This window comes from Kogia breviceps, chromosome 1 (assembly GCF_026419965.1).
Source record: "Kogia breviceps isolate mKogBre1 chromosome 1, mKogBre1 haplotype 1, whole genome shotgun sequence".
In the NCBI taxonomy this organism is placed as follows: domain Eukaryota; kingdom Metazoa; phylum Chordata; class Mammalia; order Artiodactyla; family Physeteridae; genus Kogia; species Kogia breviceps.
In genome coordinates, this window is record NC_081310.1 from 42,023,814 (window position 1) to 42,095,061 (window position 71,248).

Genomic DNA, 71,248 nt, shown 5'->3' on the forward strand with positions numbered 1-71,248 from the left:
GTTTTGCCCAGAAGGGTTTAAGCTGTTAGTTTTTGTGCCAATTCATAGTAAAATGGCCCAGAGGAGTCATAGCAGGAAGCATTTTTAGAAGAGTCTTTTTTTTTTTTTTTTTTTTTTGCTGTACGCGGGCCTCCTCTCACTGTTGTGGCCTCTCCCGTTGCCGAGCACAGGCTCCGGACGTGCAGGCCCAGCGGCCATGGCTCACGGGCCCAGCCACTCCGCGGCACGTGGTATCTTCCCGGACGGGGGCACGAACCCACGTCCCCTGCATCGGCAGGCGGACTCTCAACCACTGCGCCACCAGGGAAGCCCTAGAAGAGTCTTTTAAAGACAGCCATTCCTCCTTATGAGCAAAGGCTAGAGAACGTTTATTATTTTAGAGTCAAGGGGGAAAATAATTCCGCTTTTGAAGACCTATAAATGTAACCGAAGATTGCCCAGACCCTGCCAGTCTGAGACACAAGAACAAGAGGAACCCATATCGGGCTGATTCTGAGCCACACCTTCTCTAGGCTCCCCTGCGACCCCCCACCCAGTATTTCTGGATGTCTCTAGAAGGGCTCCAGGGAGGGCAGTAGTCAGGAGCTCAGACAGACGGGGGCTCCACTGGTGGCTGGAGGTTTGAGCCTCAGTGTTCTCATCTGTAAACTGCAAAATGTAAAATCTGAAAGTGGGAGTAACTCTCGCCTCAAGGTACTTTCTAAGGAGAAAATGATCTAATACCTATAAAGGACTAAAGCACGGCACCCAGCATCTAAGAAGTGCTCAGAAAATGACACCCACCTCCGTCTACCACCATCAACACATCATCATCATCAATATCCATCTCTCCTCCCCCAGAGCAGATGTCCCCTCCCCTCCCCTCCCCTGACTAAGGCATTCTTTCCAGGCCTGGTTTAACCATGCCTCAGAGGCCAGTCGAGGTTCCCAAGGATCTCTGCAGTCTTCACGCAATCGGGCTCTTGGCCAGCCTGCCCCACCAGACATGCCCAGGCATATCTGCCTCCCCCTCAGCCTCAGGCTGAGCTGCTGCCACACAAACTCAGAGGTCCAGGGACACACGGGCAGATACACACCACTAGCAACCCTGCTCCTCCCAGTGCCTGGCTGCGCCCCCAACCCCCGCACAAGGAGTGCCAACCCCAGGCTCCCAGGCCAGGGAGACCAAGGCTCTGAAGAAACTGGCTCCTGGCAGGGATGCAAATAAAGCGAGAGCTTTCCAGAGAGTGTCTGAAATTGGCAGTGGGCCCTCGGAGCCATCAGTGGTGAAAGCCAAAGGTAAAGCATCTCTGATAAAATCAGGCAAATGGGAGAAGATAGCTGGGGGCACAAGGACACTTGGGGGAGCAGAGGAGAGGCAGGGATGATACAGCAGCTTCCCCAATTCCTCCCCCACGAAAGCCCAGCGTTGTGAACACAAAGCCAGAAAAACACTGAGGTAGCATTCCCCCAACTGAGAGTTAAATGCCAACTCTGTCATGTGTAGAAGTGACCTTTGACAAGATTCACATCTTCTGGGGGAACCACAACTTCCTCATTTAAAACTAAGAGAGCGGGCTTCCCTGGTGGTGCAGTGGTTGGGAATCTGCCTGCCGGTGCAGGGGACACGGGTTCGAGCCCCGGTCTGGGAAGATCCCACGTGCCGCAGAGCAACTGGGCCCGTGAGCCACAACTACTGAGCCTGCGCGTCTGGAGCCTGTGCTCCGCAACAAGAGAGGCTGCGATAGTGAGAGGCCCGCGCACCGCGATGCAGAGTGGCCCCCGCTTGCCACGACTAGAGGAAGCCCTCGCACAGAAGCGAAGACCCAACACAGCAAAGATAAATAAATTAAGTAATAAACTCCTACCCCCAACATCTTAAAAAAAAAAAAACCTAGGAGAGCCACCTAAATTGCATGTCCACCTGCAGTGAGGCCACTGCCATCACCTTTACCCGGACTATGCTCAGTGGGCTCACCTTCGCCTTCTCTGAGCACCTGCTGTGTGCTGGGGGCCCCTAGGCCGAGGGATTAAAAGGTAGCAGAATACACCACCCCAAAATATGCCACTTCAGCATAAGGACTATTTTGAGCTGAAGGCAACTGAGAAGAAAATACAAGAAAAACTCTCTGCCCTCCCCCTATTTACCTTAAAAGCAGGACATAAATTTGTAAAGATGTTCCCCCTCCCCTCTCTACCAGGAAGGTCAGGAGTTAATCACCAGAGACTGAGTGCTCAATGTGTCTGCAAGAGGCCTAATGAACTTCCGTTTGTTTTTGTCTAGTTAATCTGCCTTTGTCAGTCAAATTTGCAGGGCTCAAGTCAACAGGCCTAAGGCAGGTAGAGGAAAAAGAAGAGTGTTTCCTCTCCTACAGGAGCAAAGGCCTGTGGTTGCAGGAGGTGTCCTCACTCCCACACTGCTCTGCAAACAAACCAGTTGGTGGGTCAGTGGCCTTCCGCCCTGACTTCGAGATAGAATCACCTGGGGAGGTCTTAAAATGCCAGTGCCCAAGCCAATCTCCACACCCACAAAATTAGAAACTCTGGGGGTGCTCCTGCTGTTCCCATTTCAGAGAACAGGTTCCCTTCTCCCTTTACTGGACAGTTCCCTTCTTACCTCCGTCTTAGATGAAACGTTCTTTCTCTGTGAGGACATCCTGATTCTCCTGAATCTGGGCTATGGGCTCCTCCTGTGCTGTCCTTGCCCATTTGTGCGTCTATACCCCCAACTCTTAGCTCCTCAGGAGTGGGGCCTTTAACTTATCTATCCTTTATTTGACTCAGAGTAGACGCTAGATACATAACTATTGGAAGAAAAAAAAAATGAATGAATGGATCTTATTTACATTATCATTTGCTCTTCACAGAGCTCTCTCTACCTTCTCACTAAGAATTGGAATTAACCCAAATCCAAAATTTGAGTTCAGAAGGTTTTTTTACCCTCTGCGCATGTGGAGTGTCTGAGAGGAGGCCAAGAATTGCTGAAATGAGGGAAAAGGAGTAGTCGACAGCCAGGCTTGCAGCTCCTTTCCCGCTCCTGCAGAGGTAAAGCCAGCAGAAGGAAGCCATCTCGTCCCTCCTCATCCAGGCAGGGTCATTGCCCTGGAGCCAAAGTGCCGCCCCCTGCCACGCTGCCAGGCTCCGTGCTCCCACAAAAACAGTGTGCAAGGTCTTCCCTGGAAAAAACAGGGGGGTTAGGCCTTGCAGGAACACCCCTCTAGGGAACTTCTTCATCTGTTACTTCCCTGAAGGTCTGAGGGGTCACAGCTGGGGCAGGAACTGCAGAGCTTTGACCCTAAGCACCGGCTGGTGTCTGGGCCGCACAGTTCCCAGGGCATCAATGTTTTGGTGCCCCCGGGAGGGCACAAAATGTAAAGCCAATCTGTGAGCTTAGCACCTCCGGGGAGAGTGAAGAAGCTAAGCGTTCCAGATGAGGTTTTAGTGTTGATTATCTGGGAGCCCCGTGCTGTTCACGGTGGCCACCTGGAGGTCCAGCCAACCACTGACCTCACCGGGTTCACAATGAAATCTCCTTTCAGTCCGCTCCCCCAACCCCCAAAGCGCCTTCTCTCTGTGACTTCCCCGTTTCTAGAAATAACCCCACCATCCTCCTGGCCTACATTTCGGTCATTTTTTAATTCCTCCCAGGCCCACAACTCTCTGGCTCACACATCTCCCCTCCCCTCACCCAGCCTCCCTGTAGACGCAGCCTCCCCACTGCCAACACAGAGGCCTCCTACCTTGGCCCCTGCCGCTCTCCCTTCCCCTCAGTTACCCCCCTTAGACCACTGCCAGGACAATCCTGACCCTGTGGTGCCCCCCATCAAAATTCTTACGGGACCCCACCCTCTACTGAAGAAAACACACCCTCCACGGTGGCATTAAGACTCCACAACATGGCCCCAACTTGCCTCCCTGGTCACGTGTCCTTCCAAATGCGCCCCCATAGTCTGCACTCTGCCCAAATCTCCAAATACACTTCTGTGTGCTTCTGCGTCTGCTATTTTCTCCGTTTAGAAGAAGCATCACCCTTCCAAACGTCCAAGTTCTGCTCATTCTTTGGGGCCATTTCAAAAACCTTCTCCATGAAGCCCCTCCTGCCCTGGGAGCGGGGCCAGTGGGGTGAGGGGGCGGTGGGGAGGGTGTGTCCTTGGCCTCTGCTGTCCCCTGGCCACAGCTTGAACAGTGACTTTGCCCTGTACTAGCTGAGTGAGGGTGGGAGAGACGCTTAGCCTCTCTGAGCCGAGGACAGCACAGCGTAATTGTGACAGTGCATCATAAGCGCTCAGGAAACAGCGGGTGGATACAAAAGATACAAACTCGCTTCTCTTCTTTCTTCAGGGGGCTCAGCTGAGCCAGCGGGAGGGAGCCCGCCTGCAGATACACGTGAAGTGGCATCTCCCGTCGAACTCTGCTCGCTTCAGCTGTCCGTCGGTGGCGTCCAGTGACTTCCTGGCCGGGGGCTTCCTCGAGGGGCACCAGCCTCTCTGGCTTGAGCACTCCCTCCCTGTTCCTCACAGGCCCTCCCTGAGCCCGTCGGAGCCCAGCAGGGCCAGCTCTATGACACACACATCCACTCGGGGTACCCCCACCCCCCGCGCCCACCAGAGCTGCAAAGTGCTTCCAAAGCCGCCAACGGGTGATCTTCAAGTGACATTAGTGAGGAGAAAAAAACCATGGCACGTTGGTGGATGCTAAATGGACCTCTGTGCCCTAAATCAATCACACTCAGCTAATATGCTCTCCCGGTGCCTCAGTCATGCATTAGCTCTGTGCAGATTTCCCACTTCAAGGAGGTAATGGTGATTAGTCCCACTTTCCAGGTGGGACAGGAAGACAGATGCTGATAAGGCCTTACGCAGAAATCTGACAGAACAGATTTCTGGGAGAGCGAGTGGGGGGATACACATCTCAGGGTCCAGAGAAGGGGGCAGCATTGCCTGGAGGAAGCCCAGGAGGGGACGCGAGCTGAATTCTGAGAGGGCTCCCGGAACGGAGTCTGACAGGAGAAGTGCCAGGGGGAGAGACGCTTCCAACCCAAGGCCAGCTTGTATGGTCCCCAGCAGAGAAAACAGACCATTCTCTGTGTCCTTCGTGACTTCACTGAGCGCAGAATGTGAGTCCAAAGGAACACCAGAGAAACGCAAAGCCACACGCTCATCATTGTTATTTCTGTCTGCTCCACTTATGCCCTGCTGCCTGGGGGCCTGCACGGAGGAGGAGGGATATTCTGCCACCTGACAGGGGACAGTTCCATCAAAGCCACTATAAATTCCGCAATGTGAGATTCTTTCAATTCACTTCCATGATGGCTCCGGGAATGCACACTTGTACTCCCCAGCTGCACCACGTCAAAGCACGTTTGTCAACACAACTTGTCTCCCCAGCTCTAGAGACCAACCCTCACACTTCTTTCCAAAAGTCTGCGGTTGGTGGCGGTTCAGACAGGGACCCAACCTTCACAGCTGCTGGGCAGGGCTGGGCTGGACCCCAGATTGCTGTGACCGGAAACCCAGCCTGCTCTCTCAGCCGCCCCCTCCCTTCACCTACGGCCCCCACACCCTCACTTCCTCTTTCCTAGAACAGAAATACGGCGACAGCTTCACACACTGAGATATTCCCTACACCTCTGCCTGCTCCCGGCCTTCATTCTTTTCTGCATACTTTCATTCCCACTTCCATACCACTCGGGGCTTCCTCTCCACACAGTTTTCTCTCTCCTCCTCTCTCTTCCCCTTTTAGCTTTCCTACCAAGACCCTGAGGGCACCCGTTCCTTCCGTGCTTCTTTCCTCCTCCCCCCACCCCCTTTCAGGCCTCTGTCTCCCTCTGTCCCCTCCTTCCCCTTCTTCCACCTCCACTCCACCACGCCAGCTCATTTCTCTCCAGTTCTGGAGAAAGCTGACCAGAGAAATCTGTCTCCTCCCCTTTGCCTCCCTCCCTGCCCCCCAGGCACACAAAAGGAAACGGAGGCACCAGATGGCCTGGTGCTAGCAGAGGGGCTCAGGGAAGCTGCTGCCCCACAGAGGTCCCCGCTGGGCCTGCGAGCTAGTCCAAGCTGCCGCCCGGCCCAGCCGCCCAGCTGGCAGAGGAGCAGGGCACAGGGCCAGCCTCCTCAGCACGAGGCCAGCTCCTCCCGCCCAGCCTGCCCCCGGGCCAGCCCGCGAAGGGGGGCAGTCTCACCAGCTGAAAAGCAAAGAGTGTCCCCACGTGTCTGAGCCTCAATACCAGGGCCCAGGGCCCAGTGGCCTGTGGGGACACTGGGGTTTCCCAGGAGGGAGGAAGAGTGCCTGGCAGTCTGCTCTTTCCGTGGAACAGGCTGTGCCAAGGAGGGGCTTCAGCGATGGCTGAGTGAGCCGCAGAGGAGCTAACTGTCCCCCAACTCACTGCCCCCCCAAAAAAATGCTTTGATGATGCAGTGAATAGAGTTCATGGCTACCATTCATTCAATGGTTAGTTGAGCCAGCACGAAGCTAAGTCATTACTGCAATATCCCAAGCCCTTCGGTAGTCCTGCAAGGTAAGTATTTGGATCCCCATTTTACAGACAAAGAAACTGAGGCTCGGAGAAGTTCAGTGACTCCTCTCAAGCAGAGCCAGAAAGGCAGTTAACACCACTTAGCTTCTTTCCCAGTTGAGAGTCTGTAAGTCTTGCTAAGGTAATGTTCCAAACATGGGTATCTACTCTTTCTCTTTGCTCCATTTGCCCCACTAAGGCCTTCAGGAAAGCCACCGGGTGGAGGGCGGAAGTTTCCAATCCTGGATGGCCATGGCAAGTGCCCAAGGGACGTTTTTTAAAACATCAAGATCCCAGGACCCCTCCGGAGGGGGTCCCAGCCTCTCCGGGAGACACTTGTGCAGGAGCAGGAGCTGTGGAATAAGCAGCCTCGGGTTCCAGTTACCAGTCATGTGACTTTGGGAAAAGATGCTTTTCGCTCTCCGAGCCTCAGTTTCCTGGTATGAAAACCATGGAGATAATGTTTACTTCGCCAACACTTCGTGAGTAGCGTATGGTGCCTGGCCTAGTGCCAGGCATACCATAGATGAACAGTTGATGTCAGCTCCCTTTCACTTCCCTCCAGAAACCTGAGGTTCCAGAGTCTAGACTTCAGAAGGCTCAAGAGAAAGGGTCGAAGCCCATGAATATTGCTCATGTTACAGTGACCTTTGATTTGTGCCTTAATAAAGGTCCATGCTCCCTGCTCCCGGGTCAGCCAGCTCCCACAGGGCTGCAGGCAGTCTTGACAAGCCAGCGTGGGATAGGTGATTTCCAAGGGTGGGATCTCTGCTCTCAGTTTTGAGCGGAAAGGGCTCAAAACTGACCTACTCCACCCACGAAAGGTCAAAACCCAGCCTTGCTGAGAGTTTCTGTCAGACCATCAAAGTATTGCCCGGCCTTCCTTCTCTCACCGACCAAAGCACATACGGCCAGAGCCACCGTCACTGGCTGCCCCCCTCTGGAGAGTGACAGGCTCGCCCCGGGTCCCGCCGTCCCACCCTGGCCAGCCACCATCAGCCCCTCAGATCACTCTCTCCTGCCAGCCCGGGGCACCTCCTAGCCCCTGCCCAGACCCACTTTCCCACTTTGAAAGGCGACGATCCCCAAATACTCCCTTCACTATCGACACTCAGCTAGCCACCCTTGAGGGTGAGCCTACTGCCAGCAGCCTGGGTGAGAATCTGTCCTTTTCACCCTTTTAACAGGGGAGAACTCCCAGGGATACTGAGCTACCTCTCTAGAGTATACTCAACCCAACATTCAGCATTGCAAGCCACATGGAGGAGCCCTGTCACACAGGCGCCACACGGGGCGCATTCATCTTCTCCTCCTCCCACCCGAGAAGCGAGGGAGGCAGCTGCCTTTCTCCTCATTGTATAGACGAGGGTCATTCACATGAGCTCTCACGGCTCGTGGGTAGTGCGCTCAGGATTCAATTCCAGGACTTCTGAGTCCCAGATCAGAGCATCTTCTACTCCACTGTTGGCTACCCCTCTGCAATCTGTCTTGAATCTACTGATTTTTCTCCCCCTTTGCTGCCCTCAACTGAACCCACCATCCCAGCTCACCTGGGACACGACAACAGCCTCCAGCTTGGTCTCCTCATTCCCATTCTTGGTCTAAAACCCGCTTTCCATAACAGCCAGAGTAGAATGGTCCTTTTCAAGAAGTGATCGTGTTACTCCACCACCGCGTGTGAAAGAAAATCTACCTCCTCACTGTGGCACGTGAGGCCCTCGGTGACCTCAGCCCTGCCACCCGCTCCCAGCTCATGCGTGCCCCCTTCCCCTGAGACTCTGCATTCCAGCCACACTGGCCTCCTTTCCGGGCCTCAAGCTTTTGCCAAGGCCTGGGGGCTTTGCACTTGCCATTTCTTCTCCTCTCCTCTTGTCACTCTACCTATTATCCTATTTTAGGTTCTTCATAGCACTTATAACTATTTGAACGTATATTATTTATTTACTTCATGGGGAGTTTTTGTTTTGTTTTTATCCACCTCTACTTCCCAACCGTCCCCAACAATGTAAGCTTTGAAAGGGTTGCCACAGCATCCCGCGTGCTGGAACAGAGCCTGAACAGCAGTAGGTCCTCATCGGTAAGTCTCCACTGGTTGAGTAGGTGAACGCTAAGGAGGCCGCAGAGGTGACAGGCAGCAGGGCTAGGCCATGAGGGGAGGAGGCTGGGGCAGTTTCCTCCACAGTATAGAAATGGCCCTATACAGAGCCTCCCCGTCGGCCACGCAAGAAGCACATCAGGTCCAAAACATAAAGAAGGCAGCCAACTGTTTGGCCAAGGAGGGAGAACTCTTTGGAAATTGAGAGGGTAAAGAAAGGAGAACTGAAATGCTGGGTTTGTGCTGGTAGCTGTGATTTTTTTAAGGCCATGAAAGGGGGTTCCTGCAGTGGTTCACCATGAGCAAACACGAAAACTTCTAGAAAAGAAAGGGACTGGGAGAGTGGAGAGAACGAAGTGCTGTGGACTAAGATGGAAGAGGCTCCCCAGAGCTTGTGCTCACGTGAGTGGGCTCACGTGACCTTCAGGGAGGCCTCCTCCAGAAGAGAAGAAAAAAGAAGAAGAGGAAGGAGCAGGAGGAGGAGAGGGGAGGAGGAGGGGGGAGAGGAGGAGGAGGGGGGAGAGGAGGAGGAGGGGGAGAGGAGGAGGAGGGGGGAGAGGAGGAGGAGGGGGAGAGGAGGAGGAGGGGGAGAGGAGGGGGAGAGGAGGAGGAGGGGGAGAGGAGGAGGAGGGGGAGAGGAGGAGCGGGGAGAGGAGGGGGGAGAAGAGGAGGAGGGGGGAGAGGAGGAGGAGGGGGGAGAGGAGGAGGAGGGGGGAGAGGAGGAGGAGAGGGGAGAGAAGGAGGAGGGGGGAGAGGAGGAGGGGGAGAGGAGGAGGAGGGGGGAGAGGAGGAGGGGGAGAGGAGGAGGGGAGAGAGGAGGAGGAGGGGGGAGAGGAGGAGGAGGGGGGAGAGGAGGAGGGGGGGGAGAGGAGGGGGGGGAGGAGGGGGGAGAGGAGGAGGAGGGGGGAGAGGAGGAGGAGGAACAGGAGGAACAGCAGTTGTAAACAATGTAGCCCAGTGACCACAAAGAGCGAGTAGCCAGTTCCCAGATGACCTTGGCAGTGAGGATCATGTGGGGAAGTCCAAGGGTGCACCCGGACTTCAGACAGTGAGAGGTGGAGGGAGGGAAGCAGCACAGCGCCGCTGGGAAATGCTCAAGTTCCTCCTTGTCCAGCTCCTCTAACCGGGCCAAGCTCTTCCTGCTCTGAAACTTGTGCTGGCTGTACCTCTCCCACTACAGACTGTGTCCCTGGGGATACTCAGTGCTTTGGGATCAATGTGGCACATCTCTCTGGAGCATTGATTTTACTCGATTATTTGGTGGAAGGCATTGCTTGATTAAACACATAGGGATTTTCTTTTGCAATAGGTACAAGATGTATGTGAATTTTTAAGATAAAATGGGAGTCTTTCAAAAATGTCATACCTGTAGTTGTCTTTATAAACAGCCCAAGGGGTGTCTACTCTCTCCCATTGTTCAGAGGTATCTCTAGGAAGGATAGAACAGTCAGTAGTTCAATGCACAGGCTCTAGCACCAGACTGCCTGAGTTCACATCCAGGTACTGCCTGTATGACCTTGAACAAGTTCCTCAACCTCTCTGTGCCTCAGTTTCCCCATCTGTGGAACTGGGCTGAGAGTAATGGTACCTACTTCATAGGACAGGTGTGTGAAGTGCACAGGGTAAGCACTAGGTAAGTGTCAGCTGTTTCACTGCCCAGGACACTTGATTCCATGCCACCTCGAACTACCTTCTCTCCCCAGCAAGAGCACTGGCCACATTGGGAGTGGGACAGTGGTCTGGCTCTTGGGCATGACCCATGAGGTGCAGGCACCAGCAACTTTCCCCCCATACCCTGCCCCCTCCAGAGAAGAGCTTGGGGGGCTCTCACCTCAGGTCTCCACCCCTTGCTGCGTGATTCCCTTACTTGCAAGGTGCTTTATTCACAGTCACTATCTTCCCTTTCCTACTGACTCCTCAGGGCTGGGGCTGGGACTAAAATAAGGCAAAGTAGAGGCTTTGACGGGAATAAAGGCAGACCTACTAGAGCATGGACTTGAGGATATGGGGAGGGGGAAGGGTAAGCTGTGACGAAGTGAGAGAGTGGCATGGACATATATACACTACCAAATGTAAAATAGATAGCTAGTGGGAAGCAGCCGCATAGCACAGGGAGATCAGCTTGGTGCTTTGTGAGGAGGGAGGGAGATGCAAGAGGGAAGAGATAAGGGAATATATGTATATGTATAACTGATTCACTTTGTTGTAAAGCAGAAACTAACACACCATTGTAAAGCAATTATACTCCAATAAAGATATTTTTTTTAAAAAAAGGAGAGGCTTAGGGTACAAAATTTAAGGAGACTCACTCTCAGAGTTGTGCAAGTGTTTCTGGCTCAGTTCAGATACCACGTCCCCCAAGAAGCCCTGCCTGAACACCATCATCCAAGTCTTCTCGGATGTCCCTCACTGCTCTCACCTTTAATCAAACTGCATTGCAACTGCCTGTTGACCAGCAGGCCCCCGCACCGGCCTGCACTCCAGAAGGTCGGGCACGTAGCATCATCCTTTCTACTCTGGCAGAGCCTCACACTTGCTGAGCAAGGGAAGGAACACAGTGAATGTCTGGTGGATCCAGGTGGAAGGAATCGTTCTAGAGGAGCCCCTGAAGCCTGGCAAAGGTAAAGGAATATGCTAATCGCCCAGGTCCGGTAGTGAGACTAGAAAAGAGAAGTGAGGGAGGAGGAGGGGAGAAGGGGAGAGCGGCAGGGGCTTTGGGATGGCTTACAGCAGAAATGCCCCCAGCTGAGGGGCAGACGCCCAAGAAAGAGGGGAAGTACTTCCTTCTCCTACCTGACAATCGTGAAACTCACTCCATCATTCCTTCATTCATGCACAGGACGCTGACACCAGGCACTCTTCTTGAGAGTGAAGAGACAGAGGTGGGTGGCAGGCCCCTCCCCCAGGGCTCCCGGAGGCCCTCCCCCCCCCCGCCCCCCCCACCATGAGCTCTGCTCTGTTTCTCCCTCTTTCCATGCTGATGATGCACCACTCAGGCCTGTGCCCCACGTGCCTGATACTGACATGTAAGTCACAGCAACCTCAGTCTTCAGGGCCACCTGTGACAATCCCACTGTAGGAACTGTGCTTCTGGGGAGACTCGGTGAGGTGTGATGAATACACATGAGAAAAATCAGAAGGTTGAGTGGTGGGGCCTCAGGCATTGCTGATCCTTTCATCCCTGGTCCCCTATCCCTATCGCCTCCCTTGCGACAGTCCTGATAGGCCCACGAATGGCCAAAAGACAATCCCCACGCTGGAAAACCTGCCTCCAAAAAGGAGAGGCCACAGGAGGCAGTGGAAGGAGCAGAGTGTTTGCCTGGATTTGAACCCCAGGTTTGGCAGGGAACCGCTGAGTGACTATGCTGTGCCATCTAGGCTGTCTGTGCCCCATCCCAGCCCTGCTGAGTAGATGACATGACATATGCAAAGGCCCAGCACCATCCACAGGGGGCTTCAACCAATGCTAACGCTGTTCCTTTAAATAATGAACTCCACGATTTATCCAGATAGTTTTATAAAACTTCTTTGTGTGATTGGTATGTTGCAGTGTCTCCCCCACTTAAAACATTATTTTCTAAGGCTGTTCATTCGTCAGATACCCACTACAGTGGTCAAGTGATCAACCAGATCGTTCTGCTTCTGGGCAGCAGAGACCCAAGCTCCATTCTCGGGACAGGTAGCACAAGCGAGGGGCAACCATCTCCACCCCGGGCATCTGGAAATGCTAACCAAAACGGGGGAAGCTCGGGTTAGGTTGCACACAAGGGAACTGCAAACAGGTCCCAGGCCTGGGGACCTGGAGGGGAGACATGGCACCACGGGTGATCAAGGTCCAGTTCAAAAGGGCCTTTTATTCAGAATAATGGGTTTGCCTTTATCCTGAAAGCTACAGAGAGGTACACTTCAGCAGAAGGTTGGACAGGAAAGGGTGGGAATGGCTCTAGGCAGAGGCCAATGTGATGAGCTGGCTGATGGATTAGCACAGTGGACCCAGGAATGAAAGAGAGGAAGTGGAGTCAAGAGATGTTTAGATGGTAAGCAAAACAAATACAGACATTAGGGATGAGAGAAAGGGAGTTATCTAGGCTAACCTCCATATTTCAGGCAGCTAGACCAGTGGCGATTAACTTAGGTAGGGAACCCAGGAGGAGACGATAGTAGTGAACTTGGTTTTGGATAAAATGAAGGACATCTAGGTGGTGTCCTATAGAACTTGTAAGCAACACTGTGTTCATTGAGTCTGGTGAGTACTCTTAGGCCTCCCAGGTCCTGTGCTCTCATGTGTAAAATGGGGTTGATACCTACTTCCTAGAATTATTGAGAGAATGTTCACTAAATAAGATAGCCACGGGAAAGCGCCCAGCCCTCTAGCTGGCACATATTGGGAATTCCTTGAATATTCGCTGAACCTGAAGGTGATGGTGACCATAGATGTTTCTTTGTTTGAATACCTTTACTGCATGTGTTCATCATGGTCTCCTCAGGGCAGTTCTGGCTGTGTGGAGAGGACCGTGTTCAGGGTTGCCAGAAGACCAGCTGCTGAGAGAGGAGCTCTTTGCATTCACCTCATCAGCTCCCACGCCAGGGATGCACCTCGCCTCTTCTCGCACCCTGACAGCCTCCCTGCCCCAACGAGATTCCAGACAGGGAGGTGCTCCTGTCTGACTCAGGTAAACTGACATGCAGGGGCCCTGAGGCACATCTTGCCCTGGGAAGACAAACAGGTTTTTATTACCTCCACCTTAGGACAAAGCCCCAACCTCTCACTGCTGTAGGAGGTTTCATTCCCAGGAAGAAAAAATCACCTCTAGTTGCCGTCTGCAGGTGGCACCTCCCTGGCTAGACTGTGAGCTCCTTGAGGGGAAGGAACTGGCTTCCTCAGGTCCCCATTTCCTCCTGGTACTCAGCACCATTCCCATCTGAGCACATGGTCAAGGAAGGTTTGTTGACTTTTCCTTCCTTTGTGATTTGTTTCTGCTTCTGAGCCAGGGGCTCCCTCCAGGTAAGCAGAGTTAAACGCACTCTGCAGAATTCAACAGGAAAATGTCATGCACACTGGGTCAAAGTTACGGGGGTTGGGAGCCAATAGTCGCTGCTGCTTCTTCCCCTCCTTCCCCGCTCTGCACCTGTGTCAGCCTATGATGCTGAGGGTCTCGGAGGTAGATTCCTAAGTCATGCCAAAGACAATGCATTAGGTCCTTTAACATAGAAAATTCAGTTTGCTGGCCACCAAATTGCATCACCTTTAGCAAGAAATTAAGCCAACTCCAAGAGCTTTCTCCTCCCCTATGATCTCAAACTCTGGTCTATGGAGGGAATTCCCTGGCAGTCCAGTGATTAAGACTCCGTGCTTCCACTGCAAGAGGCACAGGTTCGATCCCTGGTCAGGGAACTAAGATCCCACATGCTGTGAGGCATGGACAAACAAACAAACAAACAACTCTGGTCTATGGAGCACTGGAATGGAGCAAAAGACACTAGGGCCTAATACCTAACACACCCACGGGGACTTGCCACTAAAATAAGCCAACTGACACGAACCCACCTTCCTCCTCATCTTTATCTTCTCTTCTGCTGGGTCACCTCTTAGACCTCTCTGGCCAGCCAGTACCAGGCAGCCACGGCAGAGCTGCTTCTCATCCCAACTAGCTACAGCAGTAGCACACGTGAACTCAGCCCCATGCCCTGCACAGCAGCTATGGCATTTCAGCAGAAGGGTGGCTCCCAGACCAGCCTCCTTTCCCCCATGTTAACCCCGGGCTGGCTGGGTCTCTTATTCAGTGACAGCCTCTGACGTCCTCCCCGCAGCCAGGTGAGCAGTCAGTCATGCAAGGTCTCCACTTGGAGAACCACTGATTTCGATTTCAGAGATTTGGGAGGCCTGGGGAGACTTTCCTAAATGAGATCCCCCCTGTTCCAGCACAGACTCCCAGTTGCCTAGCAACTGTAGGAAGAGATCTGGGAAATCCAGAGCTTCCTCCACAGCCCCCTATGCTGTGATGAGCTTGGTGTGGCCGCATAGGAGGAACTGCACTGCAGCTGATAATTATCAGGGGTGACAATCATAATCCCAAACCTGCTATTACTGTGTTTACTGAGGAGCAATTGCCACAGAAGCTCACACCACTGGCCTTTCCCAGGCCCTCACCCTTCCCGCCTAGTGCTGACTAAGGGAGTAGAAATAGCCTCAGGCTCTTCCCAGGAGTAGAAGCTATAGCCTCAGAGAGCCCCAGGGCGCTCTGACACCAGTCCTGCCACTTATGCTGTTCCCCAAACCTGTGAGTAGCCCCCAGGAAGAAGGAGGAAGGCTGGAAGTGAGGCTCAGGGCACACCCCCTTGGCCTGGGTCGGGGCAGAGAGCATCCATGGCCAAGAGAGCCAGAGGTGATGTTTGGGATGCAGGGGCGCTGGTCTTGCTAAGGGGTTGCTGGGCTCCCTTTTTCTTTCCTGAAGCCAGTGGCCTGCTCTCTGCCCTCTTTTCTGAGTGGCCCGCTCAAGGCCAGGCTGAAGATGAGCTGTAGAGTTGAGGATGTTAAGCCCCACCCCCTACCCCCCACCCTTCCCCCTTCTGGTCTCCATGTCTCAACTTTGTCAACTGTGGTAAGGAAGAGTAAAAGAAAATTCCATCCCATGTCAGGAAGCCTTGTTTATGAGCTGCCGACTTAGGCTTCATGGGTGAAAAGAAAACACCCAGGCTTTCACCAAATTGTCTCTCTGAGAATGACATGTCACCCTTCCAGAAAGCTTTCCACTCTGCCTTCCTCCATGCCCTGGGTCCAAAATCCTGGCTCTAGCAATGACATCCTGATGTGGCCCACCTCTTTTCTTTGGTTTTTCTCCCTCCATGAGGCAAAAGCCAGAACCTCATGGCGCCCACCTGGGAATCCAGACCATGGGGACTAACTAATCAAAGTCATGGACTCTTAGACTGTTAAATTTTGGCATGACATTAGATATAAGCTAATCTAATATCCCCATTTTACAGATAGGGAAAACTGAGGCCCAGAGAGAGAAAGTGACTGACCCACAATCACACAGCTGGTTAATGGCAAAATTGAAACTGGAGCCCAAGCTTCCTGACAATTATTCTTTCCAGCACACCAAACTACCCCTTGATTCTGCTTGTACTTTGGGTTCAGATCACGAAAATAGAGATTTTTTTAAACCTAGCTTTGTGGGATTTGATACTAAACACTCTGAACTTTTTCCAAAAAAAATTTTACAAGGGTCTTTCTTAGCCTTTCCTCAAAGCATTGTTTTCAGGTCAATGAAAGTTGATAATATTACCCTTGTTGTCTAGGTTGGGAAACTGAGGCCAGAAAGAGTTACCCTAAGTTACAACAAAGATGTATCTAAAGTGGGAAGAAGGGTTCATGTTTCTTGACTCCTTCATCCAGTGCTCCTCTCCGCCTCCATAAATCAGGCATTGCCATCCAACTAACCAAACTTGCCAAACGCTACTATCACAGGTGCTCCTTCCAGAGACAGGCAGAACCGCCACAGTATTTTAATTCTAAGCTCACATGCTGCCTCACTCAAGTCACTGTCCTCTGAACGCCACCTCCCCTTGCTCCTTTCACGGCCCCTCTCCCAGCTTCCTCAGGCCCCTGGGGGAAGAGCACTTCTCCTTCTCTGTTGGTTCCCACTCCCAGCGGGAGAGATGTCAGGGAGAAGTGCCTGCTCAGCATCCCTGGATGCCTCTGGGGTTGTTGTCAGTGGGTGGGGGCCTCCAGTACTTTCTGAGAGCTGTAGGGTGTTCACCAGGAAGCCTGGCTTGGGAGAGCAGTTAGCAGCTGCTGCCTTGGGCTCCTGGCTCTGGACGAGGGTTTCTCTGCTGGGAATATTGCAGACCTTGTGATCACCATTGTGATCAGTGGTTTTCAAACTTCAGAATCGCTTGGGGGGCGATAAATTCAGGTTGCTGAGCCCCACCCCTTATTCAGTTCCTTATTCAGTAGGTCTGGGGTGAGCCTGGGAATTTGCATTTCAAGTTCCCAAGCAAGGCCAATGCTGTCGGTCCACACTTTGAGACCCCCGTGAAAAAGGCCATGACCTATACAATCTGGTCAGCTACAAGGGTCTGGAGTCTGGAGAGGATTGGAGAACACGGAAAGGAGGGTTGGGGCTGGGAAGGAGTTAGACTGAGGACCAGCCACCTACATTGGAAGTTTGCACATACAAGTGGTGTACACAGGTGTGATGATTTAGATGCTCATGCCAGGATTGGTGTAGCAGTTTGGGAACCGGGAGCCTAGGGGTGAAAGTCCCTGGCAACTTAGTTGCCAATTCTCTCTGTTACCACTCTCCCTCTCCTCTCAGTGGCTTCCCTCCAGAGAAGTTCCCTGAGCTTTGGCTCCCTGGTGACTCATAGGTGGGGGGAGGGGGCGAAAGGGGGAGGCAGAGGAAGCTGAGCCACTGGTCTCTCCGGGCACAGGCTGGGCACAGTAAGAAGCTCAGAGGGCAGGACTCGCTGGCCAGGTGGGAGTGGGCTCCAAATGTCTGGGACAGGCAGGAGGCAGGGGCAGGACAGCCCCAGTCACCCCTGTCTCCTGCTGGCAACTGGTCCTCCCCATCCTGGGCTCCTCCAGGGGGCCCAGCCAGAGCCGCATGTGTGCCAGATTTCCAGAAGAGCGGGAATCCAGTCCCCTGGGAAGCGGGGGTGGGGGGGTGGCTCTGGGGGAAGGGGCCCCCCTCTGTGGTGGGGTGACATCCAGACACTCACCCTGGTCCAGCCTCCCTCCCGCATGGTCCCTTAGGGCCAGGAGGCCTGGGAGGAGGGAGACAATCTCTCTGCACATCAGTGCGCATGGCTGCTCAGAGCACAGGAGCGCCAGGGACGGTGGGAAGCAGAGGCCTTGTGGCTCAAAGAGGTAATGACTAAATGCAAAGAAGGCTGACCCAGCCCTCCTGAGGGCTCATTTCCCAACGAGCTTCCCAGTAGCTAGTGGGCTTACTGTGGCCGGGACCTGCCTCACCCTGTAGGCCAAAGGGGCATATAGTGTATAATTTAAGGGGCAGCCAAGCAGATTTCCGGTCTCCCAAACTGACTCCCATCACCTATGGTAGGGCCAGAAATGAGTTTTCATTGCTTTGGGACTCAAGCTCTTTTGGAGGGAAAACAGGGGATGGGGGGCGGAGAGGAAGGATGAAAACCACTAGGATTCTTCTCTGCAGCAGAAGGATATCATCCGGGAGAGGGCGAGGAGGTCGATAGGAAGGCGAACGGGGAACAGAAAGAGAACTTGCGAAGTCACTACCCCGCACGTGGGGCCTCCCGCTTGTGCCAGAGGAGCATCTCAGACGCACCACCTCTGGCCCTGTGAGCAACACGCTGGGCCCCTCCCTGCCTCCACACCCTGGCCTCTTCCCACCTCACACCTGCCAGAAATGTTGCAAGACTCCGTTGACCAATGTTTACAGAATGCTCCAGAGAAGAATGACTCCCTTGCCAAAGGCCTGAGTCATCCGGTCTCATCACCCTTTGCTCCCACTGGAGCAGGGATCACAGCTTAGCCACATTTCTTCACAAAGAGGCCTTTTTACAAACACAGGCAGGAGGACAAGAAAGGGACCTGTAGTGAGTGCCTAATATATGCAGGGACTGAAGGAGACACTCTCGCATATATTACATTATCCAGTATTACAAAATCTTGGGTGACATCACAACACCCATTTTTCAGCTGAGGCAACAGAAGCAGAGAGGTTAAGTGGTTTGACCCAAAGACAAAGTTAGTAAGTAGCAGAGCCAGGAGCAGAACCTGGCTTCACCTGGGTTCCCCAAAAGCAGAGCCTGATTATACGTGAGTAGTATATTTGAGAACGTGATCCAAGGAGGCAGAAACAGGGCAGGAGAGAGAGCCAATACAGACAGTACACTGTGAAGCCGTCCATAGGGTCAACTGGTTGACCAGTCCTATGGGACCATCTAAGGACACTTTGAAATGTATCTCGAAATCACCAACCAGTGTAGAGAACAGACTTATGGTTGCCAGTGGGGGAAAGGGGGGAGGGATAAATTGGGAGATTGGGATTGATATATACACACTACTATACATAAACTAGGTAACTAATGAGGACATACTGTATAGCACAGGGAACTCTACTCAATACTCTGTAATACTCTACTCAATACTCTGTAATGACCTATATGGGAAAAGAATCTAAAAAAGAGTGGATATATATATATATCTGTATAACTGATTCGCTTTGCTGTACACCTGAAACTAACACAACATTGTAAATCAGCTATACTCCAACAAAAATAGTTTTTTTAAAAAAAATCATCCACCGGAAGAAAGGGGGAACCCATTTATCCACTGGCTATGGTTCCCCATTGGCCAAGATTTGTCCCACAGAGTATTAACTCCTCTGTATTTCTTTTTTTTTTTTTCGGTACGCGGGCCTCTCACTGTTGGGGCCTCTCCCATTGAGGAACACAGGCTCCGGATGCGCAGGCCCAGCGGCCGTGGCTCACGGGCCCAGCCGCTCCGCGGCATGTGGGATCTTCCCAGACCCGGGCACGAACCCGTGTCCCCTGCAGCGGGACTCTCAACCACTACGCCACTAGTGAAGCCCCTCCTCTGTATTTCTGAGCTGCATATGCACAAGGCTGGGAATCCTGCACAGAACTGGCCACAGCAGCAAAGGCTGGAATAAGGTCCCAGGCACTGAAGGCTTGAAGTGGTGCCTACGGGCAGTGCTCTGGTCCACCGCACATCCCACCACACTGTCCTAGATACACTGAGTAACTTACACGCGATCTCCAGGGCGCTCAGGGGAAGAGCCAAAATGTGAATCGCAGTCCCTGACTCCAATCAATTCATTCAACAAATATTTATCTCAGGCCTACTGTGTGCTAGACACAGGGGCTTAACAGTGAATAAGGAAAGCAAGATCCTTGCTCTTATGGAGCTTAAATTCTAGTGGGGGAAGGGAGGGGGCACAGGGGACACAGGCAATTAGCCACTGAACAAATACACAAGTGCTGATTGTGTATCAGGCACTGTGCTGAGCCCTGGGAAACCCCAGAATAAATTGTTTTCTTGTCACTGAGACACAGGAGCAAAGCACCACAATCTAATATGGTAACTGCTGTGATTAGGGTTAGGGTTAGGGTTATGAACGCCCTCTGGAGCACACAGAAGGGGCATCTTACTCCAGACTGAGGAGGGGTGGGGGGCATCAGGAAAGGCTCTCCGGGAAAAGATGAGATGCAAGTTCTTTGGAAGGCCAGGCATCTCTGGAGTTGGGGAAGGGAAGGGTGTGCTCCAGGGGGAGGGAAGAGCATGGTCAAAGACAGAGAGGAATGAGAGGATGCCATGCTCTGCAAATAATTCAATGTGACTAGATGGTGCTATATATGCAGGATAGTGTCAAAAGATGCGGCAGAAAAGATAGGCAGGGGGTGAACCACAAAGACCTGAGTACCTAATACTGAAGCATTTGGATTTAATTCTGAAAGTGAAGGCAAACTTCTTTTAGTCCTCTAAGCCCAATTAGCTCTCGAACATCTCAGCCAAAAAGGGAGATAAAACCAATCAGTCAGCACAGAAATAGACCCCAGTGACCTTGGAGCACCCGAGGATGGCTGATTTGCATTGCCTGGATTACATGTCAGCAACTCAGCTCTCAACACTTGAAGAGGCATGGTGGCAGAGGGCTCTCTCCTGGTCACTCTGTCCAGTGCACCAGCCTCGAGGACAGTTCCTCTGGGGCTGAAGAGTCCATCCTCTACCCCATCTCTTTCAGGTGCCAACTCAGCCCCTCCCCTCCTCAGCCTTGCCCATTGCAGGCAGAAATCCAAGGGCTGCCATCCAGAGGTCTGTGACACTGAGGACTTTGAGCTCAGGCGTGGTGCCTCTGGCCCGCCTTTGATTTGCATGAAATACTTACCAGGGCTTTCCAGCAGAACCCCACCACCAAAGGCTAAAACCAGAAAAGCAACCAGCATCTGGTTGTCTCCTTTGCAGAGGCCCATCACATCCATCATCTGGGCAGGAGAAGAGCTTCCTGCAGCCCACAAAGGCATCCAGCAATTTCCCTGCAGAGTCCTTGTCAAACTGAGCCCCTGGTTTCCGTTCATTCTTCAAAGCATAGAACACTGTGATGATCTGCATGCAGACAAGAGCAAAACTCCCAGCAGCACCCTTCCTGTTCTCAAATTCAGAGCAGAATGCAATTCCATGCCAGCATCCCCCTATCCAGAGTGGTTCTGAGATGACCTAGGCCACCGTCGAGGGTCCACCTGGAGTTAAGAGGTGGTTGAACACCTTGAGCCTGCAGCCAGGACCTGGGGTCAGCTTCAGAGTCCTTCCGCTCATGGGGATGGAGTGAAGACCTCAAAAACGGCTCCTAGGGCTTCCCTGGTGGCGCAGTGGTTGAGGGCCCGCCTGCCGATGCAGGGGACACGGGTTCGTGCCCCGGTCCGGGAGGATCCCACGTGCCGCGGAGCGGCTGGGCCCGTGAGCCATGGCCGCTGAGCCTGCGCGTCCGGAGCCTGTGCTCCGCAACGGGAGAGGCCACAACAGTGAGAGGCCCACGTACCGCAAAAAATAAATAAATGAATAATAAATAAATAAACGGCTCGTAACCCTAGCACTGGTATTTGGGATTTTTTTTTTTTCTCCCTTGACTTGTCCCTACCCCTAGCAAAATTCCCTGGTCCTAGATCCCAATCCTGCAAGTTCCTGGTCCGTGCTGGGTGGCCCTCCCGTGCTTGCCAGCCTGCTCCTTACAGCAGATGGTGATCCAGGGCGACATCATTCCCACAGAGGCAGCACTGGTATTTCAGTGAGAACTGAAGCTTGTGCTTCAAAGTAGACCAATATTCCAACAGAAGCTGCAGGCTAGTAGGAGTCGTGGTTAAGGGCATGAGACTGCCCCCCTTCCCCCAGGAAAGGCCCTTGTAATCACACACCCAGGTGCTTCTGGAGCTATAAGACATGACCCCCTAAAGGACATTCTGGGCATAAGACTCTGAGAGTATCCAGGACAATGGTGGAGGGAGGCTACTTAGGACACACGCAAAACAGAAGTTTCCATTCCCCAAAGATGCCAAGGATCTAATTAAACTGACTCCCAGTTGCTCCCCTGAATAGAGAAGAAAATCAGAATCTTTGCGAGGGACGCTTCCCTTTCCCCAGACATTCACCATCCTGCAGTGATCCCCTCCACCGCCACTCCACCACTCTCCCTGGCTTAAAGGTGCCTGGACTCCTCCTGAGGAGGCTGCCTAGGGAGAGGGAGGATGGGGTGCTGAGCACCAGCCAGGGAAAGAGTTATTGGGGCTTAGCAGGACTCCTCTTGCCAAGGAAGGGAAAAGAGAGATGGACCCCAGAGCTGATTTCAGGCTGCCCAAGTGCTGGGATATCATCATCTTTCTCAGCAGCCATAGCAAGCCCCCACCTGCTCCATCCCCAGGCTCCTCGTAGGAGCCAACAAAACAGATGTCTTCATAAATCCAGGCCCTCTCACTGACACATCTCATCTTTTAAAAAGACCGAGAGAGATGAAACCTCCCAGTCTCTTCCTGGATCTCAGTGACAGATTTTTCTGATTCACCTCATTACCTCCTCCTACGGGGGCCCATTCGTTTCCACCTCATTTTCCCCCCAGTTCTCATTCCTGTCCCCATCCCAGCATATCCTGATTGGGGGGCAGGGGGTGTTGTCTATCTTCACCCAGCTTTCACCCTTCCAGACATGGCCTCACTCCCTTGGCACTTCTCTCTGGATTAAGACGGGTTCTCTTTTCTGTCCCTCTCCTCCAGATCAAAAGCCCTGGAAATCTTTCAATCCAGCATCTCAGGAAGAAACAAATCACAAGGCAATGGTGTAAGAGGATGCTGTCCTCTGGTCTTTGATTAAGAAGTAATGGGGGGGGGCTTCCCTGGTGGCACAGTGGTTGGGGGTCCGCCTGCCGATGCAGGGGACACGGGTTTGTGCCCTGGTCCGGGAAGATCACACATGCCGCAGAGTGGCTGGGCCCGTGAGCCATGGCCGCTGAGCCTGCACGTCCGGAGCCTGTGCTCCGCAACGGGAGAGGCCACAACAGTGAGAGGCCCGCGTACGAGAAAAAAAAAAAAAAAAAAAGTAATGGGGGACAGGACCTCTCACTCTGGCCTGGAACCCTTCCTGCCTCAGTTTGCTCTGAGTGTTAGTGGCCTTTGCAGAGATCTTAAACCCCACCATTCACATCTCTGAATCTCCCACGGAATCTAGCAGAGCAGCAGCACAAAGTACACACTCAATAAATAATCAATGAATGGAATCCCTATAAAGTTCGAGTCATTCATTGAACGCTGCCTAGGATCATTAATATATTTCAAAATGTCAGGCTCTTGGGAGTTAGAAGGGACCCATAGGGGTCATCTGTTCACCCTCCACCCAGCACAGGAACATGTACTGCAGGATTTCTGACAGGTAGACATCTAGCCTAGACTCCTTGACCATCTTCGTGACCACGAATACCTAAGGCATCCCAGCCCGTCATAGTTGAGATCTCTAGTTATGAGAAAAATCTTTTCTACTATTTACCAGAAATCTCCCCTCCCCACTGCTGAGTCCCACACCCCTCCACACATGAACTGTTTGCAGAGCTTGTGTTTTCTGCAAGAGTGTAAGTTCCCTGAGGGAGTGCCCAGGGCAGATTGGCTTGCAGATTGGTTTGCTAATTGAAGGCAGTCGCAAATTCTCTCTAGAGCACGGTAAGTAAGACAGAAGAAAAGGAAGCCAAGTCCCATGGCTCTGCCCATACGTGTCTCAACTCCATATAGCCAGGCCGCCACCCCTCTTCATAGCTTCCTCCACCAAGGAGACAGCAACTCAAAACCAGAAGAAACACAAACGGATCCTCGGTTGTTAGGCTCTGTTCCTGACCCTCAGCCCCATCCCAGGCAATCGAAATGTTATTGATAATACTTTCCCCTCAGAAGGATATGCTTAACAGAGAGAGCAAGGATGGGCTTTCTCAGACTGAGAAAGACAAAACCCTACCCCCTCTGCATTCTGCTCAGGGTTCAGGACACTGTTAACTAATCCAGAAGATGGCAAGAAAACAGCAGGATAACTTTGGATTAGGTTTCAGACGAGCTCTTCCAAAACACAAATCAATTGTTTTCACTCTGAGGCTTTCAAAGAACAAGATGCCTATAGAGCCAAAAAACTGGCTGGAAGTTTTCTAGGCATCTGGATGTTAAGTGAATGGAGATGCAAAGATACACTATGTAAATAATAGTCACATGACAAATCTCTTTTAGTTTATAACTGTTACTGGACCACAGGCCTAAAATGGACCAAGGCTCTTCCTTACCTGTGTTCCTGGAGCCTGCAATTTGGGCCTTGGCCAGATAAAGAGAGGAGGGGATATTAGGGCGCAATACTGATGAATATTTATTCCCTGAAAGGCTGAGTTATAAAGTTAGTGGGTGAAAGGGACCAAGTAGGGGTAATAATAATGGTTGAGATGAGGTAGAGTTAAGTGGCAGACCTTTATAAACTATAAAGCCCCAGGTATAGTAGACGTGAAGTATTACAGACTATAAGAGCAGATTCACAGGTAGAAGATCCTCAGAAAAATGTTAGATACATTTTTCTCACCTGAGGCATAGTTCTACCCTGGGACTTTTTAATGGGACAAATAGCAAAATAAAAGCTGACTTTGGGGCTTCCCTGGTGGCGCAGTGGTTGAGAGTCTGCCTGCCAATGCAGGGGACGCGGGTTCGTGCCCCGGTCTGGGAGGATCCCAAGTGCCGCGGAGCGGCTGGGCCCGTGAGCCATGGCAGCTGGGCCTGTGCATCTGGAGACTGTGCTCCGCAAGGGGAGGGTCCACAGCAGTGAGAGGCCCATGTACCACACACACACACACACACACACACACACAAAAGCTGACTTTGTTGGACAGAAAAGAAACAAAAGGAGATGGATACACAAAAAATGTTAGTACTTAGAATCTGCAGCATACATTGAACTCTGCCCACCTCCCTTTAATATGTTCCCCAAAGCTTCTGATGGTCCCCTTCAGGTTCAGGAAGGCAGTCCCAGCTAGGGTTCTGGGAGATGGCAGCAGAACCTTGATTCTGGGATGACCTTGGGCTTGATTTTGCAGAACTAAAAAGGAAAGGAGTTAAAACAATGCAAAGCCCTCCCACCGGATTCCACCTTCTTCTGTTAGCCACTTCCTTCCTTCCCTCCTTTTTCCTTCCCTTCCTGCAGGAGCTACTCTGCCCCACCTTCCTTCCTGGGGAGGAGGACCTGCCCTTTCCTCTTCTAGGGCTGGTGCCAAAAGGATGAACAATGCTATGTTGAGGGGGGCGGGGGCGTGGACGGGGTGAAGGGAGTCTAAAGGTGGGAAGAGGCAGTTGATGTATAACCTGAAGCAAAGAGTGACCAAGCAGAGACGTTTACTCCTCAAGTTGCATTTCAAGGGTCTTTGGCCAGTTCCCAGAAGTTTCCTTTACTTAAGCTTACAATCAAAGAGACGGGTCATTGCGGCGGCAGCAGCATAACTCCCACACTCCCACCAGAGCGTCACCCATGATACCGAAGTAACGCGATTTCAGGTCGCAGAAAAAAGGGTGGTGTCAGCGAGATACAAAGGGGGCTCAATCTAGTTACCTATTTGCAATCTCCCTTCTGCTGTCCACAGTCCTCTTGAGAGTAAAAGCAGAAAGGAAACTGGGAAAGAAGCAGAGATGTCAACAGGCTTTCTGGAAGTCTTGAAAAGGCTGAGGACAGAAAGTAGGCTGTGTTAGGTAGTGGAGCCAGCGGACAACAGAAAAGGTTAAGACAGAGCAGTCGCCCTCATAACAAAAGCATTAAGTTAGCAAAGGAGATGACAGAGTGCGGGAGGGGCAAGGTCAAATGGAGTCTTTTAAGGCAAAGCTCTGGAGTGAGGGCCAAACTTGAGCTGGCGAGCACAAAAGAGAAGGCACTCCAGGAGGCAGCTGTGAGGGGTAGGACGAATGAGGGATGAAGACGAGAAAGGGAGGAAATCAAAGGGTCCATCGAGTGAAGGGGGGCGCCAAGGAAATTCTCCCGGGAGGGTCCCGCTTTGTCTGGCAAGGGAGACAGCGGGGTCAGCACGTGCAGCCGGGAGCGCCGGGGCCGGGCTCCCCGCCGAGGAGCGTCGGGGAGGAGGCGCGACGCGCGAGGGGCGGGCCCCGCGCTACAGAAGGGGCGCATTGTCAAGTCCCAGGCCGCAGCAGATTGCCGCTGTCCTGCAATACCCTCGCACCCTGGCACCGCGCCACTGGCACCACCCGCGGGTTGGAAATAGCTGCGCCGTTCCCATGGCGACCAGGCAGCGACTCCCGCCCCCGCCGCCCAGGCCCGCCCCGCCCGGCCCGCTGCGCAGGTCCGCCGGCCAGCGCCCAGGCCGACTCCCTCCCACCTGGGCGCTCCCCCCGTAACCTTGGCAACAGCGGCCGCCGCGCACGGTGGGAGGGACGGGAGAGGGAGGGGAAGGGGAGGGGGAGGGGGGAGGGGGAGGGGGAGGGGGAGGGAGGGGAGGGGGAGGGAGGGGGAGGGAGGGGAGGGGGAGGGAGGGGGAGGGGAGGGGAGGGAGGGGGAGGGGAGGGGAGGGAGGGGGGAGGGGAGGGGAGGGAGGGGGAGGGGAGGGGAGGGGAGGGAGGGGGAGGGGAGGGGAGGGAGGGGGGAGGGGAGGGGAGGGAGGGGGAGGGGAGGGGAGGGGAGGGAGGGGGAGGGGAGGGGAGGGGAGGGAGGGGGAGGGGAGGGGAGGGGAGGGGAGGGGAGGGGAGGGGAGGGAGGAGGCGGGGCGCAACTGCTAACGCCGCTCGGCCGGTCCCTTCCCTCCGGCCTGCGGCGCCGCGCGCTAGGCCCGGGCTCCCGCAGACGCCCCGGCCCAGGCCCAGGCCCGGCCAGCTCTCGGGCGGGGCCGTTGAGGGTCCGGGCCTCAGGCGCCACGGGAGCCGGCGCAGGAAACCTTCTCTCCCCGCCGCCTGCCCTCCCGGAAAGGGGGGAGCAGGGGAGGAAGCTCCGCGGCGGCTGAGCCTGCGGGAGCACCCCGCTGACCGCGTTGTCTCCTCGGAGCCTCCTCCGGCCCTGCCTGACCTTCCGCCCCTCGAAATCCTCCCCGAATCTCCCCACCCTTCCTCCGGGGATGGGTGGAGGCCTCGGCGGAGGGTCTCCGGCCTGCGCAGCCCCGTGGAAAGGGGGCCGGAAAAATAAAGCTCTCTCCCGCCCGACGGCCGGGGGCCGGGAAAAACCGCGAAGTGTGGGCCGAGGGGGCACTGGGCTGGAGGGGGAATCGCCCTCGGGCGCTGGGGTCGTGCGTTCCAGGGAGCCCCTCCCCAAGTGCACTGCACCTGTGAAAAGTCCTTGTAGCTCCTCGGTGGGATTGACGCGCCCACCCCTCCCCTCCCCTCCCCTCCCCTCCCCGAGGAAGATTTACACCGTGCGTGACCCTCGCGCTTTGGTTTGCTGGTGTGGTGTGCAGGGAGTGTTGTGGATCCCCAAAAGAGTGTCTCCGTTTCCAGGGTGATTGGGTCAGAACTGAGACTTTGACCGACCAAATGGGGGAAGGGAGGGGTGGAGGAAAGAAAGGGGCAGACCAGAGAGTTTCACTTCCACCATCCCTCTGCAGGGGCAGAGTCTACCCCTGACATCTTGGAAGGTGAGTTCCTGCAGGGCAGAGCCCCTGGCACATAAAATGTTCTGAACTAAATTAACGTTTATTAAGGGATATGATTAAAACCAGATACAGTAGTGCCTCCGTCATTCAGTTGTCCCGGGTGGGCAGGGCATCCCAAGGAAATAAACTTAAGAAAGTGTTCAGGGCCCCTTGAAATTTGGCCCCAAATCAAAGGAACCTAATAAAATAATTAATACTCTGCCTTTGTAAAGTCTTTAACTCTAACAATGTTACCTCATTCCAAACATTTTTTACTTCAAGTCGGATAAAATTCCAAAGCAGAAGAAAGGATTCATATGGGGCAAATAAGTTTCCAGCTATCCATGGTCAGAGTGGAGGAGCATAAAGAGTTAGCTTCGCTGATTCTTAAAGCCCTGTGATTTCTTTGAAGTGGTATGGTGGGGTTACTTTGGTATGATCGAAAGAGTTAGGGGATGTACAGTCAGAGGACCTAGGCATGAGACTTGCTGGGCCATTTAGGCCTAAATTTCCTTGTCTGAGAAATGATTAGTGTGACAATGAGATAATATGAAGTATTCTTCGTAAGCCATAGGATATTCCACATAAATGCTTTAGTTACTGGGACTGGTATACAAGTCGTGATTCATATACTGTAGCTACAAAGTACCTTCCCAAGACCTTACTGGTTATTTCTCCAGATATACTAGTAAGACACAGACAGCCTCTTTCCAGTCACCTCTGAATCGGGGAAGAAATTCAGTTGTTCTTCCAGGGCCACTCCTGTATCCTTGGCTCAGTTTGGCATCAAAATGCCTGATGACTTCCTTTTTACATCTTAGCCTATAAGATAGCTTCAACTACTACACACTCCAAGTGTAAGCACCAAAACCCAAGCCCAGAAAAGGGAGTTATAAAAGAATAAATGTTGACCCAGGACCAGAAAGACAATCTGTTGTCCAGAGAACAAGACAAGAGGGTGCATGAACTCAGAGAGGTGCCAGATGTGCAAGCGGTTGGGGGGGTGGGGTGGGGGATGGGGGCAGGACTGAAGGGCTCTATGTGCTGTTGACTCTCCTTTAATATTACTATGGACTGAATTGCGCTCCCAGCCCCTGCATTCATATGTTGAAGCCCTACCTCCCAATGTGCATCTGGAGATAGGGTATTTAGGAGGTAATTAAAATTGAGTTCATAAGGATTGTAGCCTTATATGAAGAAGGAAAAGAGAGATCTCCCCATCACCAGAGTGTGTATATAATGAGAAGGCAGCCGTCTGCAAGCCAGGAAGAGAGCCCTCACTGGAACCCAACCATGCTGGCACACTAATCTCAGACTTCCATCCTCCAAAACTATGAGAAAATAAATTTCTGTTGTTTAAGCCACCCAGTCCGCAGCATTTTGTTATGGCAGCATGAGCAGACTAAGACAAATATGTCTTTGCTTGGAGCTGAACACCCTTCCTACCACCTCTGCCACCTGGCATTTTGTTCAGCACTTCCACAGTTGTCTCATTTTTAATTCCTAACTGTGTGAGTTGGAATTGGCAGGATTTATTTTTAAATGAAAGAGCTAAAACTCAGAATGATTAAGTGACTTGCTGAAAGTCACACGGATTGTGAATGGGCCAAACCAACACTTGAGTCTCCCCAGACAACATCTAGTCAACTAATGCTAAGTACTTACCATGTGCTAGGTTCTGATCTGGATTATGGGACTAGAAAGATGAATGTGATTTAGAGATGGGAAGGGCACAGTCTGGTCAGGAAGAGGAACATGTAAACAAATCATTACAGCAAGGAAAAGCATCTACAAGGATAATTGGCCCAGCAGGTTTTTGGGGAAAGTGTTGCAGGCAGAGGAATCCTGGGGAAACATGGCTTTTCAGGGAACCACAAGTACAGCTTGGAGCAGAGTATAGTGGAGGGAAGGAAGAGGCAGAGATACTCCACAGGCCATTGAAGATACTGTTCCTCTTCCTCCTGCCCAAGGACTCTGATTGCCTCCCTAGGGCCCTGGCCAAAAGAGAGAACTGAACTTGAACAGAGATCAAGGCAGTCCTTAAGGGACCTAATATTCCTAAGGAGATGCAGCAGTAAACTCTTCAATTAGGTTCATATTGACATTCTATAGTAAATTATCTTCGTTTGATTGTTTGAGCTGGGGGGGGGTCTCCTAAGAGTTAGTTTATTACAGCCCTAACCACTTGTAAATAAGTGATAATGTGCTTTAATTAAGAGAAGATATGAATTGCATACCTATGCCTTTTACTAGCAAGTTTCAATATTTATATAGAATGGCTGGTTTCCAGAGGCACAGAGTCTTACTTAAACGAATACAGGATCGATCATCTCTCACAATAGAAATGCAGAAAAGGACCGTAGTTAATGAAGGGACTAACATCTGTCTGCTCTGTTTTGGGAGCATTAGTCCAAGTTCTTACCAGTTGGATACAAGGATTCACTTACCTTCTACTGTTTTCTTTACAAATTGCATACTTGTGTTTATCACAAGTATGACTTGTGATATCTGACTTTCAGGGACTCATTAAATCTCAGCACTCAAATGCCCTCTCTGGGGGAGAGACTGTAGGTTGGGGAAGAAATGAACCCAGTCGGGCTATATGCACTCCCAGCCCCTCTCCCAGAAACTGGGTTCCGCAGGTCTGCCCACCTCCCCAGGGTGCTTATTCCGCACACCAGGCCAACAGCCAATTTAAGGGCTGGTTCTGGGATTTCAACATCTCTCTGCCTGGGACGAAATGACAACTATCACCTCTGCCTCACTGGAGATCTCATTAGAACTTGAACTCTGGTCTTTGTTCTTTCCCAGCGGGTTCAGTACAGTGGAGAAGGTGAGGGGAGAAGGGGGGGTCGGTAAAACCACAACTCCCAGAGCATCAAGGGTACGATGGGCCTCTAAGATCTGGATGTGAGTTAGCAAGCAATTACCTACAAGACAGCCTGGTAACCAGAGAAGCGGCCCGAAAGAATTTGATTCTACTCGCTCTGTGAGAGGATGTCTGCCTTCTCTCAAGCACCCCACCCCTCCCCAGCTTCTCAAGGCTAATGTCACCACCCTCTGCCTACTTTCCAAGTGATATTCCACCCTCAGTGGAAGCAAGGTCCCAGGGCTCAGAGGCAGAGGGCTCTGTTCTGGCTACATTCTTCTTGGTCTGGCCATTGTCAACACCACTGCTCTTTGTCTATATCGGGAAAAGGAGAAAGAATCAGAGGGTGCTGCTACCTTCCCTGCTCCAATACCCCTACAGCTTTCAAACCCTTTGGGGGAAGAGAATTTAGAAAGAAAGAGGTGACTCAGAATTTTCTTCTCAGAAACCAGAGTGGGAGCCCAGATGGGCTGCAGGAAGTGTGGGGCCTGAGTGAAAGAAACCTCACATTCCTTTCTCTGTTTGGCTGTGAGCTACCCCCTGCCTACTGCTGCTGGGCTAGTCCCCATTATTATTATTATTTTTTCCACTTTCTCTGGTTCAGCTGATATCAGTTCAGATCCTGGTACTGAAAGGCCTCTACATAGATAAGATTAAGGTCCTGCACTTATCTTCAAAGAATTTATGAGAAGGAAAGAATTTCAGGAGGTTAAAAAAAAAACATGTACCTAAGTGACAATACAAGGCAACGTATAATATGTGCCCAGGAGAAGGGCCACTGCAGCTAATAGTCCCATCATTTCTCACCTGAATTTTTGAACGGCCCTGTAACTGGCCCTGCCTCACCCTGCCTCCAGGTTTTCCTCTTCTTCCACTCCCCGTCTTGTCTCCACACTATAGCTGGTGATGGATCTAAACGCAAATCTGATTGGGTCCCACCCCTACTTAAAAGCCGTCCTTGTTGGCTCCCCCACATCTTCCAAGATGAAACCAAAGCTCCTAACATGGCACTCTAGCCTTTTGTAGTCTGACCTCTTCTAATCCACAAGCCATTCCCACTCCACGCTCAGGCACCAACAGGAATGAAGCATTTGTGATGTCCAGATACTACCGGCTCTCTGGCCTCAGGGCCTTTGCACAGGCAGTTCTAGCTGCCTGGAATGCTTTTCCTCTTACTCACCACTTGGCTAACTCCAATTTGCCTTAGGGAACTCAGCACAGAAATAACTTCCACCTCCCAGGAACCCTTCCCTGATACTCTGAGTTAAGCACCCCTCATCAATACCCCCTTATCACCACAATATGAAGTCTGAATTATAATGAGTTTTCCATCCCTCTCCCCTGTAAACATCAAGTTCCTTACTCATCTTTGTACCTAGAGCCCGGCACAGAGTAGACACTAAATGACAGTTGGATGAAAGGCTGCCCAGCAGCCAGAGGAGCTCATAGAGAAGATGGGAAGTCATTAGAGGTTTTTGAGTCAGAGGCTGATAATATCTGAAAACTATATTGTAAGCTGAGTAATCCATTCGTTATTCAGTAGTGCTGGGGGGAGGGAGGTTGAGGGAAAGGGGAGAACTACTGAAGTAGTAAGGGCTGGAAGTCAAGAATGACGAAGGCTATGAGCGTCATGGTGGAGGTAGGGCTAGAAGCTTGAGCAAGACATTTGGATGTGTTTAAGAGGGGGAGGCGGGATGAGGTGAGGCCAAGGTCTGCAGCCCTGGTGCTGGAGAAGGAACTTGAATAGAGGAAGCAGACCGGGAAGCAGACCAAAGTCATGAGAAGTCACTGGATGCAGGTAGCAGTGGGAAGAGGGCTGCGCGGGAATCTGATAGAGGAGATGACCTGTTGTTTTTAGAAATAGCTTCCTCTAATTAGGACAGAAAGCAAACCGACCGGAGGACTTTTGAGCTCTGCGTTGCTTTTGTCTCTTGGTGGTCTAGGCATGGAAAGCCTAACAAGCTAGGGCCTTATCTTGTCTTTTTTTTTTTTTTTTACCAAGCTGCGCAGCTTGTGGTATCTTAGTTCCCTAACCTGGGATTGAACCCTGGGCCCTCAGCAGTGATAGTGCAGAGTCCTAACCACTGGACCACCAGGGAATTACTTTTTTTTTTTCTTTTTTTCCTTTCAAAAATTGTGATGAAGGCTCAGGAATGGTGTTGCTTGGTAAATCTCTCCTCCAGCTTTAGCACAAAATGATCCCACACCAAGTAGAGCTATTAATTCTTTTGCATTTCCCACATGTTCCAGAGGACTTTGCTGGGGGATAATGCTGTTTCTCCATCTGGAGGGCACTATGTTTTATCAAATACACAGCAGTTCTCAGTTCATTACCTTTTTTCTCCTTCTCACATTCTTCCTGTTTTCTGACTCTTGAGTTTATTTTAGTCTTGTGTTTCTCTTGAAATCATCACAGACATCTGTCGCTCCTGCCTTCACCATCCGTCCACCCCTCTCTCCTCTCCCACTCCTACCCTTATCTCCTTAACCTCTCATCAGTTGCTTTAAGAGACCTAAAACTGCTCAGCTTCCCTCCCTCTTCTCAGCATCCAGGGCCTCTTTGTTGGGCATGTCTCAACCTGTTCTCAGTCTCAGACTAATCCTCCATAACACCGAGAATGACAGATGAGGTCAGACTTGCTTGGGAGGGAAGGAAAGGCAAATTTCTTACCCAGGAAACCATGCTCATTCATAACTGGCTTTCCAAATGAGAACGGACGTGTGTGTGTGTGTGTGTGTGTGTGTGTGTGTGTGTGTTTTCTGCTGACAAAACCCCCAATCCTGCTTTCCTCAGAGCACATGCCTGCATTCTGATGTTTTAAACTCCTAAAATATAAAGAGGAGGAAGCATTAGAAATATACATCTTTAGATTAGTAGCTGGCAGGTGCTAGGGTTTGGGGGAGTGATCCTTTATCCTCGGGGATCCTCTTGCACTTTGTTACCTTGCCATCTGGTAGGCTGGGGTTGAAGCTCCAAGAGTCTTCTTGGGCTGAGAGTGAGGAAGAAAATGCAGGCAGCTGATACTAACAAGGTCCCTGGAGTGATTTATTAGCATCTCCAGTCTTTTATTTGACAGGAGAAGGAAAAGAAAGTTGTTTATTCCTTCTGATAAGAGACACTTACATAGTAGTTTATATATTCAAACCCCATTCACCTCAACAGGCCCTTTCAATTGATGCCATATCCTCTCTAGCCATCATCCTGGTGCTCTTTTGCCTCTTGCGCCAAATTTCTTGGGGAGGAAGCTACAGCGGGAGCCTCCACATCCTTCCTTCCACTCCCTTTATGATCAAGTTTTCTCTCCCATCTTCTACCTGAACCTCTCTCAAAATTCACCAATGACCATGTTTAGTTCAATGTTCCTGTTTCCCGTGACTTTTATGTTGCCCATCTCCCCGTGTAGAAGCCTGATTCCCACCTTTCCACAAACTGTGATCCTGCTGACAGAGCTTTCTTCCTACTCCAGCCCCTAACTTCATGCTTCCCCTTCACTAGGTCCTTAGCTTCTGCGCTTCTCTCTTGCCTGCAGTTTCTCTGTGCTGTCAGCTTTAAGGATCACCCCTAAACTCAGCCATGCTCCCCCTGGAGAGCAGCATATGAAAAGGCACAGAAGCCTGCAGCGAGTCCCACGTGGCAGGAGGCAGTGTATGAGGAAAGGAATGGCCAGGCGGAGCCAGGCTTGAGTGACCTCAAGGTGAGAAGTTCAAGCTAGACATCACCTGACCCCCTGCCACCACCGCCCCCATCAGTGGAAATAACTGCTTTTTAGTTAATGTGCGTGCAGATCACCTGGGGATCTTGTTAAATGCAGATTCAGTAGGTCTGGGGTGGGGCCTGAGATTTTGCATTTCTGGTAGACTCCCAAATGACCCATGCTGCTGGTTTAAGGACCATACTTTGAGGAGCAAGGGGCTAAATCACACTTACCTATGGTCAGATTTTCTGGGGGGGGGTTTCTGTGTTGTTTTTGCATCTCATCTGGAATGTAACCCAACTTGAGGGCCAGGATCCTGTTGTTTGCATATTTGTATTCCCTACTGATGAGTTCCTTCTGGGTGTTCCTGTAAACACTTAATTGATGGAACCCAGGGCTGCTGAGTTGTTTATATCTTCGGGCTTTGCTTTACAAACACTAATTTATCTTCAAATCATAATCGTGAGGCAAGTGGATACTTTTTTTTTTTTTTTTACTACAGATAGAAACCAAGAAAGATGAATGACTCTCCAAGTAGTGAGTCACATTTTCAGATTCTGGCCTACAAGTCCCTGGCTCAGAAGGGATCCCAGTCCAGGGTGAATTCCAACACTGCCTCTGCTTGGGTTCTCACCTGCCCAGGCAAGATGCCCCACTCACTCTCTGGAACTTGTTTCCTCTTTCCCGACTGATCCATAGGAGAACCCTCCCCTCTCTGTCTCCCCCTCTCATAGAGGAGCTCAGGAGCCTTAGGGAGCGGCAAACTCCATGTTAGGAGGCCAGATACCTCATGCTGAGGTGACTAAAAGGTTGAGAAGCAGACAGCTGCGCCGGCCCACGCGCTGGAATCGTCCACACACTGAATCTTTACAGCTGCTCTCAGCAGTGCAGACTAGGAGCGCCTTCACAGGGCTCCAGACGTGCAGGCTCAGCGGCCATGGGTCACGGGTCCAGCCGCTCTGCGGCATGTGGGATCCTCCCGGACCGGGGCACGAACCCACGTCCCCTGCACCGGCAGGTGGACTCTCAACCACTGCGCCACCAGGGAAGCCCAGGAGCGCCTTTTAAAAGACAATTTGAAGAGGGAGTGAAGTGTGGGGAGAAAACCACAGAAATCACAGAATAATAACGACCTCAGCATAGCGTCCCATGTACTCTAAGTTCAAAGAGAGAGAGAGAGAGGGAGGGAGAGAGAGAGCCTCATGCTGATAAATGCAGATATCAAGGTACTTTTACCCTTTTCCAAACCAAAACTAAAAACTTGGAAGAAAGTGGGAGGGGCGCTCCTGCCCTGGATTCCCTCAGTCCATGGCCTACCTGCTGTGGGAGAACATGACTCCAGGGCGATTCCCCCCCCCTCCATGACTGTTCCCACCCCAGTCTCTCTTCACGATCTCCAGCTCACTTGCTGCCCTTCACCTCTGTTGCATGATTCCAGTGGGTTATAACTACTCCCCACTCCCACTTCTGTTAACTCACTGTAAAAAGTTTCTATTAATCAATCAAAGCCTAGAGAGGAAAGAAAAAGCAAAGGAGCACTTTGGGACTTCTGCGTTGGAGGAGGCCTGGGGATCCATTTCCTGTTCTAGAAAGCGGCACTGGGAGTTCTGGCAAAGGAGGAGGGGGATCTGTGTAGCCCACATTTGGGCTACACTGACTTTGCCTCTCCTTTCCCCCATCTGGTCCAAGCCAAGCTGGTTTTCAGTGGCTGCTCCTGTTTCTAAGATGGATACTCCTGCTATTATGCTGGAATCTGGGGTCTGGTGAGGCACCAGGATTGGACCACCAGCAATCACAGCTGTGGCTTGATCCTTGGGGGGCAGAGTTTCTGGAGACTGCAAGTCTCAAGGTCAAGAAATCCAACTCTGCTCCTTCTTAGCTGGTGGTAGCATTCCCAATCACAGCTCTTCCCCGTGCCTCAGACCCTTCCCCAGGCAAACAATAAATGTGAGTGTCATCGGAAGAGGATGGAGGGAGGGGAATCTTAGAAAGACCCCGCAGAGACCTAAAAACAAAACAACTACAGCACTGAAGAAAGTATCTATGCCCCAAAGATGCAGGATGATGCTGTGACTGGTTAGAAGGAAAGAGACATGCACTTGTGGATCAATTTGGAGAAAGACTCTTAATGGGTGGTGTCCTGGATTCAGGAAAGGCATCAAGTGTGGGGAGTAGCCTAAGGAAATCCTGCCCTCAGAGACAACTTCAGTGCTTCGAGCAGAGAGGAAACAGAAAGCAAGTTGCCAGCAGCTGCCCTGCCCCAAGACTTGAGAGGTCAAAGGAGTTGAAGAACAAGCAGGTAGGAGCACATAGCTTTGGCACAGCTCTGGGTTCTAGAAAAACTGAAAAGGAGCCTTGCCTTGGCATCTAGGGGCATGATTGGGCTGGAGCAGCCTGACAGAAGCCCAGTCCTGAAAGCCCGGGGAGAAAGCAGAGGGCTGGGATCAGGGCTGACTTGGTGCCTAGAACGGGCGAAAAGGGGATGCTGCTCTCACCTTCATCCCGTAAGTTAGGGATGTGGCTTACACACAGAGACTTCGTGTGACCAGGTCCCAGAAAACTTGATTATATAAAATAAGTAGATCTACCAACAAATATCAACAGGCCTATTTTATACCAGTCCCCTAAGAGAATTGCTACTGGAGAGGCTCGGTGGTGATGACAGGGACCAGCCCTTCTTTCTGCAGCTCCCCAAAGCTGACAGCCAAGACTCTTTCTCACCTGCCCGGAAGTGGGCAGCATCCAGCAGTGGAGACTGCTGCTGATCAGCTGAGTGGAGAGAGGGAGAGGCCCTGTCAGGAATCCAGTCCCTGGAGGCTTCTCCCTCCCTGCTTGTAGAATTCCAAAGGTCTGAGATAAACCCCAGGATACGGTCCAGCAATATCCCAATCGGGCTATATTCCTCTGGGAGAGAGCAACAGCTAGACAGAGATTTTATTTTTAAAACCCTCATTCCCACTTGGGGCAGGGGGTGGTGGTAGGCATTGGGGAAAACTGTGCTTGGATCAGGAAGGGGGCATTCTGCTAGATGTGCATATCCTTTTACACTTTTTGTTCTTACATATTCTCTTCTCTAGTGTACCCTCAAAGAATTGTTACTGAAAAACTCCTAGGGCCATGAGTTAAGATCACAATAATTCCTAACATCAACTCTGCTTCTACTCTATTTTTCCTCCCAAGGCTTTCCACTGGGTCGAATTTTAAATCTGAACAATGGTTCAAAGGCTGAGAGACAAACTGATCATTACTGGAAAGAGTGCCAGGAATCCTGGGAAGCAGACCTCACTCCCCACCAGAGTTCTGTACCTAATCGGAAAGGCTTCTTTCATAGTCACGGGAGGGTTAGATCAGTGTTTCTTTTCATTCCCATCTTCTTTCAGGAACTGCTGGGATAAAAGCAAGCCTGGAAGAATAAAAAATTCACAAATAGGACAGGAATAAAATATTTAGGGCAAGAGATCAGAAGTTCTTTGGTTATTCAGTGAACTGAACTAACTCTACTTTAAAAAAGTATAAGGAAGTAAACGTCCATCAGACTGCATGTCACAGTGGGTATTAGCCTTTCGACCTCATCTCACAGGCTCTAAGCTGAGTTGTTATGCCTAGCAAGTTGAAGAGGCTCAGACCAATCCAGTGATGAAACAGTTTTGTCATCATGAAGTCTGTTCCCGATATTTACTCTATCTTTATTCTGAGATGCATTCTACCAAAGTTGTGAGATGGCCCATCCCCTTCCACTTCTCATCCCCAAATCTAATCAGCGGTGAATGGTAGGAACGCGAGAGAGTTATTACTACTCTGTTAGGTGCCTTAAAGCAAAGCCAGTCACTCAGAAGGGGCAGTTCAAGCTTTCCAGCTTTCTATCATTAGTTCCTTTCCTCAAATACAAGCAGTGGTTTCTGAGAAGGAAGACAGGCTTAAAGAGACACAGTTGAGAAGTATTGTACTAAAACTTATCATCACCTTTATTCACTATTGATGTGATCTTCCTGTAGTCCTTGTCAAAAAGCACTTTAAACATCTGAAAAAAAATTTGTTTCCCCGGACCAGACCTAAGGTTAAATTGATCAAAAAACTCTCTCCCACAGTTGTCAAGAAGTGGTTAGGTACTAAAACTATGGTTCGTTTCTAGTCACACTGAATCTGATAACCCCACCCTGGCACCAGGAAGGCTCTTTTCCAGGACCTATCAATTAACGGGCTTAAGAAACATTCTATGCTCAAGCAATTCAGGCTAAAAATAACTCTGTGGGCTATTTTTTTCTCTACTCATCCACAGAAAGCATTTGTGTGTCAACAAGATCTTTGTTCCTTGAGCGTTTTCACTCCAGCTTACTCCTCCCTGAAAATAGAGTTGTTTGAGACAATCAGGAAAGTCACAGGGTTGGTGTGAGACATAGAGAACAGCAAAACTATTCTGACTAAGCTTTGTGGACTGCCAAGTGTCCAGAGAAAAACAAGAATAAAAGAACCCAGAATTCAAACAGGATTAATTTAAAAACACTCTCCTTTCCCCTCCTTTCTTACAAATATACACAGTTCTTTGACCATAATAGATCTGAGTTATACAGAGAACTTCTACATTAACAACTAACAATTGCATGCTTACTATGTATGAGGTACTTTTCTAAAAACTTTAGGGGCATTAACATTAATTTTCACAACCCTGTGAGGCAGGCACAATTATCTCAATTTCATATCCGAAAAAACTGAGGCACAGAGAGATGAAGTAAGTTGTCCAGGGTCCCTCAGCTAATAAGGGGCAGAGCCAAGATACGAACCTAGAAGTCTGGCTCCAGAGGCTCCAGATCCCAGCTCTAACCATGACACATACTGCTTCTACAATAAAAAAGATAATGATCTTTACTGATTTCCTACAAAGCTGTATTTCCCTAACTATCAAATATGTCCATTTACCTTCTGTAAATTAAGCAGACACATGGTCCCATGGTTCATCTTAATGTGAAAACAAGGATCATTGGGGATTTTCATCTCAACCAAAACACATCAATTCAAACACACCAAATGTTACACTCTTTCAAATATAAAAAATGCACTGAGACAGCTGTTCAAGCATAATAATTACTTCCTAGCAACAGGAAATGTTTGCAGAATTAAGGTCCTGGACAACTTCAGTTTAAGCAGCCAGCACTCAACAGATCTCTTGTGGCTATAACAGAACTTATCTCTTAAAGAAAAACAAACTAATTTTAACAAGACCCTGATTAGGGAATGTTTAATTCTATGAATATATTATTTATGGTGATGAAGCATAAAGTAGAAAGTTCCTTAGGCTTAATGAATCACTAATAAATTTGCAAAAATCTCAAAACATGGGCCTACTCCGCTATGACAGAATTTCATCCTGTCAGGACTTTAGGCCTAGAGGGCAAAGCACCATTCATATGCTCTTTCTGCCCAAAGGCAATTACCCTTTCTTAAAGCTTTGTTTAATGTTTCCTCAATTCCTCCCATCTCATAAACACCCAATTTATTCATAAGGTGTTTTAGAACAATTCCATCTTTTAAAGTGCTATCAACCGTATTTTAAGACACCATTCTCTGATTTGCTTCTGAAATAGATTATTGAATACCTTTCAAATATTGAACATTTTGCCTTAGACAAAAAGCTCTTAAATGCAGTAATTGTATTTTTTAAAAAAAAATCAATAGATGACTTGACTGTCATCATCAAAGTGTTTACCATGGCCCAAACACTGATGTCACCATTTGGGTGACAAAGCAAATCAGGAGGTTTTGCTAAATAAATTTGTCTAGCCCTCCTTGGCCTGTCCTTATCTAGTTTGACACAAGCTATTTCCCTTCACTGATGCATTTACTTTCTACAGATATAATTTTTAAAAAATTATTTTTTAAAGCACTGAAAATTCCATCCTGACATCCACTGGAATGCAGAGGTAGACCTGATCAGCTGGGCATGTCAGTCTCATCAGCTCCCTCCATGTCAGGTTTTTTTCAGTAACAAAGTTTAAAGATGACCCATGTTACCTAACAGGAAACTAAAAATTTTAGTGAAAAACACTTCCGTGGATGGGAAGGGCTTCAGAAGTTGCCACTTAAGTTATTTAATATTAAGACACTGTAAGACTGGGCTGTAAAAAATCAAATTGCCTGGACTTTAGAAAAGGCAGTTGCAGTGACAGGTTTCAAGAAACTGGCGTACCACTGATATTAGTATCTAAGAGCACTCCTCTTGATGTGGAGGAGAGAGCTTAAACGTGTCTCTCTTGATACTTCGTGAAGCCAGCAAACAATGTCCCCAGTCTGTGAACAACTGATATTAAGAACCACACCTTCAATTCTCCACGCGGACCACAGTTCCCCTCCTCCCACCTTCCTCCCTCCCAACCCAAGACAGGTGATGACAAAGAGGCGATGAAGTTCCTTCAAAATATTTAATACGTGTTAGACACGTAAAGTTACATTTTTATACAAAAATCAAAACAACGAAGGAAAAAATACTGTACAAAAACCTTGTCAGCTCCCCCAACCTTTATACAACAAAGACTGGAGTCACTATCTACAAAACCATAAGGTCTTTCCACTTAGGGCTTCTGTCTGTAAACTCTTGTTTCCTTAAACAGTTTTTAAAAGCACTGTGTAGTAGGTCTGATCTAGAGCTTTTAAAAAATAAATCTTTTCTCTATAAACTCCGTATTTCCAAGCTTGAACTCTGCCGTGAAGTTCTTCAAGCTTTTTCCCTGTGGGGAAGACACGGGCCGCGAACGCTCCCCTTTCCCAGAGTGATCACAGGGTATAAACGTTTCTTCAGGGAGAAAGAAAGGCGGGGAGAGAGAGAAGTAACACAAGCCCCAAGTCCGGACGAAATCCCTCTTGTCTGAGGAAATCCTGTGAGGAAACGCCGCTCCTGGCCCCGGTGCGGTTCTAGCTTCACGTGAGGGGTCTGTGTAAAGTCCCTTCCTCCCCCGACAGCGAACGGGGAACTCCCCGGCCCTTCTCGCCGCTTCCTTCTCGGCGCTGCCGGCGGCGGAAAGTCCCTGTCTGCCCCCAACCTCCCAAGCCCAGGGGAAGGGGGGATGCACTCCAGAGAGACAAAATAGTCTTAATTCAACGAGACAAACTGACAGACACAGACACAAAAGTCCACGATCGTGCTCCTCCGATACGCCTCACACTCCCCAGTCTCAAGAGGAGACCCGAGAGGCTCCGCACAGCCGGCCGCCAAGCCCGAGGGCAATCGGGGCCGCCCGGCGGCACCCGGTCTCCTCCTCGCGCTCGGCGCCGACGGCCTCTGGGGCGTCCTCGCAGCCGGAGAGGCCCAGCCCTCACGTCGGGACGCCCGCTGCTCAACCTCCTTCCCGCTCGGGGACCCGAAAGCTCAGAAGGCCACGATGGCAGTGCTCCAAGGGTTGATGTCTCTCAGCACCGGCTTATCACAGCAGATCTGCCCGGGCTCGGCGGCTTCCGGACCGCTCTCCTCTCCCTCCGCTTCCTCCCGGCCGCCCCCGGGGCTTTTCCGTAAGAGTCCCGAGAAGCTGGAACCGAAGATGCTAATGAGATTAGCCACGTTACCGGTCTCCATCTCCTCCTCCTCCTGCGCGGCCGCGGCCGCCGCCCCGCCCGGCTGCTCTTCTGAGTTCCGGCGGGGTTTCTTGAGCGGGGTCGAGCCGGGCGCTGGGAAGTCCGCGGGGCCGCCGCCCACCCCCTCCGCGCCGCGCTTCCTGGGGCACACGGGGGGCGGCACGGGGGGCTCGGGCCCGGCGGGGCGCGGCGCGCAGCAGCCGTCCACGCGGGGAGATGCGCTCATCTTGTCCTCGTCCCCCGGGGGGAAGCCGCAGGGGCGGCGCGCTGCCCCCAACCCCTGGGGGAAGACGTCTGAGCCTCCGACCGCCGTCTCTCGCGGTCCCTCCACGCGGCGCCAGGCAGCTTCCGCTGCCTCCGCCTCTCCGCCCTGAAGAGTGTCCCCGGCGCCCGTCACCGAGGCCGCGGGCTCCGCGTCACCCGCCCGTGGCACTTCTGGGACGGCAGGGAGCTCCAGCTGGGGCTCGGGCTCCGGCCAGGCGGCACAGGCGGCCGGAGGAGGTGGCTCCCCCCAGCCCGCGGGTGGCCCGGCCACCGACTCTCCAGGCTGCTGCGGCAGCGCCGGGGCCCCCGGGTGACCGGCCAGGTAGAGGCCGGGGCACGGGTCGCTCAGGTAGACCTGGCGGGCGCTGCGGAGCACCAACGAGACCAGGAGGTTCTTGTGCAGCTTGATGCCGCCGCGCTGGACCCGCGAGTTGTAGATCTTGCCCAGAGAGATGCTGACGATGCGATGAGCCTCCAGTTTGAACTCCATCCTGCCTCGCCTTCCCAGGGCTGGCGCGGAGGTGAGGGAGTGAGCCCCGACCCACGTTCCGAAGCTGAGACGGGAACGGTAGGCGTCAACGAGTCCGCTCCGGGGGTGGAACCTGGATCTCTGAAGACTCCGAATAGAAACGGCTCCGGCGACACGCTCCCTGGCTCTTGCGCCCTCCCCACCTGAGCTCGGCAGGCAGGTTGGGGTCGGGTCGCTAACTGAGGGCAGTCCAGCCTCCGGGCGCCTTATAAAGGCCTCCCGACAGCCAATAGCGAAGGGCCGCCAACCGTTCCGGGGCAGATCGGCGCGCCCTCGTGCGCCTCGCGCGGCCAATCGGAGACCGAGGAGGGGCGCCAGGGCCATTCGAACGTTGGTCCCGCGGAGCAGGCTCTTAAAGGGGGCGACGCGCGCGACCGCTGTCCGGCGGGTCAGGGCAGGTTCTCCGAGCGGCGAGGGGCCGCATGGCCACGGTGTTGTTTGCACTTAAACTTGCTGGCCTGTGCGCTACTTGCCGGAACCAAAGCGAACTAAACCATTCGAACTTTCATCCGAGTATGGTGGTGGACTTTGCTCTGCAATAAAGTCCTGATCCTTCTCTGATCAACACTCCTCCCTCCCCCGCCACCGTTTGCAAGGCGTCACACACCCGTAAGCTCCGGAGCAACCCGACAGAAATGGAGATGATGGCAAAACGTGGCACAGGATACCCTTGGATAACAAATAGTGTTACTACAAGATATTTAGCAGATATTAATTTTGGATAAATCTCTTGCCTTCTAGAGTCACATACACTCGTTAGCACCTGTCAATTTTAACACCGAAGAAAGAAAAAGGGAGTTCTTTCTAAAAGTTCCAAAGTTTCTGACTGCTTATCAAGGCTTCGTGTCTACGTACAAAGTTTTGGGTTCTCCACTAAAGCTAGCATCTATCACTTTGTTCTCTAGATTCTAGAACCAATACAGTTGTCACATCAGTTACAATGAAGGGTGGTACACGTTCTCCACAATGATTTTTCTTCAACACGAGGACTGACCAGTCCACCCTTGGAAAAATCTAACGAGTTCTAAAAATACAAATAGAGAAGTCCTGTATTCCCATCATGATGTCATAATTTTATTTTGTGTCAAGGTAAAAATATAGGGGAAGAGTGTTCCGGAATTTTCTGGTCAATTAACAACTTAGTCTATTTACTGATCCTTACAGTACAGGGTTGTCCAGGGTCCTAGACTGGGTTCCTGGAGAGTCAGTTTGAGTTAGTCCAACCTAAGCTCCACCACAAACCTGCCTGATGACTCTGGTAAATAACCTTAGGACGCTTTAATTTATCCAACTCTAAAAAGGAGAAGTCACATACACATCTGCTCTATTATGCAGCATCTTCTGATGAATGACAACTCTCAGCCACAATCTGAGTTATAAAACTAAGCACAGTTTTCTTGGAGTCCATGTGGAACACTGGCCTGATCTTGCATCAGGGTTTGGCCAAGTAGTGTATTTAGTTAGTTAAACTATTAGTGAAAGGTGGGCTTGATTATGGCCAATTCATAATCAGGAGGCCCCCAAAGGATGTGATGGCTCAGTAATTATCTATTTCCACAACTTAATGACGATAACAGACACCAGTTAATGAGACCCAGCACTTCTCCCCTCTAGGAATTTTTAGCTCGTGTAAAGAAGGAGATAAAATAACAACACAAGTAATTACAAAAGCAAGCCATGTGTTTTGAGTAATAACATGAGAAATTTTTTCTTCTATTTTCTCTTTCTTTGAGAGCTGGCCGTCACTATAAAACACTAAGAGTTCAGGCTCTGAAGACAAGCTTCCTGAGTTGGAATCCCAGCTCCACTTTTTACTTGCTGTGTGACCTTTGGAAAATTACTTCACTTCTCTGAATTGGAAAATTACTTCACTTGTCTTGGACTTTTTTATCTTAAAATAGAGATGATAATAATAGTGTCTACCTCTTAGAGCTTTTGTGAGGAGAAAACAAGGTAACACATTCAAAGCTCTTAGAACAGCCTGACATATAATAAACTAGCAATGGATGCCAGCTATTAGAACACATCACACCTCACATGACTTGGGGTGGAAAAAGAGGCTGGGGAAGGAAGGAACATAGATGGGAGAAAGTTGTATTTGAGGTGGGCGTTGAAAAGCCCTGAGGTGGGCTCCACAAGTTCCAACCAGCAGGAGCAACAGAGTCCATTGTAGGGAACACCTCATTTGGCAGAGATGCCAGGCACCTATAGTAAGTGGAAAAGACTGGAAATAGAAGCTGGGGTTACATGGTAGTGGGTTGTGGATGCCTCAATGAGGAGATGGGGCTTCCTACAGGGAGCTACTAAAAGTTGTTGAGTAAGAGAACCTCAGAATGCATTCTAGAACAGTCAGTACACTTAATTACCACTTAATTATAAAGGGGACCACTTAATTATAAAGCTCTTGCAGGAGTTTAGGCAAAGAGTAATAAAGGTCTGAACCAGGTAGAGGTAGCAAGAACAAAAAAGCCGAGAGACAAAAGGAACTTTAGTGATGATATGGATGCCTTCACCCACCCAAACAGGTCATTGATAGAGCAAGCCTCGGGGGAAGGCCTCCAGACCCACCTGAGCTGGGCATTGCTCCATCCTCCACGGTGGAAGCAGACTCCTTCATCACTGTCTTCATTACTTTCTCCTGTCATGCCCAGGGCCCCTCCCAAACTGTGCTCTCATCAAAGACAGGAACACATCTCATATTTGTAGCCAGGAGATAGTGAAAATATTTAACAACTGTAGGATACAGGCACTGACCATCAGGACAGAGTCCTGGAGGCCCTTACAGTGCTGGGGGTTATGGGCAGGCTCCTACAGGAGGGACTGCGTGGCCTGGAAGTGGGGGAACTCAAGAGATTCTGCCAACTGGCATGGAAGAATTTCAAGGTTTTAACACTTGGGATGGCCATACCAGGTGCATACTGAGTGACTATGCACTTGAACTAATGAATCCTTAATAATGGTATTGTCTACCAGGCACTGAGCTAATCACACATAGGCATTATGTATCATCCTTATAAAGTTCTGAAAGTCCATGTCATTATCTCCATCTACAGGTGATGAAACTAGGACTCTGAAAGGTAAGTAATTTACAGCTGTAGGTGGAGAGGGTGGGCTTCAACTCCGAACCTATTTAACTCTAAAGCTCAAGTGTGGAGTTCTGGGGCTAGATTACCTTGTTTCAGTTCTTACCTGTTGTGTGACCTTTGGAAAGTTATTTCACATCTAGGTGAAATAGGAAAATTATGTTTTGTAACATGGGCAAGTTATTTCATCTTTCTGTGCCTCAGTCACCTATTGGGTAAAATGGGAATTATAAGAATACCTACAGTGTTTAGTACAGTTCCTAGTGCCATTAAAACATTTATTTATCGTGATTGTTATTATTATACCAGTGCCTAGCTCAGTACTAAGCACATAGTAGGTGTGCTGTTAGCACTTGTTGAATTTTGAATGCTTTTTCTACTATACCAAGTAATAGGTGGTCAATAAATGTTTGCTGACTTGAAATTGAGCCTTATCTCTCTTATTATCAGGAGTTCCTCTAATCCTGAGAACAAAACAGAACCTTGAGAATACATATCTGGAGGATCTGGGCTCTCATGACCAACAAGCTTCACCTCCACCTATCGGGAAAAAAAGGGAAAATATAGAACATACTCTTCTAAGCTTTAGAAAGCAGAGTTAGAATTTGCCGTCATCAATCTTTAGGATTCTCTCAGTTAAAAAAAAGCTGGGGGCTTCCCTGGTGGCGCAGTGGTTGAGAGTCTGTCTGCTGATGCAGGGGACATGGGTTCGTGCCCCAGTCCGGGAGGAGCCCACATGCCGCGGAGAGGCTGGGCCCGTGAGCCGTGGCCGCTGAGCCTGTGCGTCCGGAGCCTGTGCTCCGCAACGGGAGAGGCCACAACAGTGAGAGGCCCGCGTATTGCAAAAAAGAGAAGAAAAAAAAAGAAACTTGGTAGCACGATGAGACACACTGTGGGTATCAGAAGGACAGAGGAAGCAACTGCTCTGGAAGAAGTGGCCAGAGGATGTCTATCAAGTCTTCCCTGCCCTTCAACCCCCCATTTTCTCCACTGGGGCACGAGCAGATTAGCATGCTGAGTGCTGGCCACAGCTGTCCCCACTCAGGCACTGTCTAGGCTCTGGCCCGAGGATTCCTTTTAACACAGTGCCTGTCTGCCCACTGCTGTTGCCTTTCTCATTTGCATGACGAATTGAAGACTAAGTATTACTATCAGACGATTACAGAGCTTATATTGCCTTACATGGAGTCTAGTCTGTGTAAGAACAATGCAAACCCACTATGGATCATGCAAACAATAGCTCTGTGAGAAGTAACCACGGGTGAGAAGTGGGTGAGTGAAATAACGTTATGTCCTACCTTTCAATGTTAGGACATTTGGAAATTTTTTTTGGTCAAAGCTGCTTATGTAAGTGAATAATCATTTGTATGGCATCCTGAGTTCTTCAGGAGGAAAGCTCCACAGAAACATATTATAAGCACTTTTTTGTAAATAATACTCCTCTTGCTCTTCTGAGAACAGGCAAATCCACTTTTCAACTTTTTCTCTCTCGCTATTCTGGCATATTTTACATCTTTTTTTTTCTCTTGGCAGCTTGACAACTATAGAATTTCTTTATCGTCAAAGAGCATTCGGGGCTTCCCTGGTGGTGCAGTGGTTAAGAATCCACCTACCAGTGCAGGGGACATGGGTTCAAGCCCTGGTCTGGGAAGAGCCCACATGCCGTGGAGCAACTAAGCCCGCGAGCCACAACTCCTGAGCCCACGTGCCATAACTACCGAAGCCCGTGCACCTAGAACCCGTGCTCCACAACAAGAGAAGCCACCACAATGAGAAGCCTGCACAGAAGCCCCTGTTCACTGCTATTAGAGAAAGCCCGCGCGCAGCAACAAAGTCACCCAAAGCAGCCAAAAATTTAAAAATAAAATAAGTTTTTAAAAACTAGCGTTCAACCAGGTGTGGGCACCAAAACCTCCCTGTCTTTTTTTTTCTCCTCCTCGTTTCTCTTCCAAAACTGTTACAACCCCACCCTCTGTCTTGTCCTAAATTTTGTATGTTTGTTCAGAGAAACTTAGAATGTTTTTATGATCATCTTTGTCATACCTCATCTCCTTTAATACTCCGAAGAAAAACAAATTCCCTCAGTAAGTAGAGCATTCAAACTCATTAAAATGAGCATGGTACCCTCTCAAGCCACAGAATGAAAAAACACCACTATAGAAGACCCTACACCTGCACTGTTCAATACTATAAACCCTAGGCCAATGTGGCTAGTGCAACTGATGAACTGAATTTTATATTTTATTTCATTCAACTCTAAAAACTGAAACAACATAAAATCCTTTTACTGAAACCCAGCTTGATTGTGTCATATTTTTGAGGTTTGAATGGTTAGCATCCAAACTGATGCTGTAGTTGTAAAATACATAGCAGATTTCAAAGACTTAGCATCAAAAAGAGATTGTAAAATATCTCATTAATGTTTTTAAGAATGATTACATGTTGAAATGATAAAATTTTGAATATATTGGGTTAAATAAAATTATTAATATTAATTTAACCTGTTTCTTTTTACGTATGTGGCTCTAATTATATTTCTGTTGGACAACACTGCCCTAGGGATAATAAAGGGATAGAGAGGTGTGGAGATATAAATATGTATGAGCATATTGTGAGCAATTAACAAATGTCCTTGATTGGTGAAGAGGGAGAGCAAAGGAAAGATAAAGTGAAAGGGAAGTGAAACATGAAACACTTACATGGTTGTAGAGGTGAGGAGAAAATCAAAGAAAAATGTAAAAAACAGAGCTAATTGGCCAGAAGAAAGTTCTTTCTAGAACTGACAAGTAGCCACAAAGTTAGAGAAGCCCGATTCTACATGTCTGAATGTGATAACACATAAATTATCACAATATTATTTTAAAATACAAACATGCACACAAATTTCAGAGAGAAAGCCTGCTCACTTGGACAGCCTCATTCTCAGGCGTTCTTAGGTGCATTGATTCTTTTCAATTCTGGAGTCCACCTGGAATTGCAGGACCATTTGTTTTCAGTGTGCCATTTTCCTGCACAAAAACCTTCAAGTGGTTCCCCATGACCTTTATGGCAAAAATCCAACCCTCTGGCCTGGTCTTCAGAGTACTACATACATTGTTAAAGACAAACAGCCTGGAATGGAATGGGGGAACAGAGCCTGGCTTCTTACCAGCTGTGCATGGGCAGATTTGCCGGTGGTCCTTGTCTTGAAAAATTGGGCAGTTGGACTAAATCAGTGGTCCTCAGAAGATGGCTGCATATTAGAATCACCTGGGGAGCCTTAAATATCGAGTCTCCCAGACCTCACCCCAGATGACTCAAATCAGAATCTCTGGTGTTCCACCCAGGCAGTGGATTTTTTAAAGCTCTGTAGGTGATTATAATGTGCAGCCACGTTTCAGAACCAGTGGCCTAGCTGATTGTTTTAGGATCATTTCAGGTACAGAATTCTATGATTCAATGAATCTAGGCAAGTCTTTCCAACCTTTCTACTATCCTGAGCAACATAAATGCGCCACCTCTTCCTCAGCTGGACAGGTCTAATCAAAAGTATATGTCTCATCTGCTGCTTCCTCAACAAATTGCACTCTCCCCTCCTGCCCAAGCGCTGCACCACCATTTCCTCCAGGAAGCCTCCAATGGCCACTGGTATTTAAAATGTGTTCACCTGGGCACACACACTCTCATAACCTAACATTCATTTGTTACTTAAAACCACAATACCACTTGTTATCTTATGATACCCTTATGTTTTTGTTTTGTATTTTATTTACTCACATGTTAGTTATTTAACTTTGATGTGGACGTATTTATTTCCCAATAACAATATAAAGTGCTGAGAGATGCTCCATTACACTTTTTTGCATCCTGTTTCCACTACACCCAGAACCCTGAGTATGGCTATGTACATATCAAGGGATCAATAACTATTTGATAAACCAATTAATGGGTTCCCAAAATTTGAGGCTAACATATCTGAACACAGCCAACTAGAAGGGGGAGAAAAGTGTACTTGACAAATTATTCTAGTGGCAACAACCAAACTATCACCACAAATGCATTTTATCTTACCCTGGCTCATAATTATTCATGACCCTAAGCTCTACCATTTCCCTATAAAAGCTGTTTTCCACATAAAATAAGGGGTGTTTGGTTTTGATAGACGGTTTGCTTTTGTTGCCATGCTATTTACAAATATGTGATACTATTACTGAGAGAGTAGTTGCTTGCCTACTCTGTTCTAATTAAACATTACTGGTTATGATGTACTGAAAACCCTACTGGCTATCAGCACCTCATTTAGGGACAAGCGATATCTCTTTCAGCCAATAAGAAAGTCTTGCCTCATCTCCCCACTCCCCTTCTAATTGCTGTAGCTAATGGAACAAATTCTAATTCATCAAGTCCGTTTTAGATCAACACAGCTGATCTAAATTTCAGCATGAATGCTCATTCAGTTTGAAAACCCCAAATCACTAACCCATCTCACATTCATTTTGACTAAGCAAATTCTGAGTAAGTATTTATACAGACACCTCCTCCAGAGTAAAAGGAAGCTTCAGATCTGCTGTCTAACCAGGAGCTAGTGTGTGGATTAGCAGATTTATGTTTATAAGGCAGTCTGAGCTCTTTTGAGGAAAAATGATTGTAAAATAGGCAGCACTCTCATATCCATCCCCTGAACCATTATCACTTATAAATGTCTCTGAGTTCAGCTCCTTTCTTACTGAGATAATTCCTTTTGGCATTCCCGGAAAATACCAAAAAGATCATTGTGAAAAAAACAAGTGTTCTTTAAAAGTCAAGTAAGTCTAGACATCATTCCTTAGGAGAATTGGTCAAGGAAGAAAAAATAGATTTAAAATGTTTTTTGTGGCATTGCCCTTTTAAGAAGCGTTAACATTTTGGTTCCCAGTCTTTTCGTCCCCTTTCCTAGTAGGCTGATGCAATGCTTAGGAAGTTTCAGAATCACGTGGGGGACCCTGCCTGAGGTCAGAGTCCTGAGGAGCCCTTTCTCAGTGTGGGTCATTTTCTGTTTGATTTTGAATTTGTCCACGCTGTGATGCAGTAAGTGCGTGTCGCCGTGGGTGTTCTGATTAGTGTGCCTGGATAGAATTGTTTTCCAGTGTGTCAGTGGGTGCTGGCCCGGGGTGGGGGGATCTGCTTAGTCATTTTGGCCGCAGTGGTTTGAATAAATGCTGTGGTCCCACTGGATGGCAGAGCCCCTGATGTCTTTTTTGTTGTGATGGGATTTATGTTTGTTTGGGGTTTTTTTGCTTGTTTGTTTGTTTGTTTTGTTTGTTTGTTTTGAGGCTTGTAAATGATTTTAAAACTACTTTGGTTCTTGGGCCAATATTATGTTTATGTGTTTCCAGTTGGCTAGAAGAATTAGTGTTTTTTTAAACATTAGTTTATGTGTTTGTGCCTGAGGAGGAAAGAAAGTCCCTTATACCCCCCCTCCGCGCCCCCCCCGGCCCCGCCCCGTCCCGTCCCTACCCGCACCCACCCTTCCCCCGCTTTGGGAGAGTTAAATAGCATGAAGGAAAGGGTATGGCTTTGTTCTTTTTTTCTTTCTTTTTTTTTTTTTTTCCGTGAGATCTAACTAGACTGGAAGGGTTTGACAAACAATTAACAATCCTTCCCACTCAGCTGCTGTTACCCAAAATAGCATCTCCTTGGCTGCCAGTGTAGATGGGAGCCTTCAGGGGAGGAAGACACAAAGGTGCCCTCTTTAGGAAGCCTGAATCTCTGTGAGATCTTGAAGGCAGAGGGGGAAGCCCAGGGGATTAAATTAGCAGGCAACCCAGGCTCCACCTGGAAGGGAAATAGATAATAGGCTTTAAAGACAGGAAACAGCTTGTGCTCCAAAATAATAATTTTCGAAAGCAACACATGATGGATGCTGGGAAGGTTTTCTCCCCACCGCACACCCCCAGTTCATAATTTTGAAACAAAATCTCCGTTTAAGATGCGACTCAGTGAGTCAAGTCTTCTGGTATTCCTGTAATTCTGCTCCCACCTCGCCCCCGTGTTGGGAAAGACTGTTCCAGCCAGGTTTTTTCTAAACCTGACTCTCAGTTACAGAAATTGCTCAACAGCAGGTCTGGAGAGATCTGATTAGGGCTGGTGTTGCTATTTTTTTTTTCTTTTTTTCTTCTCTGCCTTGTCCTCTTTCTTTTTTTCTCTTTTCCTTTTTCTGCTCTCTCAGCCTGCCATCTTTACCTCTTCCTCTTGCTTTTTTTTTTCCTGAAAGACGGCATCTCACACTCCCACATGTCAATTTGTTCTGCCAGCCAGGGCTCTCTGGGGTCCTGAAATGTTTCCTGTCATGAGAGGGGATGTGGATGGGAAGAAAAGGCACACGATGCATTAAACAAAGGGAACAGACCAGCGACCTGACTTGGAGAAGGTCGGGAGCCTGAAGGCAAAGGAGGGAGGTAGGGAAACAGAAGGACCAAATATGCCCCCAAAGGATTAAAAGATTATACATATCAAATTGGATTCTAGGTTTTGCTGTTTTTAAATTTCCTTGAAAATATACGCAAAGGGAATTAAAGCAGCTATCAAAAACAGAAACCTGTTCCATGAATTAACTCACAATGAACCTCAGCTGCTAGAAACCATGGGCTTGGTTCCTTTTGCATTGAGTACATGCTTCCACTCTAGCAATAACATTCTGGCTCATGGTCTGATCATACAACCATGTCCCTCTGGACTGGGACTTCCCTGAGGGCAGCAGACAGGTGTACATCCTTAGTGCCTAGCACAGCACTTGGTCCAAAGGAGACAACAGAATGTTGGAAGTGTTGGGGTGAGTGGATAGATGGATGGATGGGAGAATACATAGTAGAGGAAGACACTTAGAATCCTCATAAATTATCTCTTTTTCTCCTGATATTTTAGAAAAGGGAATATACAATTGGCAAACTCTTCTAACAGATAAACAAAATAGAGAAGTGATATGATTAACTTTGATGTTCCAACAAGAGTTTTTCCTCACATATCCTCTTCAGCACCTAGCACTGTACATGGCATGCACGGGGTTAACGCTCAGCACATGTTTGTTGGATTAATGATTTAGAAAGGAGAAAAACAGTTATCCTCCCTTGAGGGAAAGGTTTCCCGGAAAGAGAATGGAGGAGCAGTATATAGCGCCACAAATGTAAAGTGTTTTCTGACATTATCTTTCCCAACTTTGACTTTGTGAAACATCTTAAAGAAGAAAAATACCTCATGAAGAGAACGGATATTTTGGAGACCAGGGAAGGGCTTTCAGAGTAAAGAGAGTAATGGGTGTGTGTGTGTATGTGCTGTACTATTTCCAAAGGACCCTCCCACAAAGTCATCTGTGGCTGACTCAAATGTTAGACGTTAGGATCCAGAGATGCTTTCATTCTTTTTATTTTGGCAAGGACTCTGCAAAGGGAGGTTAATTAGAGAGCAAGGTTGGTGGCAGAATAGCAGTCAGAATACTTGCAGCCCGGAGAGCATGACTTCTGCCCTGACCCAAATTGGGGTGGGAGAAAGGCTGTGTGAATCCATGAAGGACCGCTGTGATGCTAAACAAGTACATGTTTATGCTGATATATAACCAATATTTGGTAAAACAACAAGGTAACTCAACCTGGGATTTATCACTCATCTAGCTTTAGGTCATTCCTTTTCAATTCCTCTCCCACTCCCCAAGTCCTGCAAAAAACAACAAAAAGCATAGGAGAGCTGAAATTTACATAGGCCAGGAGCTTTACCAAGCTCTGAACACAGAATATGCCTGGGAGGTTTTAGAAAGGGCAGTGTTAACCCTGAGCAAAGCTGTGTTACTACCTCATTAGCACATTAATTCTACTGACTATTCTCTGCAGTCCCGTATCACTTAATGTCCTGGGCATTTCTGGAGGTGGTTTTACAATATCAAGTTGTTTTGACTAGAATTTCAAACTAAGACTACTGGCTCGAAAACCCTCGTTTATGAACACTGTAGATTAAGAAAAGATAAGGGAGTAAGTATGTGCCTGAAATACTGAGCCTGGTTCTTTCTTCTCTGCTCAGAAAAGCTGTGGTTGGCCTGGGCATCGTCATGGTTCCTGGCCTCTCCTGTGAGCACACAGTGACCGGTGAGCAGCGTTCCAACCCACCAGCTGTGCGGGAAATGGTCCCCAGGACCAGTGAAGGATTTGACGTCCCCACCTCCATATCCACACACCCACCACCACTCTCTCCCTATGGAGCAGAATGGGCACACTTAAGATATCACATTCACCCCAGAGTCTTCTCCAGTCCTCCAAGTTGAAGTTCATTCCCCCATGGATTTTTCATGTCACTTATTTTTTGCATGTATTTTCTAGAATTTTCCACATACATGCCTTTCTTTCTACTTGATTATAAAATGGTTCAAGATAGGGATCTTTTTTCAACCTCTGTCTCTCCAGTAGAAACCAGCCTACTGTCTTGTATCTAATAGGTACCCCATAAACATCTGTTGCTCTGAATTTTTGAGAGAGAGCAGGGGATAGTGGAGAGAACACTGGATGAGGAATTAGATTCTCCCGGGGTTCTGCCACTAGCCAGTCAGGTGACCCTGAGTAAGCTGTGGGACTTCATGGTTCACAAGATCCTAATCTGTGAAATGACAAGGTTCATCTAAGGTCCCTTCGAGCTCCAACACACTAGAAAAAGAGGAACGAAAAAGACTTTGCGTAGCCCAATTTTATTTGCCACGTTAGTGGCAGTGGAGAAATATTTCCAGGAAAAAGGAGCTGAGATGTGTCCTAAATGCTTTCAGAGTTGATTAAAATCTCTGCAGTTTGGGCTCTCAACCAACAAAATATAAGAGGACAGAAACAGCCATCACAACATTCTAGTTAACTCTTGAAAAAAAAACTATTTGATGTCATTTATCCAATGAAGATGCTCTGTCCACTTGTACTGGGCCCCAGACTGGGACCTGGGAACACCTGGATGAGTTTGGCCCCATCCAGACCCAACATCACAGAATATACTCTCTTTGTTGAAATCTCCTTCCTTGGCTTCTGGGATGTCACCATGTAGCATTCTGAGCTGATCAAAAAAGTCATTAGGGATAAAGTGAACAGAGGATGTGTTTAATGTATTCTTTTTATTTGTTCATTCAACAGCTATTTTTTGAACACTGCTATGTTCCAGCTACTGTCCTGGGTGCTAGAGATACCTCAGTGAACAACACAGACACATGCGGTGCCCTAGCACGCTTCAGGGGCAGATGCTGCTTCATTAAGGGTCGGATGATAGCTGGAGCTCTTCCACTCATTCCCATCTTTCTGTACCTTATCCTCTTCTACAACTAATAGAAGACAAAGTAGCTCAAGCCTCTTTCTCTGACACCGTGAGCCTCGGTCCTCAGTGCTCCCCTTGACACCCCCCGCCCTTCATCACAGAAGAATTACCTTTGCCCTCTTGGATCCCACCTTTGTCCTTGCACGTAGTCCTGTTGTAGGACTGATCATGATGAACTTATATTGTATTCTTACCTGTCTGTCTCCCCTACAAGGAGGTGAGCTGCATCACACCTAACCACACATGTGGAACAAGTCCATGAGGAACTGCCCCTAAGGAACTATGCAGTTAACTGAAGTTCAGTCATTAGGTTGACAGGTACAGTCATAATGGAAAGCATTAGTCACACCCCTTAGGTCACTAAGAGCCCCAGAAAACAGGTGATGTACCAGACTCAAGGTACAGCTGTGAACAAGTAGAAAACGGCCGCTGCAAGGGAACCAGCTTGATAACCTGAAAATCCGAATAGCTGAAGTATAATCAGTCTTAAGAGGTAGCCCTCCTGCCCCTGCAAAAAAAGGCTTAACATCCAAATCATCTTGAGCTGCTCACCAACAAGTGATGAGCATTTTTGGTCACATAGGTCGATGACGCTTACCTTACCTTAGGTGGGGACACCTTCAAATTGTAAAAGACGGTAGCAGGATCCCGGCACCAAATACCTTATGCTTTTTCTTCTACAGGGTTTTAAAAGAGTAGAAATGCTCCCAACGCTCCCCAAACAAATTATTTTAATATTACAATATGAAATTACCAAACTCTAATAAGACAGCTTTTTCAGATTATTCCATTGTTAACAGGTCCCCTTAAATATCTTAGTTTATAATCTGATTGCAAATGAAATGGGGTTTTTCTAAAAAGGAGTTTGGGGGTAGCTGTGATAACAGGCACAGATCACTTTAACAAGCTAGAACTATCAGACTGTTCTATTATTTGACCAATCTCTATGTGGAACTAGTCTCATATAAGCCAGATAATTACAAGTATCATAAAAGAAATGAGTCGCTGCATTGTCCTTCAGTTAAAAGAAATATTTTATTTGTAAATAATTAGAGATTCACAGGAAGGTGCAAAGATAGTACAGAGAGGTCCCAGGTACCCTTCACCAAGTTTCTTCCATGGTTACAGTTTACATAATTATGGTACAATATCGAAACCAAGAAACTGACACTGATACAATATGTGCCTATAGTTCTATGCAATTTTTTAGTCCCCTAATATATAGATAGATATACTTTAAAATTTTATTTTATTTATTTACTTTTTATACAGCAGGTTCTTACTAGTTACCTATTTTATACATATTAGTGTATATATGTCAATCCCCATCTCCCAGTTCACCCCACCCCCACCCCGCCGCTGCTTGCCCCCTTGGTGTCCGTACGTTAGTTCTCTACATCTGTGTCTCTATTTCTGCCCTGCAAATCAGTTCATCTGTACCATTTTTCTAAATTCCACATATACGTGTCAATATACGATATTTGTTTTTCTCTTTCTGACTTCACTCTGTATGACAGTCTCTAGGTCCATCCACATCTCTACAAATGACCCAATTTTGTTCCTTTTTATGGCTGAGTAATATTCCATCGTATATATGTACCACATCTTCTTTAACCATTCGGCTGTCAGTGGGCATTTAGCTTGCTTCCGTGACCCAGCTATTGTAAATAGTGCTGCAATGAACATTAGGGTGCATGTGCCTTTTTGAATTATGGTTTTCTCTGGGTATATGCCCAGGAGTGGGATTGCTGGGTCATATGGTAATTCTATTTTTAGTTTTTTAAGGAACCTCCATACTGTTCTCCATAGTGGCTGTATCAGTTTACATTCCCACCAACAGTGCAAGAGGGTTCCCTTTTCCCCACACCCTCTCCAGCATTTGTTGTTTGTAGATTTTCTGATGATGCCCATTCTAACCAGTGTGAGGTGATACCTTATTGTAGTTTTGATTTGCATTTCTCTAATAATTAGTGCTGTTGAGCAGCTTTTCATGTGCCTCTTGGCCATCTGTATGTCTTCTTTGGAGAGATGTCTATTTAGGTCTTCTTTCCATTTTTTGATTAGTTTGTTTGTTGTTTTAATATTGAGCTGCATGAGTTCTGTGTCATTTTATCACATGTGTAGATTTGTGTGACCACCACTGCAATCACGACACAGGTCTATCATCTCTCACATGCTACCCCTTTATAATCACACCTAGCCTTTTCTCAGCAACCATCCCTAACCTTGGCAACTACTAATCTGTTTTCCATCTCTAAAAATTTTGTCATTTTGAGAGTGTTATAGAAATGGAATTATGTAGTATGTGACCTTTTGAAATTGGCTTTTTTCAACCAGCATAATGAACTTGAGATTCATCCAAATTGTTGCATGTGTAAATAGTTTATTCTCTTTTATTGCTGAGTAATATCCCATAGCATGGGTGTACCATTGTTTTATGAAGGGACATTTTGGTTGTTTTCCATTTCTAGCTATTACAAATAAAGCTGCTATAAGCAATGTGTACAGATTTATATATATATATAAGTTGTCGTTTCTCTGGAGTAAATTATCAGGAGTATAATTTCTGGATAACTATATACTTAGTTTTTAAAGAAATGGCCAAACTATTTTCCAGAATGCTTTTAGCATTCTGTGTTCCTGCAAACAATGGATGAGTGATCTAGTTTCTCTGCATCCTTGCCAGCATTTGGTGTTGTCACTACTTTTTATTTTAGCTGTTCTTATAGGTATGTAGTGATATCTGTGGTCTTAATTTGCATTTCCCTAATGACTAGTGACATTGTTATAAATATATGAAGTTTGTAATTAGTTTTAGATTTTCCTTTGGCAAATTATTTAAATCTCTCTGAGCCTCAATTTTCTCATCTGTAAAATGAGAGACTTTAACTATATAACCCCTAAATGACCTCCCAGTTCGAAGATTCTGTGTATCACTGGATCCACGTTGGGTGAGTTTGTTTGCAAGGTGAGGAGCTTTTTTAATTTTCCCTTTGTGCCTCAGCTATTGCCATCTGCCAACAATTGCAAAAGAATGAATCTTATCCATGGGCTTCACTGACATTTCCATGAAATGTGTGACAGCTCCCTATGTGTTTCATTTGGCCCTATTCATCATTTAAGTCACATCATCAAAGCCTGAGCAAAAAGATCCAGCCTTTCACAATTTATAAGGGACTTTATTAGTTTCTGATTCATTGTAAAGTTGTTTTTATTCATTTGTTCCCGAGGTTCACTATGGAACATAGTTTAGTGTAGATGATACATTATAATTTCCATCAAGCATCGACTGAGTGCCTACTGTGTGCAGATAGGGTGATGTACTGGAAAGAGCACAGCTGTATATGGAGAAGGACGTGGGTTTGAATCATGACTCTGCCATTTATGAACTGTGACCATGTCAAGAAATAGAATTTATCTGAACTTCAGCGAAATGGGAATACCTGTTGCTGCAGCTATGAGGAATTAGAGATAATACATGTAAAGTGCCCAGTTCATAGTAAGCACTCCATAAATGGTAGCTATGATTATGCAGGACATGGGGAATAGTCCCTGGAGAAAACCTACAAGAAGAGATACAGCACATGGCACGCCCTGCGCCATGTGCTTTCACACACTCATATCTCCTTTAACTTACACGTCAGCACTGGGAAACAGGTACTTACCTGTTTTTACAAAACGGAGGCTAAGAAGTTAAATAACTTAAGATCACCTTGATACCAAGCGAAGGAGGTAGAATTCAAATTGTGTCCCTAAGTGGTGTCCAGTCTAGCCAGACAGATAAGCTGTGTGGAAACAGATAAATTCCAGCACAGAGTAGCTGGTGTCCATTGTGGGGCAGAGCCAAAGAGCATTGAGGGGTTGAGAGACGGAGTTAATTCTGAGGACTGGCCAGCTGGGAAGGCAAAAGGAAACGAGAGGATTAGAGCTTACTCTGTCTCACTGGACATCTCTGAGTTCCTAGATGTCACCATCACAACTGCCTGTTGGCCCTGGAAGCCCAGCCCAGCTGCTGCGGGGAGGGGAGCAGCCCTGGGTTTTACCAGTCCCCCCCTTTCTCCCTTCTCCCCTTCATTAATGCAATATTTATATGCAGGCTTTCCTGTCTCCATTAGACTCTAAAGTTTTATCCAACTTGTGCTGTTCAGCATTTTCACACAAGGTCACTGTCAGAATTGTATTTCCTCTATTAACATGAAGCCCAGGGTCTATTTTACAGAAATACATTCCAGATTACCTTCCCCAGAATCATTCTGTATTATGTGAGCTTGACTTGCTGACAAGCACAGGTCTGGGCCATCTCTGCACTTGCTAATTTTCAAAATGTCATTGGGCACTATTGCCTGTATAGTCTGGCTCGTGGTAGGTATTACAGAAATTCATTTAGTTAATATGTACATGTATTGAGTACCTGCTATGTGCCAGGCACTGGAGTCTCAGGCCTCATGGAACATACGTTCTATGAATGGCTGATTAACTAATGAAAGACATAAGAATTTAACTTGAATATCACTGTCTGTGTCAGATTATTAGTGAGAAACTGGAGTAAATAAACTCTGTGGCTTTAATGAAAGTATAGTGTCTACAGTGCCGCACAGGGAAACGACTAATTCATGTGGCAGAGGCCAATCCTTGAAAATGTCATCATTGGGCTGAAAGACATAAGAATTTAACTTGAATATCACTGTCTGTGTCAGATTATTAGTGAGAAACTGGAGTAAATAAACTCTGTGGCTTTAATGAAAGTATAGTGTCTACAGTGCCACACAGGGAAACGACTAATTCATGTGGCAGAGGCCAGTCCTTGAAAATGTCATCATTGGGCCTATAAACATGTCATCTTGTAGAATGATCGCAGGTCTATGAAGCTGGGCAATTTACAAATCTTTGAAATTTGATCGCAGTTTCAGTTGCAAAGGCCTAAATTGGGTTAGAGCAGCTTGCCTTTCGTCCTCAACTCTCCTTGATCCTCAGGGATCAATGACTAATTCAGTTTTTTTAAAGTCAGGTGGCAGGCAGCCCAAGTTCTCAGCCTCTGAGGGTTATATCTGGTTTGGCAACTTCCTGTGGTACATCATACAGGGCCCATGTATCTGTAGCTGTTATGTAATACGCAGAGTATATGCGTTGGGATCTTTTAAGTACATCAAGGGGTTGTATTTCAGCAGATGATGGGACTCCAAATGCTTTACTTTTTATTTTTCCAGATTTTCCTGGAATTGCCACCTTTTAGAGTTTGTGTCTTTTCCGGGTATTCCCAGAATTCTCTGCTAAGGCTACTGTCATGTTGCTTTAAAAAAAAATAGGGAGCTTTTACTCAGTTCAGCTAACAAATTCACCTTAGAATCCACACTGATTCTTCAAAAAGGGAAAAACGCAAAGACTGCTTTAGCCTGGGGTTAAATGTCTCATTTTTCCCTTGGTTTCACTTCCTTTTCCATTCTAGTAGCCTCCCATTTCGTTCTGGAGCCTCCTGTTCCCTGAATTCCTTTTCCATTTAAGAAACTATTTTCTCAGAAAACAAATATCGTATATTAATGCAAATATGTGGAATCTAGAAAAATGGTACAGATGAATCGGTTTGCAAGGCAGAAATAAAGACGTGGTTGTAGAGAACTAACGTGTGGATACCAAGGCGGGGAAAGCAGCGGGGGTGGGGTGATGGTAGTGGTATGAATTGGGAGATTGGGATTGACATGTATACACTAATATGTGTAAAATAGATAACTAATAAGAGCCTGCTGTATAAAAAAATTTAATTTAATTTTTTTAAAAAAAGAAACTATTTTCTCAGAAGTTGTTTTTCTCCTTAGTTGTTGCCACCCTCTGGCCCCTGTTTTGCTTCTTCGCAGGTCTGGCTGCTGCCACCGCACTTGCCTCAGCCCTGGCCTCTGCTTGCCAGGGCTCCAGGCCAACCCAGCCTTCCAGCTACCCCTCAGCTGCTCACTCCAACTGTCCAGCTCCAACCGACTCAGAACTTTCTGGTCCCAAACATTCTCTCACACCCAACCCACACCAAGGAACAAATGCAGAAGCTTCTGCTGGGTTCAACTAACATTGAATGGGAGGAAGGCGGGGAAGGAGAGCAAATACATGATCAATTCTCCTTAGAACAAGCACTTTCTTATACTTCATAGGTCATGGGTAAGAACTGATAGAATTTGTATTTCAAGAACTTTCTCTCTCTCTCTCTCTTTTTTGGCTGTGCCACGTGGCTTGTGGGATCTTATTTCCCCGACCAGGGATCAAACCCAGGCCTTCTGCAGTGAAAGTACCGAGTCCTAACCACTGGACAGCCAGGGAATTCCCGAGAACTTTCATTAACTAAATATCCAAGTGATGATAGAAAAGAAAATTCAGATTCTATAACAGTTCTACTGGCCTTAAGAATAAAAAGATATATATTAAGTATCAGATATTTGGGCCCCCAAGATGGTTGAGAACTCATTTCTCAGTGCCTCTTCTCAAAGCCTTCCAGAAAAAGGTGCCTCACGTAAGAACCTCTGAAATCTGTCTTTGCCCCTAATATGTGTGTCGGGGAGGAGGAGTGTGGTTAGAATCTTTGGGATCCCTAAGCTCACAGACAATGCAATAACAAGATAAAGTATTAAATAAAGAATGTTGATGCTGATGAAACCTTTGAAGAATTCAGATGAATCCTTGGAGTGTTCATCCTGGGCCCCTCGAATGTCATACAATCCTGAGTGGGATATTTCCCCTCTATGACTTCAGCTGTAAGATGACACTGTTCTTTTGCACCAGTATATGAGGACTAGCTAATTAAAATACTGTACTGGTTCATTCAAGAAGTATTTACTGAGTTCCTACTACATACAAGGCATTGTGCAAACAGACTGTCTAATATGACATAGAAATTTAAAAATAGATCGCCATAAATAAATTCTATGATAGGATTATATAAAACCTTTCAGATAATTTTAGCTGTTTGTATCCACATACAGTGCTTCTAATTCTACCATTTTGAATGACTTGACCTGTATTTTTCCATCATTACCCCCTCTCTTCCAAACTAATTCATTCATCTTAGTCTACAGCCAATTTCCATCCATTTTCTAATGGTAGGACCAGAGCTGTCATGTAAAGTTGTGCTCTGTACAAAGACACCCCACCAAGGGGGCAGACAGGGTAGAAATCCACTCTATGTTCTGTTGGCTAAGCCCTGCGACCCGGCCTTAGTCAGTGTCCACCCAGAGGAAGGGAACAATTTTCTAATTTGCACAAATGTCCCTTATGGGTTAGCTGTGGTCCTAACCCACAGAAATAGAATAAATGGGCAGAGTTTAGTGTTATAATCAAACAATATTTATAACAAAGATACATTTAATGGCAGATATGGTGTCTATCTAGCTATATGGTAAGTCACTCGTGTATGTGATGGTATTCGGTGTTCTTTTTACTCAGCCAAACCAACTACGGGGAAGCAAGAGGGAAGGAGAAGGATGCCTCAGTGAAAGCTTGGTGAGTTCCTCTGGAGTCCCAGTTTGGGTTTCTTCCTCAGCAGGGGGTGCCCATGGTCCAAGTGTTTCCAGAAATCTTATGTCTAGGGGTCTGAATGCATATTTAACCTACTGAAAGACACAAGCATCCCCCCTCTGGCAGAATGTGACCTTATGAGAATCAAAGACAGCAGGCATCAGAAGCCTCAGGCTCTAGAGGAGAAGCTGTTGGGCAAGTAGATCAATGAGCAACTGCCTTCACCATCAGGGATAAAAGCTGGAGGTCGAGAATACCTTTCCTTGTCCTGCAGAGGTTGGGAGATGAGCCTTATAAATGGAAGAAAACCAAGTGGTGTGATTTAAAGAAAGGATTGCTGTCCCCCAAATTCCCCCAGAACCATCGAAAATTCTGCCAGATTCATTTGACCTAACTCTTCTCATGGAGAGTTAAGGTAAGGTGGACTGATTACTAGTCAATCTCACTATAGGGAGAATTCATTTAATTAGTTTGATTTCCTAACTGCTAGCTGATTCACTGGAGCAAAAGGAGCTTTTGCTGGATGGAGGGGAGCCTGCAGAGGTTTGGTACAGGTGTGCTATGGGTTGAATTGTGTACACCCCCGATTCAAGTCCTAACCCCAGTACATAAGAATGTGACCTTATTTGGAAATCTTTATTTGGAAATAAACTACTTTATTTGGAAATAAAGTAGTTGCAGATGTAGTTAGTTAAGATGAGGTCCTACTGGAGTAGCATGGACCCCTAATCCAGTATGACTGGTGTCCTTATACAAAGGGAAATTGGACACAGAGACACACACACAGGAGAACATCATCTGAAGACTGGAGTTATACAGCCACGAACCAAGGAACTACCAGAAGCTAGGAGAGAAGCCTGGGACAGATATTTGCCTAGAGCCTTCAGAGGGAGCACAGCTCTGCCAACACCTTGATTTTGGACTTCTGGTCTCCAGAACAGTGAGACGAAAACTTTTTGTTGTTCTAGAAGCCACCCAGTTTGCAGTACGTTGTTACAGCAGCCCTAGGACACTAATACAAGGTGGAATGGGGAGCAGATGGTGGGGCATGGCACTTGTGACGGGTTCTATCTTTCCAAAAATGGCCACAACAATACCTCCTACACACATGTCCTTCTCACAACGTGACTTTGACAATCTTCCCATTGAGTGTTGGGATCTCTATACCTGCCCCTTGAAACTGAACAGGATTTTGTGATTTCTTTGACTACTTAGAGTAGGGCAAAGGTGACATTATGTGACTTGCAAGGCTAGGTCAGAGGAATGCTATGCACTTCTGCCCTGATCTCTTGGGATACTTGCTCTGAGGGAAGCTAGCTGCCATGTAAGTGGTCTTGCTGCCCTGAGGCCACCATGCTGTGAGGAAGCCCAATCTAACCCACACAAAGAGACCACATGGAGAGCCCCCAAGTCTCCACAGAGAGAGAGATGCCTGACCACCCACCACCCCCAGCTCCTCCAGTACTGCACTGTTTTAATTCCAGCCACTATTTGACTTGAAACCCCAAGCCAGAACTGCCTAACCAAGCCCTACCCAAATCCCCAACCCATAGAACCTACGAAAGATAATAAAGCGATTGTTGTTGTTTTAAACCACCAGGGTTTGAGATTTGTTACAAAGCCTGCAGGGTTTGGGACAACCAGAAGATAAAAGGACTTTGGAGAGAGGGAGCCCAGAGTGAAAGGGAGATGTAGAGATGTTACAGCGAGATCAAAGGCTAAAAGATGGCAAATGTCCAAAGGAAGAGAGGTGGTGAAGACATTTCAGGAAGGGCAGTGGAGACTCTTCCTTTGAGAAGGGAAGTGCAGTCAAGTGGAAAACACCCGGGCTGGGACACAAGCGACCCAGAACCCCTCCAGCGCTGCTGCCCACTCTCCCTGGAGAATGTTCTGTGAGTGAATAGTGTGTGAAAGAACAGCTAACCCTGGAAAGGGGGAGCTAAAGAGCAAGAATTGTCCCACACCACCACCCCAACCTGTGCACCAGTTTTGGGACCACCACACACAGCTCTGCCTGTGATTAGTTCTCACGTAGACTCTGCTGCTGGAAGATGTACTGAGCAGCTGAGACAAATATCTGACCCACTTGGCAATCGTGTTTCTCACAGTAAATGAATACATTGGCACTCCAGTTTATGCAGCCATGGGGATGCTTGACCTGCACATGTTAAGGCAAAGACGCCAGACACGGGCAATCAAAATAAGGTGTGGCTTCTCAGAGGGACCCTGCCAGAAAATGATCAACTGGCTTCCCTGGTGGACGACAATTCCTCATGGCCACAACTGCGAGAACAATCTCCTCTTAGGTCAAAAGTAGACAGAAGGGCTTCCCTGGTGGCATAGTGGTTAAGAATCCGCCTGCCAGTGCAGGGGACACGGCTTTGAGCCCTAGTCCGGGAAGATCCCACATGCCGCGGAGCAACTAAGCCCGTGTGTCACAACTACTGAGCCCACGAGCCACAACTACTGAGCCCATGTGCCACAACTACTGAAGCCTGCACGCCTAGAGCCCGTGCTCCACAACAAGAGAAGCCACCACAACAAGAAGCCTGTGCACCTCAATGAAGAGTAGCCGCTGTTCGTGGCAACAAAGACCCAACGCAGCCAAAAATAAATAAATAAATTTATTTTTTTAAAAAAGTAGACAGAAGAGGAAAAACCAAGTACACTGTTCCTCAGAAATAAAGAACGGCCCAGAAGAACTTGAACATAGTGGAAGAGGCAGAGAAGGCCAGCCCTCTGATGGGACAGCTCACCCCTACAACAGAGGAGCCTGGTCCAGGAAAACTTGGCCTGACTTTCACCCTGCTCTTCAAACTGCTTTTCTTCCCTCCCTGTTATACCGTCATTTAAATATACTATATTTTGGTCTGTATGTGCTTAAAAAGAAAATAGAAAATAGAGTTAAAAAATATATGATGAAGAAGAGAGTTGAACAGATTTCTCATCCAGTGTTCTTAATCCAAATATTAAGTAAAGACAATCCAAAGTCAAAACATGATTGTGTTGATAGCACAGTCCTTTGTTTTTAATGTTTAGATTACGTTATCAAATATTTCATAGTTTCCAATTACCAAGCATCTGTAACAACAAACATAAGTTAATGAAGCAATAAGTCTAAAATTAATAAGAAATAATGTAATCTTGAGCCACTTGTAAAATGAAGGTGCAAAATTTTAGGTATTATTGAAAAATCATCCCTTTATATTATATTTACATGATAACTCTTTTTTTTTTTTTTTTTTTTTTTTTTGCATCACACGGGCCTCTCACTGTTGTGGCCTCTCCCGTTGCAGAGCACAGGCTCTGGATGCGCAGGCTTAGCGGCCATGGCTCACGGGCCCAGCCGCTCTGCGGCATGTGGGATCTTCCCAGACCGGGGCACGAACCCATGTCCCCTGCATCGGCAGGCGGACTCTCAACCACTGCGCCACCAGGGAAGCCCCATGATAACTCTTTATATTATAAAATCCCCAAGGGAGAAACAGAAACACTGCAATTGCACTACAGAAGGTCTTGTCACCACATCCTTGCCCTTACCTCTGCCTCCTCCTCTTCATCCATGTGGACATTTTTATTACATATTAGTTGTAGGGCAAGGCCCTGGGAGCACAAAAAGGCTTTGACCATTCACGTCTTTTTTTTTTTTTTTTAAACATCTTTATTGGAGTATAACTGTTTTACAATAGTGTGTTAGCTTTTCCTTTACAACAAACTGAATCAGTTATACATATACATATGTTCCCTTATCTCTTCCCTCTTGCATCACCCTCTCTCCCACCCTCCCTTTCCCACCCCTCTAGCTGGTCACAAAGCACAGAGGTGATCTCCCTGTGCTATGCGGCAGCTTCCCACTAGCTATCTAATTTACATTTGATAGTGTATATATGTCCCTGCCAGTCTCTCACTTCGTCACAGCTTACCCTTCCCCCTCCCCATATCCTCAAGTCCATGCTCTAGTAAGTCTGTGTCTTTATTCCCGTCCTACCACTAATCTCGTCATGACATTTTTTTTTTCCTTAGAGTCCATATATATGTGTTAGCATACGGTATTTGTTTTTCTCCTTCTGACTTACTTCACTCTGTATGACAGACTCCAGGTCCATCCACCTCATTATAAATAACTCAGTTTCATTTCTTTTTATGGCTGAGTAATATTCCATTGTATATATGTGCCACATCTTCTTTATCCATTCATCTGTTGATGGACACTTAGGTTGCTTCCATGTGCTGGCTATCGTAAATAGAGCTGCAATGAACATTTTGGTACATGACTCTTTTTGAATTATGGTTTTCTCAGGGTATATGCCCAGTAGTGGGATTGCTGGGTCGTATGGTAGTTCTATTTGTAGTTTTTTAAGGAACCTCCATACTGTTCTCCATAGTGGCTGTATCAATTTACATGCCCACCAGCAGTGCAAGAGGGTTCCCTTTTCTCCACATCCTCTCCAGCATTTATTGTTTCTACATTTTTTGATGATGGCCATTCTGACCGGTGTGAGATGATATCTCATTGTAGTTTTGATTTGCATTTCTCTAATGATTAATGATGTTGAGCATTCTTTCATGTGTTTGTTAGCAATCTGTATATCTTCTTTGGAGAAATGTCTATTTAGTTCTTCTGCCCATTTTTGGATTGGGTTGTTTGTTTTTTTGTTTTTGAGCTGCATGAGTTGCTTATAAATTTTGGAGATTAATCCTTTGTCAGTTGCTTCATTTGCAAATATTTTCTCCCATTCTGAGGGTTGTCTTTTGGTTTTGTTTATGGTATCCTTTGCTGTGCAAAACCTTTTAAGTTTCATTAGGTCCCATTTGTTTATTTTTGTTTTTATTTCCATTTCTCTAGGAGATGGGTCAAAAAGGATCTTGCTGTGATTTATGTCATAGAGTGTTCTGCCTATGTATTCCTCTAAGAGTTTTATAGTGTCTGGCGTTACATTTAGGTCTTTAACCCATTTTGAGTTTATTTTTGTGTGTGGTGTTAGGGAGTGTTCTAATTTCATACTTTTACATGTAGCTGTCCAGTTTTCCCAGCACCACTTATTGAAGAGGCTGTCTTTTCTCCACTCTATATCCTTCCCTCCTTTATCAAAGATAAGGTGAACATATGTGTGTGGGTTTATCTCTGGGCTTTCTATCCTGTTCCATTGATCTATATTTCTGTTTTTGTGCCAGTACCATACTGTCTTGATTACTGTAGCCTTGTAGTATAGTCTGAAGTCAGGGAGCCTGATTCCTCCAGCTCCATTTTTCGTTCTCAAGATTGCTTTGGCTATTCGGGGTCTTTTGTGTTTCCATACAAATTGTGAAATTTTTTGTTCTAGTTCTGTAAAAAATGCCAGTGGTAATTTGATAGGGATAGCATTGAATCTGTAGATTGCTTTGGGTAGTAGAGTCATTTTCACAATGTTGATTCTTCCAATCCAAGAACATGGTATATTTCTCCACCTATTTGTATCATCTTTAATTTCTTTCATCAGTGTTTTATAGTTTTCTGCATATAAGCTTTTGTCTCCTTAGGTAGGTTTATTCCTAGATATTTTATTCTTTTTGTTGCAATGGTAAATGGGAGTGTTTTCTTAATTTCACTCTCAGATTTTTCATCATTAGTGTACAAGAATGCCAGAGATTTCTGTGCATTAATTTTGTATCCTGCAACTTTACCAAATTCATTGATTAGCTCTAGTAGTTTTCTGGTAGCATCCTTAGGATTCTCTATGTATAGTATCATGTCATCTGCAAACAGTGACAGCTTTACTTCTTCTTTTCCTATTTGGATTCCTTTTATTTCTTTTTCTTCTCTGATGGCTGTGGCTAGAACTTCCAAAACTATGTTGAATAAGAGTGGTGAGAGTGGGCAACCTTGTCTTGTTCCTGATCTTTGTGGAAATGGTTTCAGTTTTTCACCATTGAGAACAATGCTAGCTGTGGGTTTGTCATATATGGCCTTTATTATGTTGAGGAAAGTTCCCTCTATGCCTACTTTCTGCAGGGTTTTTATCATAAATGAGTGTTGAATTTTGTCAAAAGCTTTCTCTGCATCTATTGAGATGATCATATGGTTTTTCTCCTTCAGTTTGTTGATATGGTATATCACGTTGATTGATTTGCGTATATTGAAGAATCCTTGCATTCCTGGAATAAACCCCACTTGATCATGGTGTATGATCCTTTTAATGTGCTGTTGGATTCTGTTTGCTAATATTTTGTTGAGGATTTTTGCATCTATGTTCATCAGTGATATTGGCCTGTAGTTTTCTTTCTTTGTGACGTCTTTGTCTGGTTTTGGTATCAGGGTGATGGTGGCCTCATAGAATGAGTTTGGGAGTGTTCCTCCCTCTGCTATTTTTGGAAGAGTTTGAGACGGACAGGTGTTAGCTCTTCTCTAAATGTTTGATAGAATTCGCCTGTGAAGCCATCTGGTCCTGGGCTTTTGTTTGTTGGAAGATTTTAAATCACAGTTTCAATTTCAGTGCTTGTGATTGGTCTGTTCATATTTTCTATTTCTTCCTGGTTCAGTCTCAGCACGTTGTGCATTTCGAAGAATTTGTCCATTTCTTCCAGGTTGTCCATTTTATTGGCATACAGTTGCTTGTAGTAATCTCTAATAATCTTTTGTATTTCTGCAGTGTCCGTTGTTACATCTCCTTTTTCATTTCTAATTCTATTGATTTGAGTCTTCTCCCTTTTATTCTTGATGAGTCTGGCTAATGGTTTATCAATTTTGTTTATCTTCTCAAAGAACCAGCTTTTAGTTTTATTGATCTTTGCTATTGTTTCCTTCATTTCTTTTTCATTTATTTCTGATCTGATCTTTATGATTTCTTTCCTTCTGCTAAATTTGGGGGTTTTTTGTTCTTCTTTCTCTAATTGCTTTAGGTGCAAGGTTAGGTTGTTTATTCGAGATGTTTCCTGTTTCTTAAGGTATGATTGTATTGCTATAAACTTGCCTCTTAGAACTGCTTTTGCTGTATCCCATAGGTTTTGGGTCGTCGTGTCTTCATTGTCATTTGTTTCTAAGTATTTTTTGATTTCCTCTTTGATTTCTTCAGTGATCACTTCGTTATTAAGTAGTGTATTGTTTAGCCTCCATGTGTTTGTATTTTTTACAGATCTTTTCCTGTAATTGATATCTAGTTTCATAGCGTTGTGGTCAGAAAAGATACTTGATACGATTTCAATTTTCTTAAATTTGCCAAGGCTAGATTTGTGACCCAGTATATGATCGATCCTGGAGAATGTTCCATGAGCACTTGAGAAAAATGTGTATTCTGTTGTTTTTGGATGGAATGTCCTATAAATATCAATTAAGTCCATCTTGTGTAATGTATCATTTAAAGCTTGTGTTTCCTTATTTATTTTCATTTTGGATGATCTGTCCATTGGTGAAAGTGGGGTGTTAAAGTCCCCTACTATAATTGTGTTACTGTCGATTTCCCCTTTTAAGGCTGTTAGTATTTGCCTTATGTATTGAGGTGCTCCTATGTTGGGTGCATAAATATTTACAATTGTTATATCTTCTTCATGGCTCGATCCCTTGATCATTATGTAGTGTCCTTCTTTGTCTCTTGTAATAGTTTTTATTTTAAATTCTATTTTGTGTGATATGAGAATTGCTACTCCAGCTTTCTTCTGATTTCCATTTGCATGGAATATCTTTTTCCATCCCCTTACTTTCAGTCTGTATGTGTCCCTAGGTTTGAAGTGGGTCTCTTGTAGATAGCATATATATGGGTCTTGTTTTTGTATCCATTCAGCCAGTCTGTGTCTTTTGGTGGGAGCATTTAATCCATTTACATTTAAGGTAATTATCGAAACGTATGTTCCTATTACCATTTACTTAATTGTTTCGGGTTGTTCTTGTAGGTCTTTTCCTTCTCTTGTGTTTCTTGCCTAGAGAAGTTCCTTTAGGATTTGTTGTAGAGCTGGTTTGGTGGTGCTGAACTCTCTCAGCTTTTGCTTGTCTGTAAAGGTTTTAATTTCTCCATCAAATCTGAATGAGATCCTTGCTGGGTAGAGTAATCTTGGTTGTAGGTTTTTTTCCTTCATCACTTTAAATATGTCCTGCCACTCCCTTCTGGCTTGTAGAGTTTCTGCTGAAAGATCAGATGTTAACCTTATGGGGATTCCCTTGTGTGTTATTTGTTGTTTTTCCCTTGCTGCTTTTAATATGTTTTCTTTGTATTTAATTTTTGACAGTTTGATTATTATGTGTCTTGGCGTGTTTCTCTTTGGGTTTATCCTGTATGGGACTCTCTGTGCTTCCTGGACTTGATTGCCTATTTCCTTTCCTATATTAGGGAAGTTTTCAACTATAATCTCTTCAAATATTTTCTCAGCCCCTTTCTTTTTCTCTTCTTCTTCTGGGACCCCTATAATTCGAATGTTGGTGCGTTTAATGTTGTTCCAGAGGTCCCTGAGACTGTCCTCAGTTCTTTTCATTCTTTTTTCTTTCTTCTGCTCTGCAGTAGTTATTTCCACTATTTTATCTTCCAGGTCACTTATCTGTCCTTCTGCCTCAGTTATTCTGCTATTGATCCCATCTAGAGTATTTTTCATTTCATTTATTGTGTTGCTCATCGTTGCTTGCTTCCTCTTTATTTCTTCTAGGTCCTTGTTAACTGTTTCTTGCAATTTGTCTATTCTATTTCCAAGATTTTGAATCATCTTTACTATCATTATTCTGAATTCTTTTTCAGGTAGACTGCCTATTTCCTCTTCATTTGTTAGGTCTGGTGTGTTTTTATCTTGCTCCTTCATCTGCTGTGTGTTTTTCTTTCTTCTCCTTTTGGTTATCTTACTGTGTTTGGGGTCTCCTTTTTGCAGGCTGCAGGTTCGTAGTTCCCGTTGGTTTTGGTGGCTGTCCCCAGTGGCTAAGGTTGGTTCAGTGGGTTGAGTATGTTCCCTGGTTGGGGGGACTACTGCCTCTGTTCTGGTGGATGAGGCTGGATCTTGTCTTTCTGGTGGGCAGGTCCACGTCTGGTGGTGTGTTTGGGGATGTTGGTAGCCTTATTATGATTTTAGGCAGCCTCTCTGCTAATGGATGGGGCTGTAGACCTGTCTTGCTCTTTGTTGGGCATAGGGTGTCCAGCAGTGTTCGTTGCTGTTCCTTGAGTGAAGCTGGGTCTTGGTGTTGAGATGGAGATCTCTGGGAGATTTTCGCCGTTTGATATTGCATGGAGCTGGGAGGTCTCTTGTGGACTAGTGTCTTGAGGTTGGTTCTCCCACCTCAGAGACACAGCC

The 71,248-nt window shown here is 47.5% G+C and overlaps 1 protein-coding gene, 1 long non-coding RNA gene and 1 other non-coding gene across 3 annotated transcripts; 1 reads left to right on the forward strand and 2 right to left on the reverse strand.

Annotated features, from left to right (window-relative positions):
* Positions 1 to 32,111: 32,111 nt before the first annotated feature.
* On the reverse strand, positions 32,112 to 32,185 carry TRNAD-AUC (transfer RNA aspartic acid (anticodon AUC)). Its single transcript has one exon. It is a non-coding gene; the product is annotated as a tRNA-Asp (tRNA).
* Positions 32,186 to 40,183: 7,998 nt separating this feature from the next.
* Positions 40,184 to 42,326, reverse strand: IER5 (immediate early response 5). Its single transcript, XM_059069167.2, has one exon. It carries the CDS (start codon positions 42,096 to 42,098, stop codon positions 41,142 to 41,144), a length of 957 nt encoding a protein of 318 aa, XP_058925150.1. The 5' UTR covers positions 42,099 to 42,326; the 3' UTR covers positions 40,184 to 41,141.
* Positions 42,327 to 50,163: 7,837 nt separating this feature from the next.
* Positions 50,164 to 57,023, forward strand: LOC131759756 (uncharacterized). The gene is made up of 3 exons (XR_009336548.2): positions 50,164 to 50,266; positions 53,249 to 53,313; positions 54,334 to 57,023. It is a non-coding gene; the product is annotated as an uncharacterized lncRNA (long non-coding RNA).
* Positions 57,024 to 71,248: the final 14,225 nt, after the last annotated feature.

Coding starts and splice junctions, on each gene's coding strand:
- IER5 (XM_059069167.2), bottom strand. CDS start 42,098: ATGGAGTTCAAACTGGAGGCTCATCGCATCGTCAGCATCTCTCTGGGC.